General features: G+C 47.6%; 1 pseudogene; it reads right to left on the bottom strand.

The window, feature by feature from the left end:
- Positions 1-44,855: 44,855 nt before the first annotated feature.
- On the bottom strand, positions 44,856-64,601 carry LOC149345731 (uncharacterized; annotated as a pseudogene).
- Positions 64,602-72,089: the final 7,488 nt, after the last annotated feature.

Genomic DNA, 72,089 nt, shown 5'->3' with positions numbered 1-72,089 from the left:
CTCAACTACGACAACACCGACGGCGACGCGGCCAGACATGAATCTTTTACCACTGCCCAGAGGAGTAACGTCGAAGTACGCCCACCGCAGCCTCACTACTCGGCAAAGCCGAGATCGGACATCTAAAACAACGTGCAAAACGAGAACGCGAACAAGTGCCCTTGAGGTTACGGTTGACGGTCACGCTGTTAGTCCTTGGTCGACACGAGAGGGGACTACTCTGTCATGAGCGGGCCAGTCGCTGTCCGGCTCAGGAAAGTAACAACTTGGCATGGCCAGCTAATCCGCACTGTAGGTGGTAACCTATTACGCCGTCAGGACGCTGCGCCGAGAGAGTTGCAGTAAATAGGAGAACCTATGCTTCAACCTTCCTGGTCCTACAGCAATGCTCGCGAGACCTGATTTTGGGAATGGGCTTCCTGAATGAACATCGGTCGATCAACGACCTTTGATCTAAGTCGATCAAGGTTTCCACGGACAAAGCCATACCTTCTGCGACGAGTGCGACTCATCACGTTGCCTTAAACGTCCTCGATGAAGGATTGAGAATGCCCGCCGATCAAGTGTCGTTCTCTGCATAGGTACTGGAGACATCGAATCTGCCGAAAGCTTCGTCGAGGGGCACAAACAATTATTCCTGGATCGAGGACTGGGCGTCGTAAGGGGAGTCGCCCAAATCGGAAATGGCGAAGCCCAGGTGCTGCCAACTTCACTGCAGAATACCGGCGCCTAAACAAAAGTACGACGGTTGCTGTCTCGATGAGCTGGCAGACATCACAAAGATATTTGCCCTCCCCGACCAACCCGTAGAACCATCTGACCAAGGCCATTAACCCACGTTTGATATCAACGCAGCATTTTCCCGGTGCAGACAAGACCAAATATGCAGCTCTCTTCAAAAGTAGAGCAATTGCTTCCCATCAGCATTGGAGGGAAGAGGAAGACGAAGACGTTGTTCGACCTACTGTCGCGTCAGTTCTGGTTATTTACCTGATTTTGCCTATATTATCTAGATTTATTTGAATCTTCGAGGACGGCTGCATCTGCAAAGCGGTACTGTCCCCACGGGAAGGATACGGTTGCTCTGGCGCCGGCACTAAAGGGACCACGCCAATCTAAGGAGGGTGGCTCGGAAGAGGCGGCCATGGCTTCCCAGGGCGTGGAGCGACCAGAACATGGAGACGATCACCCATCCAGCGAGACCTCTTCGCTCAGTGGGGATGAGTCAACGATCGTGGATGGTGACGAGTGCGTGAACGATTTGGATGACGTGGACAATGACGGCTTCAAGTAGGTGAGTCACCGCAAGCACCGAATGGTCGGGATCCCTGTAAAGGTTGAGCGCACAGAGAAAGGGATTCATTTAAGAGAGAGGAAACCCATCTTGCTTTTCGCGGCCATTCTATCACTGCTGGGTTCAGCTCCGATCCGTAGTCGGTTCGCCATGCAAGGGGCTCTTCAGCTGGATGTTTCAACAGAACAGCCGGTTGACAAGCTGCTGCAATGCTCTCAGATTGATGACATGAAGGTTAAAGTGTGGTTGCCCCACTTCTACATGCAGAACACCTGTGTTATTAAGGTTGTACCAAAGTGGTATTCAGAAAGTGACCTACTTGATTACTTGAAACCACAAGGTGGTCTCCACGCGAATCGACTCGTGCGTCATGTGGAGTCTGAAGAAAAGGAATGGGCTGTGAAAGCTACCAACTCTATCGTGCTGAAATTCGCTCCTAACTCATAGCGCCCCAAACATTTTGATCTGGGATTCACAAAACTCGCAGTTGCCGATTTCACTGCAGCTCCTCCACGGTGCTTTAGATGCTACCAGTTTGGGCATGCGGCCAAACTTTGCGCAAAGGATTAACGCTGTAAGCGATGCGTTGGCGACCACAACTTTTAAGCCTGCAAGGCCGATTTTGCTTGTGCGAATGGCGGTGGTGATCATCCAGCGAGTTTTGGAGGCTGCCTCTTCCGTGTGAGCGCTCTGCACCGTCGAAAACACTTTTATTGCTGGTCCTAAACCCAACCAACTGAGAAGCCTGTGCCAGGACTTGTCGAGTTCCCCGTGTTAGAGCCGGAGGTGGTTGCGTCACTCAGCAATGTCCCTGAGAGAGCTGAGTCCAGCAAGACGCCAACGTCCATTGTGTGCGAGTCGGCTGTTCGTCCTGCAGCAAAAAGTGTCCATATTCCAAGAACGACCAGATCACAGCTAGACTCAACGGCAAGGGGGACTGTCATATGCACAAGTGACAAGAAAACCAGCTACAGCGGCCAAGAGTGTGTCCCCGTCGGCATCTTTGGTCAAAGTTGTGAGTGCGTTGCGCAAAATAAGGAGTTCGAAAATCAAGGTGTGTCTGACCTTTCTCATGTTTTGTTTGGGGCCCTGCGTTCACATGTTCCAGCGATGCCGCCTGGTAACCCGAAGAGCTTCCTACAGCTGGTGCTTTCTTTTCAGTCCATGATTACCACCTTCGTAGCGAACTTCCTTTCGATCTAATATGGATGATGTTCAACCTCACGGATGCAATATCCACCGAAAATGGCCGTTTATACTGGAATGGAACTGCGCTGGGATTTAAGTCGGTTAGTTGAACTGAAAGTATCTTGAAAGAGACTTGTGTTCCGGTACTGGCCCTGTCGGAAGCTGGCCTGCCATGCGGGAGACGTTTGAAAAAATCTGCAGCACAATGTCATTCCCTCTAGGAAATGTCGCGCTTTACATTACAAGGGAAATTCCTAATTTTTCTTTAAGCGTTGCCGATTTTGCACGGATGACATCGAGGTTGCGGCTGTGAGAATACAGCTCGGCTTTCGAACCCTGTCTATTGCATCCGTGTACGTGTCGCCGCGGAAGAAGGTTGCATTGGATTTGTTTGTACAGCAGCTATGCGACCGCTGTCCAGCTCCTCTGACCTAGCTCTGCGGTGATTTCAAATTCAAATTTATTTAGCATCAACAATGATGTTACAAAACTCGTGATGCTACGGGGTGCTAGCAAAAAGCCTGTAACGGCTTGACAAAGGCCAGCACCACGTTCACAGAGCAATACAACAGTGGACGAAAAGAGATAACGATATAAATTAAATCAATATATATATATGGCGACGGCTTTACATAATCATAAAAATACGTTTAGTTATCGACTGTCTTGAGTAATTACACATACACTGAGTGATAGATCAGCTGGACGTGTTATCAGAAGAGTTAAGAGCGTGTGGTAATATGTACATCAGCATTTGACGGCCATAGTTAGTACGGGTGTGAGGAATCTTCCATGTCTGACTGCTTCGTGTGCTATATGCTTTCGCAAATGCAGACAGGGTCGCAATGTTTTCAAGGAAAGGGTCATTATTTAGATGAAAGGCATGATTACGTTTTAACAGAAGTACATTGAACAGGTTCGGTAATGGTTGTAATCTAAGGTCATCAAAAAGAGGTTTTGTGTGTGCGTCATTGGGTTCAGCCCATCATGCCGTCTGTGATGACAGGAACACGGAATCGCGCGGACGCAAACTTGTAGACGTCATGGACAGTTTGGACCTGTGTGTTGCCAATGACGGAAGCCCGACTTTTTTGCGGCCTCCAACCTCCGCGACAGCTATAGACATAAATTTGCATTCATCTGACGTCCGCGTGAGGTGTTCAACAGCGCCTGACCGCATGTGAAGTGATCATTATTCGATTTTTGTGTTTGCTGCCGACTATCGGATGCGTGGTCCTAAAATCAGCCATGTGGTAAAAAGGGACAAGTACAGAGAGCACCTGGAACGTGTTTCTGGTGATGTTATTGACAAAATGGTTTCGACCAAGATGGCAGAAACTACGGCGGTCAAGTTACCTGATCATTTTCCTGCCCCGGATTTAAAATTCGGGAACCTTTGCGCAGCGAGAAGAAGGGCGGAGCGGGAACTCTTGTGGAAGAAAGACGATAGGGATTTGAAGACGACCTTCAATAGGCTGAGTTCTGTGATTGAACGGCTCACGAACAAGCTCTACAGGTTGCAATAGGCCTCATTCTGCGCTATTTTGACTGTTTTCTCACCGATGACGAGAATATGGCTAATTATTGGCAGCCTTGCTGGAGAACCTCGTCCTTGAAAGCCTTTTGAAGCTCTCGCATTGCTCAAGGAAAAACCTATTGCGTGCTTAGAAGAGTAATTTGCAGGCGCCCTTTTACGTGCAAATTCTGGAATGGATATATATACATCACTTGCTTCCTCCACGTCTATCATGGACGTCCCGTTCACGCTCAGGGAGCTTCAGACTGCGCTCAGTGTCCTGCGGCGCCGGTGTGCACCAGGTCCCGACGCTATCACCAACCAAATGCTGCATAATCTGCCCCTGGACCTCAGGAAGGAGCTCCTAAACTTCACCAACCGAGTTTCGGACACTGGAGATGCTCCTCTGTCATGGAAGGTGGCATATGTAGTTCCAGTTCTGAAGCCTAGCAAAGACATGACAGACCTTGCCTTGTATCGCCCTGTGGCATTGACCTCCTGTGTAGCTAAGTTGATAGAGAAGCTGGCAAATGAGCGCTCATTGTGGTGGCTTGAGGACAGCAAAGCACTGCCATCTTGTATGACAGAATTCCGCCGAGGTCTTAGTGCCCAAGATAGCGTCTTAGACTTGGTGAGTCACATACCAGAGAGCTTTTGGCCTTTCCACCTTAGCTATATTTCTTGAGGTTGCAAAAGCTTGACAACGTGCTTCAGAGCACAATTCTGAACAGTTTGCAAGGCATGGGCATCCAGGTTCATATGTTAAGATTTATTTTATTTATTTATTTGTACATACTATCGGTCCAACCTGGACCAAGACAGGGGTGGATACAACATCAAATTTGTGGCATACGAAGACCACCAGGAACAAGATGCAGTCAATACAGTAGAAACAATAAAACAGTTTTAACAAAATACAGTCACAAAATACAGGTGAAAAATGGCAGGTAATAAAAATTTCCCTTATATAATTTATTTTTTTACATGTTTAGCAAGAAGGACGGAAAATTGTTCTCGAGATTGCTCTTTTACAACTTCGTTTGGCAGCGCATTCCATTCTTACGCTCTTACAGGCAAAAAGGAATATTGAAACAGTCCTTGTGAAATTTGTCTATTTGTACATGTCTACTACGTTTATTACGGCTTATGCGTGTTCTTGTTTCGTGTATGGGCGCTCTTTTCTCGCATGCACTAAACTATTAATGACACAATAAAAAAGGTTTAGTCTTCTTTCTTTTCGCCTCTGAGAAAGGAAAGGGAAATCACTTTTCTTATAAACCACTGTCACGCAGTCCAGCCTTCGGTACTGAGAGAAAATGAAGCGTAAGGCCCGTCTCTGTACGTGCTCAAGTTTAGATATTAGCTTTTGATAGTATGAATCCCATATTTCACACGCATACTCAAGTAAGGGCCGCACAAGCATCTTGTACGTTTTCAGTTTTGTGTCTGTGGAAGCCTGTTTTACGACGCGTCAGAGGTAGCCTAGCATTTTGCTCCCCTTCCCGACAATGTTATCGATATGTTTTGTCTACCTGAGGTTTGAGGTTATGGGCACGCCGAGGTATTTGTACTCATTTACCCGCAAAAGGGGACTACCTTGCAAAGCATATGCATAATGAAACGGATCAGCCTTGTGACTAGTCGTCATGCAGACTGTCTTCTGCGGATTTAAGGTCATTTGCCATTCTTTACACCAGTTCTGTATTTGAAATAAAAAATTGTTTAGCTGGATTTGGTCACTTGCGGATTTAATTTCACTATAAATGATGCGGTCGTCTGCGAATAGCCTTACTTTTAGCGGGGAATCTTGAATAAGGTCATTTATATATATCAAAAATAATAGGGGGCCAAGAACTGACCTCTGTGGCACCCGAGACTTAACTTCTGATAAACGTGAATTCTTGTCTGCAATGCCAACATACTGTTTGCGATGGCCGAGAAAGTCCTCCACCCACTAAACTACGCAATTATTTCTAAGGATAGCATTTAACTTAATCAGATGTTTCCTGTGACAAACCTTGTTTAAGGCTTTTCTGAAGTCTAAAAATAAAACATCCATCTGACCCGTGCCGTCAATTACCTGACAAAAATCCTGCACACATTCCATTAGCTGCGCCACCGTTAAGCCCTCCCGGAACCGATGTTGATACTCACTAAGATAACTATTGCTATTTAAATACTGACGAATGTGTTTCGATATAATATGCTCTAAAATGTTGCAGCATACTGATGTTAGTGCAAGTGGTCTAAAATTGGAAACATTGGTAGTGTCTCCATCCTTAAAAGCTGGTGTGACTTTACTGATCTTCCACCCGTGTTCGTACCCGTGTTCAAAGATGTGCTGAAGATTATGAAGAGATATCTAGCAGACCATTCGGCGTACTTCCTTAAAAACAAATTCGGTTTTCTTCCGGACCTGCAGCCTTTGAAGTGTTAAACTTTAGCAGTGAAACCACTATTCCCTCATATGTCAATTGAAGCTCGCGTTTTTCCGCTAGATTATTGTGCGCCATTTACTCGTTCGGGATTCCGTCACCCAAAGTAAAAACATTTGCAAAAAAAGTGTTAAAAGCTTCCGCAATTTCAGCATCACCTTCAGTTATGCCCTGCGGTGAGTTTATTCTTCTTATTGTTGTCTTTGTTGCCGACAAGTGTCTCCAAAACTTATGGGCACATCCACGAATATATTTATTCATTGGGGTATTATAAAACCGATCTTTTGAGATCTTAATCAATGATTTCAGCCTTTTACTTAATGACGGTAAGTCATCGGGTAACGCTGGGTTCACTAAGCGCCGTTCTCTGGCTTTACGTCTTGATACTTTCCTCTTAAGCTGAAAATTTTCTCTCGTAATCCAAGGTGAACACGTTTTGGCGTGCATTTTATTGGTACATATTTGGTTACACACATTTGAACTATTTGAAAGTCAGCCATAGCTCATTGACATTTGCCGATTTCTCCCAGCTTCTTTTCTCGAAAAAATCACAATCGTAAATTAATTCGTCTAGTATGGCGGTATCGTCTCCTCTATTAAAATCCCTGTAGTTACTCCGAAGCTTTTGCCCGCCAGCTAATACACCCAGCTGCAACGTTACACTAACGAAGGAATAATCAGAAATTCCAGGCAAAACGCCAAGTTTGTATGGCCGCGATGCGACACTGCCGGATAAGAAGATGAGATCCAGAACTGATCTACGGTCGCCTTCAGCACGGGTATGATCGCGGACTACTTGTATGAGGCCGTGGGAAAAACACATCTCAACAGTAGAAAGAGCAGCTTCATTTTCCCGCGAACCTTGCTCCATTCATCCCATTTGACTTCTGGGATATTAAAATCTCCGGCAACGACAAAGTATTTGTGCTGTGCTCGCAATTCATGTAGCAGGTCACTGAACTCATGGATGCTTCTAAGACTACTAGAGCATCTTGGCCGCCGAGGAGAGACGGTAGGTGGGCAATGCCTTCTCCAGCGGCTGTGCGAGAGATATAAGTAGAAGGCCCACTTGGCACTTAATACTTCTAGTTATTTAGGCCTTAATGTTCCAAGGCAAAGGAAACGGTTGAAACCACCGTGGTCTTTTCCGACTCTCCGACTCTCGATTGTAAGGTCACAATTCCCCATGTGAGCGCAAAGCATAGCTCTCTTTTGGCAGCAACGCGTTCGCTCGTACTCGCACACTTGAAAAAGAGTATGACCGCCATATTCAAATTTTCACAGATGGTTCTGTGGACAAGGTCAAACAAGCTAGAGCAGTGGCTTTTTACATTCCTTCTTTGGCCTGTAAGTGGTCTGTATGAATTTCTGCTGTCGTATTCTCCACAAGGGCTGAAATTGTTGCTATTGAAGCAGCTTTACAGAAGTTAGGGTCTTGTACGGCTCAACCTGTTGTCATCTTGTTTCAATATCTGCCCTTCAGAGGTAAGAGCGCGGGTTCCCTACCGACACGTTCTCTATAAGCTCTTTACACTTGGTGGAGAATCTGCACAACAAAGGCTTTGCTCTATATTTCCAATGGGTGCCGTCTCACAGAGGAGTCAGAGGGTATTGAGGTGGCAGACAGTCATGCCCATATAGCTCCGACACGAAATTCATCAAAACAAGTCCCTCGAGATGCAAAACATTTCTTCAGAAAAAAGGTGCTCGATTACTTCAGTACCCTGTGGAGTGCGCCCCACAAGCCATGTGTGACCAAGGGTCTGAGAAGATCCCAGGCCACTCTACTGCATCGAACTCTAACGGGCTCTGCTCGTACTCCCGCTTTGATGCATAAGAGGGGCATGGCATCGTCTCCGCTATGTTCTATATGTGGTGTGTGCGGGGATATGGAACATTATATTATGTCCTGCCAGAGTACAACGCGGAAAGGTCTGTGATGTTCGCTTCCTACAGAAGGACAGGAGCCCTTCACAGTGCAGTTCAGGGCATTCCCTGCCCGAGTGGAAAGCAGACACGCAGAAGAGAGGCCTCACGCCTTCTTTTAACATTCCTGCAGGGCCTTTATCTTGACTCTAAATGGTGACAACAGGGACGGTCTATGGTCTTCTGTGATTTAATGTGTGCGTATATGGTGCCTTCTGGAGTGGTGTATGTTATTCTGTGAGTGAGTGCGTGCATGTGTGACGGCTCTGCAATGGACTATGTTCTACTGTGACTGAATATGTGTATAGATGGTGACTTCTAGAGTGGATAATGTGCTGTGAGTAAATGTGTGCATAGATGGTGACTGCGGGAGTGGCCTATCTTCTATTACAAGCGACTGTGGGCATAGCGGGGCAGATGTGACCGGTTTTCGGACATTATTAGCATATAAGGGACGCTACGGTGGAGCAATTGCCGGCAGAATAAGAAAGGGTAATTTCACCTGTAGCATCCAACAACTAAACTCTCATCAGCATCGAAGGTGCGACGAACCCTGCTTGCCAAGCACGGCATTGTCACAGACGAACACGCCGTACCACTGAGGCAGAGCCCCGACCGCGTATCGCCGCTAGATCGCCAAGCTATCCGCAAGCAAGTTGAGGAAATTCTTCGTGACGAGGTCATCCAGCCATCAAGGAGCCCCGGGACAGGACCAGTCGTCTGAATAGCGTTACGAAGAAGGATATCTTCTCTCTTCCCGCATCGACGACACATTAGATCGGCTGTGCAAAGCTAAGCACTTCTCATCGTTGGCCCTGAAGAGCGGCTACTGGGAAATTGAAGCCGACGAAAGAGATCGCGAGAAAACTGCGTTCATCACACCAGACGGACGCTTCGAGTTCAAGGTGATGCCACTCGGACGCTGCTCTTCCCCAGAGACGTTCTAACGAGTAATGGATACGGTGCTCGCAGGCTTGAAGTGACAAATTTGTCTAGTCTATTTAGAGGACGTTGTCGTCTTCTCCTCATACTTTGAAGTCTTCAGGCCTAACACTGAAACCAGAGAAGTGCCCTCTTCGCCTACAAGGAGCTGCTGTTCCTTGGTCATGTTTTGAGTAAAGATGGAGTTCACCCAGACCCCCAGAAGACAGCTGCGATCACAGAGTTTTCACAGCCTACTGGTAATGAAGTGTAGGGCCCGATGTAATCTCGGCTGACGAGGGAAATCAGTGCTGATTGGTCAAAGAAAACATACACTCGCCAATAATGCAAAGAAAATAAAAGGAAGCGAACGACGAGAAGGAGAGCTATATATGGGCGATTTTTCGATGGGTGCGTATGTATATCTCCGGGAGATTGCCACGAGTCCAGTTAATCGTGCGTGGCGTTGATTGATTACACAATGATTCTAGAAGAAAGCGTTTTGGTAATGATTTTTTCTTTGCAATCACAAGTGCTGCGTCCGAGTCGGTGGCATGACAAGTTTCCTGATGATGTTGCGCTGAAGCTTTTCAGTTATTTTACCTCTGGCGGCGTCATTTTGGTGCTGCTTGAGCCTTGTCTGGAATTTTTCCTGTTCCTCCAATATATGAAGCATCACAATCACGGCAGGGGATCTTGTAGATCACACCTGGACAGACATCGAGGTCAATAGGGTCCTTGAATTGCATAAGCCGTTGCCGAAGTTCGCATGTAAGAACGTGGGCCACTTGAACGTCATAATCTTAAAAGATGCGAGTAAGGTTCTCACTCACGCCGTGGTGATACGGAATCAGCGCCGGATTCTTTGCGCATGCCACAGTTCGGATTGTCGGAGCAGAGGCTGGTTGTTCCTGTCATGGTAGTGTTTGGGCAAGATAACCGTTCCGTATCAGGTCTTGCCTGACCGGTTTTACTTCTGCTGCTCTGCGCATAGGACTTGAGCATATGCTAAAAGAGCTGTTGAGCAGAGACGCAGCGACTGAGCGCTGCTGCCCGATGGGGTGGGATGACTGAACGCTTTAGCGCAACATCATCAGGAAACTGGGCTTACCATCGACTGGAACGCAGCACGTGTGATTGCAAAGGAAAATTTATTACCAAAACGACTTCTCAAAGAATCGTTGTACATTTTAATCAACGCCACACACTATTAACCGGAGCCGCGGTTATATACATATATATATACACATATATATGTGCAAAAAATCGCACATATATAGCTCCCCTTCCCGTCATTCGTTTCAGGAGAAAGTTATCGGTTACGCCAGCCGTTCACTGTCGAAAGCCGAAGCCAACTATTCGACGACCGAGAAAGAATGTCCCGCCATTATTTGGGCCAATTAGAAATTTCTCCCCTTCCTGTACGTACGACCATTAAAAGTTGTGAGCAATCACCATGGTGTGCAGGCTACTGATTTGAAAGATCCCTCCGGCCGCCTTGCTCGTTGGAGCCTGCGTCATCAAGAATTCGGCATAACTAGTCTGAAAATTTGGCCGCAAGCATTCCGACCCAGACTGCTTGCCGCGAGCCCTCGTTGACGCAGCACAGCAAGAGGAAGACGACAAAGCTTTCTTAGGACCGGTAAGCGCGAGCAGTTCCGCGCAGCAGCAGCGCTCGGATCCTGAGTTGCAAAGCATAGTTTATCTGAGAGGCAAGACCGTATCGCTTCCCCGAGTGTTCAAGCGCCAACTATCCTCCATCTCCCTTCACAATAATGTCCTCCTGAAGAAGAGTTTTGCACCCAACAGGACAGTGCATCTTCTTGTCGTGTCCAAAAATCTCAGGCAAGAAATTATGCTCGCATGCCATGATGATCCGATTGCAGGGCTTCTCGGGATTGCTCGCACGTTACACCGCATCCAGAAGTACTATTGGCCACGGCTAGTTGCCAACGTTTCTCATTACGTAAAAACGTGCCTTGTCTGTCAGCGACGCAAACGGCTGAGATTAGACCAGCCGGACTCCTGAGCACCATACCACCTCCAACTAAGCCGTTTCAGCAAATAGGGATGGACCTCCTCGCCCCCTTTCGACTTCATCATCAGGTAACAAGTCGGTCATCATGACAACCGACTACATGACCCGCTACGCCGAAGCAAAAGCGTTGCCTAGTGGTACCGCAACCTAAGTCCACATTTTGTCGAACGAATTCTCCTGCGACTCGGCGCCCTCGAAGTGCTCATCACAGACAGAGCAATGGCGTTTACAGCGGAGCTGACGAAAGCCATTTTAAACTACAGTCAGACAAGCCATCGGAGGACAACTGCCTATCATCCGCAAGCCAACGGACTCACAGAGCGTCTCACCACAACAATCGCAGACATGCTGTCCATGTACATTGACACCGAACACAGGACCTGGGACACGATTCTGCCATACGTTATCTTCGCCTATAACACTGCCGTCCAGGAGACAACCAGGTTTACCCCATTTCAGCTGGTATACAGAAGGAAGCCCACGACAACACTCGACGCAATGCTCCCGCATGTTTCAGACAGACAACCTTGACGTCGCCGCCTACCTTCATCGCGCCGAGGAAGCCCGAAGACTTGCGCCGCTTCGCATTCGAGACCAGCAGCACGCCGACGCCCGACTCTACAATTTGCGCCGACGGGACACGCATTTCAAGCCAGGTAATCGAGTTTAAATATGGACGCCAATTCGCCGCCGTGGATTGAGTGAAATCTTGCTGCGACGCTACTTTGGCGCGTACAGGATTCTCCGCTGCATGGGTGGCCTAGACTATGTGGACCTCCTCGACGGCACGACAGCATCTCAGCGACGTGGCAGACGCCCGGAATTCATACCTGTCTTGCGCCTTTAACCTTATTATGAACAGTAAAGAACTCGAAGTTTGCACTCTCCGTGTTTATTTTCATTTTGCCTCGATGCTTCTTTTGGAGGCGGGTACTGCCACGTATCATTGTAGTGTCCGTTCGTTCGTGCCCAAGGCCACAGGAACGGGGCGTCATCACTTTTTTTTCGTGACGCGAGAAGTGACGAGACTAATCTCAATTGATCACAGCCATGAAGAACTGCGTCTATGTTTTTCCAAGACTACTGCAGTTACTTTTGACCTGTTATCTCGATGTTTCTTTGCCGGCATTTAATTGAGCGATACAGCGAGCTGCGGTCATTCTGTTCGACGACCGCCGAGCGCGCTTGTTGCTTGGCCACCGCCGAGTGATTCAGTTCTTTGCGGGCAGAAGTCAGCTCAAATAAAAAGCTTCGTTTAGAAGTAAATTTGCTTAAAACATAGTGACTGGCTAGTTGGTTCTGCATACTGGAAAATTGCAGCGCAGCAGTAACAAGGAAGAGACGAGAAGAACGCAAACACAAGTGCAGCGCTTGTGTTTGCGTTCTTCTCGTCTCGTCCTTGTTACTGCTGCGCTGCAATTTTCCAGTTTAGAAGCCATAGAAGCCATGCCCGCTGTTTTCCTTTTCGCCGGACTGCAGTCACCACTACGAGACAACATAGAAAAATTCCGACCCTAGCTCTCCCTAATAGGTGAGTCGGACACATCCAGTTCGTTGCCATGTCTTTCAGAGAAGCACGCCCTCTCCTGAGCATTAGAAGAGATATGAAACATTGATTGCTTACCTCGGGGATTTCGCCCTGCACGACCTGCAAGAATTGCAAAAGAAAGCATCAATCGGCATCAAGATACATTACAGGGGACGGCTTCAGCAGTCGTAGTCTAACTGGCCTGCGGTAAAACTGGCTCACCACAGCACAGCTATTCTTCGTGCCAGTTGCCTTGGTGCGCGCGTCGTCTTCCTAGCGAGGGAAGCGCTTTATTGTTTCTAGATTCTGTGCAAGCAATGTTTTATTTGCAAAAAGTTCGGTTCCTTTCTTTTTATCCTGAAATATGTTACATGAAGCAGAGTATCCTATGTTTTGACATTACCATTATTGGGCCTTATTTCTTAAGAGCTCTGGTTTTTATATCGCAGTTTCCTTGCTATGCTGTGGTGTGGCCCCTTTTAATCGGCGAAGAATATTGTATAAGACTACTTACCGCAATATCTAGAGGCGGAAGGTCATGTAAAATTTCCTGTATTTCATCAATAAGACAAAAGAGTTTCGCATGCCCATGACTGTTAAAGAGACATACAGCTCCTGGGGCAGGGCATAATCAAGACTATGAAGATAATTTTTATTGGTTTCTCCATTTCCTCTGCAACTCACCGCAATGGGCCAGATACGAGCCAAAATTTTGGGCCTCGATAATTATGTTGGAGCAAAGCACCATCACCTATGGAACTGATGGGCCCCTGAAACCTGGTGGTTGAAGATCCGGAACGCTTCACTGCAGTGGGCTTCATGCTGTCAGGGTTGCTTGAGCACAGGAAAACATCCACAATTGAATAGATTGCGTAGCAAACATATGGTCAGACTGGATATTTAGCGCATCTTGATTTGCAATGAAAGCGCTACTAGCGTAGGTCTCGGAATTCCAGTGCCAGACATGATAGAAAATGCATCTGTTTCATATTTTAGAAGTGTAATTGTTGATAAAAGGACAGAACACGATTACTTGTTAGATACTAGCTAGTGAAACTTTTGCTGTTTACCATAGCTTCCAAGAAGCCATTCTCGACAAGAAAAATGCTGGATATCTCGGTTGACTCTGCACCAATAATATATAGGTGCGCACAAGTTTTCGTCTCGACGTTTCTACCGGTCGTGTAGGCAACAAGTTGGATAAATAAGAAACTCCTTCAAAAACACGTTTTTTCGATTGCTTTCGACAGTCCTCTCGAGCTATTTGCGGCCGTCTCCTTCGTATAAAATAGCACCTGACTGTATGTCAGTACTGAATTGTCCTAATTTCTAAGGCAGAAGCAGGAAAGTTTGAGGTCAGAAAGAGAATAAATTGCATAAGCGGTAAACCGCCGGGACGAAGGGAGAGCAGACAACACAAGCGCTTCGCATTAACTAACTGTTCACACATAACCAAGGATTCATGTAGGCCACCAACACGAGCTTAAACAAAATCATGCACGGAACTGGTTGCATGAAGGCAGGTTTCGATTGAAATGCTCGACTTCTTTGATAGAAAGATACGTGATCCAATCAGCCCGAAGCAGTTTCTCCCTGAGACTTTCTAATGTGGCGGGAGAGGCATGACGATGTGCGATCACGTCAGCTTCTCTGTGCTTGCAAAAGCTACGGTACGTTAGGTGCTGTTAGGTGCTGACATCAGCATTTTACGCCAACGTTTTCGCCTATCTTCTTGAGGTTGTGTGAAAAGCCATGAATGTACGGAATTACTGCGTATGGCTTCCTTTCTTGTGATGTGGGCTTGATCTTTTTCCAGCCTCTAAGTTCTTCCTCTAAGTTCTCCCTAACAAGTTAAGGAGCATGTGTGCCAAGGTAAATAGTGAGCGAACGGGAAGGAAGCAGTGCCAAAAGAAACACAAGAACATGCACGTGAAATATACTAAAAGCGTCGTCTATCAGATACCACTGTCATGCGGGCACACCTACATCGGCCAAACAGGGCGCTGTTTAAGTGAACGGCTGCAAGAGCATAAAAGATCTTTGAAAGGCGCCATCAGCAGTGAACTGGCAAGACATTGCCGAGAGCATGAATGTGCTCCCCAACTTGGCAACACCACAGTCATATCTACCTACCCAGACCAACGGACGAGAGAAATTGAAGAAGTGCGTCAGCATCCCTTCCATTTCACTTCGCGACAGCGAAATTAATTATCTGTGTATGAATGCATAATCTCATGCCACGTGGTTTTTCGTCTATCACGCCTTCCCTCTTTCTCTCTTTTTTCTTTTTTTCCTTCCTTTTTTGCACGAACGAGAAATATTTAACCGATGAACGTGCAATAAAACTTGGTTGTTAGTCAGCGTCGTGTCCCTCTCTCTGCTTCGTCCCCGTTTGCGCTGTTTTTTAGCCTCAGATCATGCACCAACCAGCCGAAATTTCCACCCTTTTGAAGTACCGGTAGTGGTGCTGGTGGTCACTATACCGCTCGCTAGATTTCGTCTCGGAGGACGCCCGCTGTGGAAGCTATGCTTGCCGACGGAGCGTCCAAGTGGAGATGTCGCAGTTCTTCGCGGACAATGCTCCGTACAAGCTCTCGCAGCGCCTCGTCCGCGGGGCCTGGCAAGGACGCGAATTGGTGAGTGGCTTCTACATTTGCCTGACGGCCGTATTGGGCACTCCGTTACTGCAACGAACCTTCCATGCTCGTAGCTTCCTTGGCGAAGGCGGCGATGGTTCGCAGAGGGTCGCGCAAGGCCAGCAAACAGCTGCTCCTTCACCCCACACTTAAGGGGCCATACCTTAGTAGCTTCGGGTTTTGCAGGGTCGGCCCGATCGAAGAGGCGTGTCATGTCCTCTATAAACATGGCCACACTCGCGTTGCACTGCTGTGACCTGAAGCGAAGGACAATTTCAGCATTTTCCTTTCGTTAGCTCGAGCTGAAATTGGCGAGCAACTCGCGGAGAAAAGCTGCCTAGTTGGAGAATGACGCCTCGTGTTTCTCAGACCACGTTTTCGCCGAGTCGTGCAGTGCGAAATATACATTCATCAGCTTCCGCTCGTCGTACCACTGGTGGAATGCGGCTACACGGTCACAACTGGCCAACCAATCTTCTACATCCTCGAACCGGTCACCGTGGAAGGATGATGGCGACCGAGGTGCGAGAAGTACGAACGGCGGGACACTGCCGGAGCACTGACCTGTCTGTCTGCCAGTGGTGGACGTCATAGCTCTCACAGGCGTTGTCAGTGGCTTAAACTTAGTGTTTTTGTCCATGTTCGCGCATATACTGTACATCTGGATCACTAGTCCGACTTGCCTGCCTATGCCTGGTCACGAAAATTTTTCTCGCAGCCATGATTTCGTTCGCACCACTCCGGGATGAACTTCGTGGGGAGCGGGAATCACCTGGGAAGTAAGTGATGTGTGAACCACGAGACGTTCGCCACGAAAGATCAAATTGTCTACAAACTTAAATTTCGTCGCGTACTCTGAAGAATGGTTGAAGCTCCTCCGGTAAGGATTTGTGTGCTGGCCACAATGAGTGGATATAGGCCTTGCTTTGTTGCAGCACGCTATCGTTCGACTGGGCCTGCTCAAACTGTTCTTTCGTAATGTAAGAAGGGATTTGGAGAACAGATACCACTCCTTCTGGCAAAGTTCTTTCTTCCTACGATGGTGACGCGGTGAGACGTGAAAGTGCATCCCCTATTCAGTTTTTCGACCCCTTACGATATTAAGGTGGAAGCCTTTAATGCCTCATCGTTGTAAGCAGCAGTTGTCGACAGAAATGTCACGCTTTTCAATTGGTCGAAACGGTCGCGACGTCACAGTGCGCGAATTTCAAACAAGGCCAATTGTCCTTTGGCTACTAACCATGCAACCAATTAAAGGGATCGTATAGTGATGCTTCAAGTACGTTTGACTGAGTTTAGTTAATTGCTTACTTAACCAATTAATCTAATTAACCTTTCTAGTCAGACCAAATAAATAAAACCGAGTAAGAAATTGGCCGAGCTTCGGAATCGAACCCCGGTCTCCGGAGTGCGAGTCGAGCACGCTACCACTCCGCCATGCCAACTCGATGGTTTCGAATGAACAAAGGTGCGTCTAGTGAATACGGTGTCTTCGTTCACTCCGATCTTCCTCCCTTCCCGTTACGGCGAGGTTTAGGTGTCCACCGAGATATGAGAGACAGATACATTTCCTTTCCTCAAAAACCAATTTACCGACGGGCAAGGCGTATTTGTCCGCGTTTCAGATTGGTCCAAATTGTCGTAACGTCACCGCGCGCGAATTTTGAGGGGTGTTCACCGAAATATGTCAGACAGTAAATGCGTAATTTTCTTTCCTCAAATACAATTTTCATTTTCTTGATTACGGCCCCTTTTTCTTTTTTAACTCACACTTCCTCCCTTTCTTTACCGTGCGGCTCAGGTGTCCACCGAGATGACAGAGAATTACAGCCCCATTTCCTTTCCTCAAAAAGCGTTGCGTTCAAAGGGCAACGCATCGCGCCGAACGGGTGGTGGCGTTCCTTGGACTCCGTGGCAGCGCTACAACACGCTGTCGCGTTCCACTCCTAAAGGCGAAGCTTAAGCGTCCTTAATTGGCAGTTAATTAATGCACCAACAAAATTTGCCGTGAACAATCGCGTAGCAGAATGCAGCACATAGGCTTTCGCCTATCACCGCTTTAGCCGCTAAAGTTCCTCGTAATTTTTTTGACTGTATAGTTGTACCGTAAAAGGCGCTCTGCCCACCGTGCTACCCGCAAGGAACGCCTTCCTGTCCCTTGAGTTGGAAGCAATATGACCAAGGCTTGGTGGTCAGTCAACAGCGTGAAATAGTGTCCCCACAGGTAAACATGCCACCAATCGCATGCCTAAACACATGCGAGTTCTTCGCGTTCTCCTGCTGGATATTTCCTTTCTACTGTCGAAAGCACTCGTGAAGCGAAGGCAACAGTGGGCAGTTCATGCCCATCCACCTGTTGTAGAACCGCTCCAAGCCCGCAGTCAGAAGCGTCAGTGGAAATGACAACAGAAAGGGATGCATCGAACGTTCGAAGGACGGGTGCTGGACGCAAGTGCCACTTTTACCTTAGTAAAACTGGCATCAACCTCGCTAGACGAAACGAATGACTGGCCCTTTCTAAGGAGAACACGCATTGGTTCGACAATGTGGGCAAAGTTTAGAATGAACCTTGGGTAGTATTCGACCAGGACCCGTATTACGGAACTTTGTCAAAAACCTGTCAAAAGTTATTGACAGTGACGTCAAAATGACGAAACGATGTGACGTCGACTCTTGACGCAAAATTGACGCAACGAGGAATCAGCCAATTACAGCAGAGCGGCGCCCCGAAGTATTTGCCTGCACGACGAGGGACCGTCTGCTAAATTTTTGCTAAAAGAGTAAAGAAATGCACAGCGATAAAAATAATTATTTTATTTTGCCAAAAAATGATGTTTAAAGCTAAAAAATACAAAGAAAAACAAGAAGCGCAAGAAGTTAGGCTATTAAACTTCCTGGTGGGTAACTTTTGCTGCCGCGGGGGTGCGCAGACGGCGGTAAAACGTCAACAAGCCGCTTTGCACGTGAACAGCTGTTCCACGCCTTGATACTGTTTTCTTACGTGGCGACGAAAATCAAGGTACTGTGCGGTTGTTCTAAGTGCGGAAAAATTGACGAAGCCAACTTGTTAAGGTCTGTGTTGTTCGGCTCTTACGATCGATGAAAAAAGTGTCAAAGCGTGAAGCGTTGTATGTGATGTGTGGTCGTCTGTTTCTTTTTCCTCGACCGGTAAACAGAAGACAGCCACGAAGTGCGATTTGCAGGTGAAAATAAAGTTATTTGCCAGCATAACCATGTTTTATTTGTATGTAGCTGTGGCACAGAGGTGTCGTCGGCTGCCGAAGCTTGCATGAAAGCCGCCGGTCGCAAATAACCGCCGTGCACACAGCACCCGCCGCTGCACCGACAGCGCATTCGCACGCAAACCTCCAAATTCATCGGCGAGTTCGTCGCATAGCCACACCGCAGTCTGCCTCTCCAGTCGAAAAAGGCGTCGGAACAGCTCGTCCGGCAAGTCAAACGCGTCTTCGTGCGCCCTCCTTCGCCGTTGCTCGCGTCGCCGCAGCCGCCTCAGCCACATACGACGCCGCTGCCGCCGCCGCCATTTTCTGTCAAAAACGAACGGTCCAATTTTGACCGCCTCGAAGCCGTCAAAAAAAATCGTCAAAATGCGCCTGCATAATTAGGCGTGCAACGTCACCACTTCTGTCATGTCCGTGACGTAAACGCCAGCCACCCATGACGCAAGAAAGCAACATGGCCGCCGAACACAGCCGACCAATAGGAGCGCGACTACAGCGGGGCTTTTTGACGAGTTTTTGACGCGTTTTTGACAAGTTTTTGATTTGACAGTTCCGTAATACGGCCCCAGCACCAGAAACGACCAAAGGACGGCTGCTTCAGTGGGTGCCGGGGTATACTCAATGCAGGAAACCTTTTCCCTGAGTTTCCCTCAGTTGCCCGCATGGGTTCGAATCCCATCCTCGTCGCCAATGTTGTATCGGCGTGTGCCGCCGATAAATGAGAAGTGGCCGCGCCTGCCGAGCAACCAGTACATCAACTTTCCTTTATTCAAGTATAAGCATGTTCTTATACGCAGGCGACACTGGTCCCACTATCGGCGGTGATCGTCAAATCAAAACCAAAACCAAATATACAAGAGCAATGATTCGTTCAACCAATATCAGATACTCACTGGGAAACCTGGGCCTACTTAGGACCATGCTTTGCCAACGGTATGTTATTATTGGCCCCTTGCCATGTGAAACCTGGGTCCTTCCCGATCCTGCAAAACTGAGTGCAGTCGTCGAGTTTCCTCGCCCCACTTCACTGAAAGAGCTGCGTAGCTTCAGCGGGCTGTGCTCTCACTTTTTCCGCTTCGTGCACAATTTCGCTTCTATCCTGTCTTCTCTGACTGACCTGCTTGCCGGTGACACCAACCTCTCGTCTTGGGCACCAGACTGTGATGCAGCGTTCACCACGCTTCAGCGCCTGCTTGTGGCCCCTCTGATCCTCCGCCATTTCGACCCAAGCCAGCACACTCAAATTCACACTTATTCCAGCTGGTAAGCTTCGGCGCCGTTTAGGCACAGCGGACACCCGACTTCGCCGAGCATGTTCCTGCGTATGCTAGCCGCACTTTGACTAAGGCCGAGCGGAAATATTCTGCCATGAAAAAAGAATGCTTGGCAGTCATTTGGGCTATTGTAAAGTTCCTATTTTACCTATATAATCGCCCATTCTCTGTCGTTACCGCTCACCAAGCGCTCTGCTGGCTGTCGTCTCTCAAAGACCTCCCAGGCTGTCTTGCTCGTTGGGCGTTGCGCTTACTAGGATACGACATTGAAGTCATCTATCGATCTGGGCGCAAGCATTCTGATGCCGACGCACTATCGCGGTGCCCTCTACTCTGTTGTCCAAATCTTTCGCCTCCACTGATGCCTCTTCCCTTGATATTTGCGAGATGCCATTTGAACAACACCAGGACGCCTGGATAGCTTCCCTCTCGCTTTGCTGTCTACACCATCTCCGCGTCCTGCGGCCCGCTCTCCGTCGTCAAGCCCGCCACTTTGCCATACAGGACGGCCTCCTTTACCACCGCAACTACCTCCCGGACAGGCGCATATGGATCCTTGTCATTCCTTGGCACCTCTGTTTCGACATATACGCCTCTATCCACGCCAACCCGCAGTGCTCTCACGCCGGGGTGGTGAAGACCTACATGCGCCTTCGTCTTCGCTTCTGCTGGGGGGGTTGTACCGTTTTATCCGACAGTACGTTCGCTCCCGCCCCGAATGCCAAAGCCACAAAACCCATTCTCGCCGTTCCATTGCTGCGATGCACCCTTTGCCTTGGCCCACGCGCCCATTCGACAGCGTTGACATCAATCTCTACGGGCCCCTTCCCATCACTCCGGCTGGGCACAGCTTGGTCATAGTGGCAGTTGATCAAATCACGCGCTACGTCGAAACCTCATCTTTGCCATACACGTCTGCGCAAGACGTTGCATCTCTCATCTTGCATCATCTTGTTCTACGTCATGGTTCCCCTAAGGAAATTCTGAGTGACCGCGGCCGTGTCTTCCTCTCAGACATCGTCAAAGCCCTACTTCGCCAATGCCGCATTGTCCACCCTTCTAGAACAGCCTACCACCCTCAAACTAATGGCAGGACTCAACGTTTCAATCGCACATTGAGTGACATGATCGCCATGTATATTGCCTCTGACCATTTAAATTCGGACCGCATTCTCCCATTTGTGATATATGCTTACAACACTGCCACACAGTGCACAACAGGCTTCTCTCCCTGCCGTCCCATACTGCTCACAATTACAGATCGCCAACTCCTGGTGCATATTATGGACACCTTGTTTAGCCAGTAGCAGTCTTTACAAAGTGATCAACATGTCCTGCGTCAAGGATAGTGAATTCTTTCTCCTATACTAGAAGCAATGCAAGACATCTGGGACGCATTGATCAAAGAATTGAAGTTTATATAGCATTTCTAGACTTCAAAAGCGTTTTTATTCTATTAGTCAGAAAAATCTTATTCGAGAATTATAAACTACTGTAGGAAACAATACCATGGATGCTTTTGATCGAAGCTCTTAGTTATATACGCTCTACTTCATTAGAGTAGGGCGGCAGGGAGAGAGACATTGAGCGTTATTCCACTTTATTGAGCAGCTGGTATATCCGCTGTCAAATTGGCAGCGGCTATGGCAACTAGGGCACGCTAGGCTCTTGCGACATGAAGGTAAGATCGACTGGGGGTACGGGCATGCTGTAGCCAAAGCATAGCAGTCGTTAGGCTCAGCTTTGTTTTGGAGACGGCGACTTTATGCGATGAGGAGTTCGTACCGTGATGATGAAGTGACTTTTTTTCTCGAAGGTAGTTTAATGTGCACTGGCATCGCACAGTACACGGGCCTCTAGAATTTCGCCTCCATAGAAATTCAGCCGCCGCGGCCGGGATCGAACCCGTGTCTTTCGGGCCAGAAGCCGAGTGCCGTAACCACAGAGCCACCGCGGCAGGGGGCACCAAACATTAGGCTCACTCTTCATTCTTTCTTTTCCTCTTGCAAGCAGACATTTGTTTGATATCTTCGCGTTGTCCGTTCCTTGCCTCTTTGCGCCATCTAAACTGCGTATCACGCTTCCTCCGAACATTCAGGGATCGTTGCACTCGCTTCAGCCCTCGCCCTCTCCTTCAAGTCCCATACAGTCGCCTTTTGCCTCTGCCGAGCCTCTTTCTTGGAACAGCGCTGGCCTCCACCATGCTAGGAGGTGTTTTTTTTTTGTGCGATTTTAGGTATACTAACCTTCTCTAACCTGTTTTCCCGACGCACACAGCTACGCGCAACGCCGCGCATCCACCCTCCCTAGGTATCCCTCTACCCCTCTTTTTAGCTGCCGTTTCTCTTGCTACAGCAAATTCGCCGAAAAATATATTGAACCAGCACCACCGTCGTCTCCTCTCCCCGACGCTCGCACAACTAGTATCTCTTGTAGCCAGAAAGACGGCGAAAAGCCACGCAACCAGCGCGCCTAGGAAGCCTGCGCGCTCAAGCGTACGCCGTTGTTGTCTCCGCGTTCGAAAATCCACATCTGATAGGATTTGACAATTGTCAGTTAATTCAGTAGCCGTGCCAGTAAGATTCGAATTGTCAATACCACCATACTTTTATCTTCAAATGTGTTCCGAAATGAATATGGGTCTTGGCGTATTTGCTGCTTTCACTCAGCGCCGACCTTTTTTTTGATCCGGCAGGAAATCGGAAAGCGACAAAGCACTGGGACGATTCTGTAGACCAACTCTCATTGCGAAATCTGCAGCGCAAAGGAGTGCACAGGAGTGGCATTAGTGACAAGAGTCGTGTGGCCCGCACATGTTGCGTTCGTGACGACATTTGTCGTCTGTCATTTGTCCAAGATGAGTACCAGAAGTGCGTATTCTTACACTGCAGCAGGCATGTCAGGGCACGTAAAATATTTCCGTGCCGTGTCTCTTTGTCTTGGCCACCTGCAGGCGTACTAGAAAATGCGGAATTCCTGTTTCGCATAGGTGGGCACACTCACTCCTGATTGCACTCATATCGGCTCACTCACGTCTTTGAGTGTGAGTGCGAGTGAGTGGTCGTGAGTGTGAGGGAGTGATTATGAGTGTCGGTGGTCATGAGTGTGAATGCCAGTGAGTAGTCGCGAGTGTTGACGAGAGTGTGAGTGCGAGTCATTCGGTGCCAGCATCGTTGGCCATGAGTGCGGTTGTGAGTGAGTGGATGCGAGTGTAAGTGGAGAATAGTGCGAATGCGAGTTATTGGATGTGAGAGTGATTAGAGGTGTGCTGAGTGGACATGACTGATGAGTGGTTGTGAGTGGACGTGGGTGGCAATCAGTGTATGTGAGTGGGGGGTGGACGCGACTGCTATGTCGGTCACGTGTGTTTCGTGACGACAATACCGGCTTAGCTATTTTCATGTTGTTGACAGCTGAGGGAAGCAAATATTCACTACTGAGCGTGCTCGAGGCAGCATAAAGCATCATGCCGGTGGCTTTGGAAAACCAAAGCAGTGGATTCCACTGTTACGGGAGCGGCAAAGTTTCTTTAGTTTTGTAGTTCACCGTTCGCACGGGTTCAGGCGCTTTGCGGATGAAATCAGCCGCTACGAGCTTTGTGAAATCGTTTATGGAATTTCACATTGCCAGTCCTGAAAATACAGATACATGTCCCTTTCCACACTCCCCACTTGGCTCTATCTCATATACACAGAGTTACAATGCTTACTGCGGAAACGACTGTCCGCTTCTTGGCAATAACAGCCCTAAGGTGGAATATCGAGTGCTGCAGTCAACTCTTAGGTTTTTCTGTGCTCAGGTGTGCGCATTGTAGAACTCTGCTGAAGCCTGAGCTTCTTGGCCCAGTTCTTAAACTGCAGAAGCCCAGCAACGACGCCCGGAAATGACTCGAAAACCTAGAGCACTTTTCGGTAACGCCAGAGGATTTTTGTTTCGATCAATTAGTTGAAGGCAAAACCCAGCGTGGCAAATCATGCGTATGGTTTTTATTTCTTTTATGCACAGCATCAGATATGGTGATGATTTGACGCCCCAGGAGATAACCAAAATGGTAATATTTTGTGTTTTGAATTTCAGCCAGAGATGATTGTTTTGTGCCAACGGTGATAGTGAAATTCGCGGTGCTGTGCATTGTTTGCCGTGTCCAGGCTCGCTATAAAGGGATTTCCATTGAGTTTTTTTTCTGCCCTCCGCACAACAGCAGAGAAGGGGGTGAATAACTCTCGCTACCCAACGAGATAAGGGGAGCCGGTCAGCGGAGGATTCCGAGAATACGGGAAGGTCAAACCCCCTCCGGGAGTGTACGAGGTCTGTTAGAAAAGTATCCGACCTTTGACCGAAGAAACCTAATCACCTTCAAAGTAGTCTCCTTGGGGCTCCATGTACATCTCCCAGCGGTGCTGCGATTGTCGGAAGTATTCCGAAAAGGCCCTTTTCGGAATCGAATTTAGCTCTGCTGTCGTTGCAGCCAAAATGTCCTTTCTTTTCTGAAATGGCGCTCCTTTCAATGGCCTCTTCATTTCAGGAAACAGCCAGAAGTCGTAGGGGGACATATCAGGAGAGTAAGGAGCCTGTTGAACTACAGGAGTCTGGTTTTTCGCCAGAAAAGTCTGAATGAAATGAGAGGAATGTGCAGGAGCAATGCCGCGAGGGATGCGCCAATTTCTTGTTGACCTCAATTCCGGTCTCTTGCGCCGCATAGCACCACGTAGGCGATGGAGGACATCCCTGTAGTACTATTTAGTCATTCTTTGACCCTGTGGAGTGCGTACTCGTGGTGTGCCACACAGAGGGAGTCAAAAAAGCAGTCAGCATCACTTTGACATTGCTGTGCACTTGGCGGGCCTTCTTTGGTCTTGGTGACGTGGAATGCGTCCTCTGTGAGGACTGGGATTTGGTTTCCAGGTCGTACCCGTACACCCAAGACTCGTCACTAGTGATTACGGCGTCGGTGAAGTCAGGGTAACTGTTTGTGGAATCCAGCATCTCCTGTGAGACTTCAACATGAAGCTGCTTTTTCTCCACCGTCAGCAGCTTCGGCACGAATTTCGCTGCCACTCTCTCCATGGCCAAATGTTCCGTGATAACGGAATGTGCAGAAAAATTGCTGATGTCCACCTCTCCCGCAATTTCTCGGATAGTCACACAACAGTCCCGCATCACCACAGCGTTCACTTCGGCAATGACCTGGTCATTTCGGCATGTTGATGGCCGACCGGAGCGTGGCTCTCTCTTTACGGATGTGCGGCTGTCTTTAAACCAGTTGCACCACTGCTTAATCTGTGTGCTGCTCATAGCATCATCACCGAAAGCCGTCTGAACATTTCGAATGGTTTCCACTTGGCTATCGCCAAGTTTCTGGCAAAATTTGAGGTAGTAGCGCTGCTCCTCTCGCTCCGCCGTTTTCCTTGCAACAAAAAACCGACGAGAGCACTGCGCACTGCCTCACTCAAACGCTGCTTCCCAGCGACTGACGCTATCGGCAGGCGGGAAAAAATTCGTGCATGCGCACGAGGGTTCAAGGTCGGCTGCTGTAAGCCCGCTTGTTTCATATCCATCAGGTGTTCGCAAAAAAAAAAAATAAAGTCGGATACTTTTCTAACAGACCTCGTATACGCATCCCACTGTGCACGTTCTTGCGACACGGCGGGTCCGCGTCACATCGCGTGGCTTTTGTCTCATGTCTGTGGCCGCGCGCGTCCACAGCTTGAAGCGCCGTCAACAGGACATTGCCACGCTAACTGCAGGCATGAAGACGGTTTGGAAGTGACGGTGAGGAAGTGATGGGCCTTGAGGTGACTTTCCTCGAACCAGGGTTTACCAGAGCTTGAAATAACCTGCACCGTTGGAAAGCGAGAATGTTCGCGAAGCTCGCGGGATAAATGGGGCAAATAGATAAATGGGGCAAATGTGTTGGCAAATGTACATATTTGTACAGTGTTTGTCGAGATGAGTTACCTTCTTTCCAAAATCATTGATTGGCTGTGTTCTCCTTTCAAATTATTGATTGGTGATGTATTTATTTCCCAAATTATTTATTGGGTGGATGCCTGTGGAGTTACCTGATTGGTTACAGTCCCCATCGAGGGCGGGAATGTTTGGTTTAAAACCAGCTTTTTCGGCGGGACCGAGGGCTGGTTACGTCACGTTAAACTACGAGTCGGTCAAATGTAAATACATTTTCTCCTTGCTTTTACCTTTTGTTTTGTTAATTGCTAATAAACAGTTAACCTCTCTAAAAGTATCCTCTAGCAACGTGATTGAGCAATATCGAATCCACAAGATGTCAAGCATCCTTCAATAATCATCATCAAAGCCATTACCCTGTACAAGATTGAGAGGGCAACTCAACTGCGATGAAACGTTGCGGCGATTTTTGGAAGTGGATATGAGGTGGCAACCAAGTTGGCTGCACTCTTTTTGATTGTTTGGACGTACAGTTCGAACTTACTTTTTTATAGTCTCAGTAAACAGATATAAAATAGAACGTCCGCGAGTACAGACACTTTTTCCATCCAGAAAAAACTACAAACGAAAAGCATTATAAGCGAATGAAAGCCTTTAAAAATCATGCTTAAGTGACAGTTTTCGTTTCGCCTAAAATTAAGTGCAATCGAGTGCTGCTGTTAAAACTGCCAAAACGGAGAAGGCAGCTAAGAAAAAAACGCCCGACGGACGCCACAGCCAAAAATGTGACCAGAAGAGAACAGAACACTGAGAGCGGCGGTTGGAAGGAGGGCCAGGAGCTTTCCATGAAGAGGTCGAAGGGTGCCGGCATGTGCGACACTGCACTGTGCTCGTAGAAGAGGAAAGAGCTGAGAATTAAACCAGAGCCGTCCATTTTTTTGTGATGAAAAAGCTCTCCTCAGCGCCATGTAAGCGGAACTACGCCGTTTGCAATTTTAGCGGCTGGGAGCTGCCCAGGCAAGTCAACAACTGCATACACGCTCACCCTGTAGGTATGCAAGGCGTGGTTGTGATCTGCAGGCACTAATCTTAGGCACTGGGTGAGTGAAATCGAAATGAGCTTGCGAAATGTGATTTTCTTTACTTTTCATGTTTTCAGTACAGTAACTGGATTGACACCTGTTTGCACGCACCGATTTCAGCAATCCTACTCTCGCTGTTATCTGGACAGCATGAGGTATCCTTCTGGATACCTCATGCTGTCCCCGTAAAGTGCTATAGTTTCAGAAGGGCGTGCGCCACAAAATGGCTCACAAGTTAGCTGCATCCGCATGCTTCAGCGAACGATGCTGGAGAATAATGTGGTGCATTGTAAGCGCCCTTTAATACCCGGCGGACGCGCACGTCGTCTCCGCACGCACCGACCTCAAGCGAGAACACTGCATTGGTGTGTAAAACCTCCTTCAGACAGGGTTATGTGCAATGCAGAAAACGTACTGCGCTGCACACATGTCCGCAGGTCGGTCACACAGAGTCAGCTCAGGTGGTTTTATAAATGAATTGATAATGCCAACTAACCCTAGAATCGTTATTACGCGGAGAAACCCTCTATTTGCGGCCTATTCCAGCCATTTCCCTTACCGTGAGGAAGTCAGTCGATAGTTTGCAAAGCACGCTGCATTTCCCAAGCCGCGAAAAGTGTTCATAGTCGCCACTTGACTCCAATGTGCTTTGTGCAGTCACCGACGCGTCGTTTCAAAGGAAGACCTAATATTGGTAATTGCAAACCATCCAAGACTTGCCAAGGCAAACTCATTATTGTTACTTAGACGCTGTCATAGGCGCGCGCACAAGGCAGAGGGGTGCCCTCCTCCCTCTTAATCGTCTAAGCCCGCTAATCACTTAGTCTGCCCCACACATTTACTCTGTCGTTCCTATTCCGTCATTGTGCACAGTGCAGTGCTATGGCCAAGGAGATTTTTTTAACGGCCGAAGACCCATAAGTTGTGTTCTAAGAACTATGGTATATCTGACAGCGCAGAAGAAACGTGGTCCGAGTCGGAGGAACAACTTCTAGATTTAATAAACAATACCATGAACACTGATATCAGTGAATCAGACATTTCCCGCGCGCATAGAATTGGGCGTTTTGTAATAGGGAAAACCCGTCCGCTTGTAGCAAGTTTTCAAAACTACAAAACAAAAGAACTAGTCTTTTCAAAACGTGATCTGTTGAAGAATACCGGGAAAGGAATAAGTGGAGACTTCTGCCAAGCCACGCGCAATATCAGAAAAAAATTAATAGAGTATGGTAAATACAAGGGCAGCACATCTTTCAAACTTGGGTATGAAAAACTTTTTCTGGATGGAAAGTGCTACACATATGACGTGAATCGGGGTACTATCCGCGAAATCGGTAATTCCTCTGAAGGCACACCTGAACACACAACTGAAAACACTACTGAAAACTCAAGCGAGGCTCATGGCCGACCTCTCCGCTCTGGTCGCGCGCGATCTACAAAATAGGACCACCAGAGGGGAGGCGCTTCGAAAACCTTCGACTACTCTCTCCTGTACTCGAACATTCGTAGTCTTTATCCCAAAAAGGATGAGTTATGCGCTATGATCGATGACTGTAACGCTGATATCATTGTATTAACAGAAACTTGGCTAAATAGCAAAATAACGAATAATGAATTGTTTAAATGTGAAAAGCGGTATGTTGTCTTCCGGAGTGACCGAACAGGCCGAGTTGGTGGCGGTGTCCTAATTGCTATTAATGAGTGTATTGACTGCTTTCTAGTACCTATTGCTACGAATATAGACCTAATCTGGTGCTGCATAAATCTTAATTTTAAAAAAGTAATCCTAGGTGCATGTCACCGATCCCCCTCGACGGACACATCATTTTGCAATTACCTACACGATTCCTTAAATCAGATTATCACCCGTTTCCCTGCAGCTGAAATCTTGCTCTTAGGCGACTTCAATTTTCCGAATATTGTCTGGTCACATAACAATCGCCGCCGCGGTGGCTCAGTGGCTATGGTGCTCGGCTGCTGGCCCGAAAGACGCGGGTTCGATCCCGGTCGCGGCGGCTGAATTTCTTTGGAGGAGAAATTCGAGGCCCGTGTACTGTGCGATGTCAGTGCACGTTAAAGAACCCCAGGTGGTCGAAATTTCCGGAGCCCTCCACTGCGGCGTCTCTCATAGCCTTAGCCGCTTTGGGACGTTAAACCCCATAAACCAACCAACCATAACAATCCCTTTTCTACCCCTTCGTCCGCTGAATCCAACTTGTTTCTTTCCATTCGTTCAGACTTCAGCCTATCACAGATTGTTAGACTTCCCACACGTGTAACGCAAAACACATCATCACTACTTGACCTTATTCTTACGTCATAAGCGGATAACTTATCCGCGGTTTCCCACCTGCTTGGGCTGAGCGATCATGATATATTACACTTCACGCTAACTGTGACTCAAACAAAAATTTGCCGACAGAAAAGAAAATTTCGTGATTATAACAAAGCTGATTACACCACCATCAACAGTGAACTCTTCTCATTTTTAGATGTTTTTTTGCCGCTCTGTCAGGATCGGCCCATAGAAACTAACTGGTGCACGTTCAAAGAAAAAATTTCAGAATTAATCAGCCGACACGTCCCCCTTAGAACCGCCTACACCAGCAGTAAAGCCCCTTGGTATAACACATACTTAAACCGGTTATCCAATAAAAAAAAAGCGTTTATTCCATTCAGCTAAACAGTCTTCAAAACCGACGGCTTGGCTAGCGTACAAAAAAGCGGCAAAGTTTTATAATACTTCCTTAAGGTCAGCTAAATTTTCATTTTTGAACACTACTCTTCCACAATTATTAAAGACTAATCCGAAACGTTTTTGGAATGTTATACGAGGAGGCACTAATAAGGACGGCTTATCACTACTCACAAGTTCCGGGGAATCAGTACCGCCTTATCTTTGTTCCAAAGTACTTAACGACACATTCGTTCAGTCATTTTCATCCCCTGTGCTTACCAATCAGATGCCAGCTATAAATGCTACCAATTATCACCTCACGGAACCCATAATATTTGAAGCAACTGGCATCAAAGCCATAATAAACAAATTAAAACCCAAATTATCTTGTGGAGTCGACGAGATCAATGTTAAATTTTTGCAACATACCGTGTAATACGGTTCAATCATACTACAGTGCATTTTTTCTCAGTCGTATAACTCTGGCAGTATACCTCATGATTGGAAAACTGGAAAAGTAATCCCCATCCACAAGTCAGGTCCAACACATAATCCGCTCAACTACAGGCCCATTTGCCTTACATCCGTACCGTGTAAAATTATGGAACACATTATATACACGCATCTAGTTAACTTTCTTGAAGATAACAACTTTTTTTTCCAGTGTGCAGCATGGATTCCGTAAAAATTTCTCCTGTGAAACTCAGCTAGTCTCTTTCACTAATGATTTGCATGCCTATCTAGACTGTGGTTTTTCAACTGATTGCATATTCCTCGATTTCTCCAAAGCTTTTGACAAAGTTAACCATACACTACTTCTTCATAACTTAAGCTTCCTAAACATAGACCCTGCAATAATTGACTGGATTAATGCTTTCCTCACATCCCGCGTTCAGTTTGTAACCACTAATGAAGTGAACTCACCCTCGGCCCCAGTTCAATCCGGCGTTCCGCAAGGGTCGCTTCTAGGTCCTCTCTTTTTCTTGATTTACATAAACGACTTGCCTTCTCACGTTTCTTCCAAAATTTGTCTTTTTGCAGACGACTGTGTTTTATACCGTAAACTAACTGATGCTTCAGATGCTTTATTAATTCAGAATGACCTCAATAATATTGTGGAATGGTGTAATACATGGTGCATGCAATAAATATTAACAAATGCAAATCAATGAGGTTATCTCGCACTAACCACATAAGTCGCACTTATATGCTTAATAACGTCTCATTAGAATCGGTGACATCATACCGGTATCTGGGAGTTCTCATTATCAATAATCTATCTTGGAAATTGCATGTCAATTATTTAGGAGGGTAGATGTGTAGGCCAGTTGGTGAGACATGAAGGAGCTAGACACCGCAGCGGACACGGGACAGAGAAAGAAGACGACACAGGACCGCCCTGTGTCGTCTTCTTTCTCTGTCCCGTGTCCGCTGCGGTGTCTAGCTCCTTCATGTCAATTATATCACTTCTAAAGCCAGTAGCACCCTTGGATATATACGCCGTAATTTCCGCCTGGCACCATCATCATTAAAATTATTATTGTACACAACTTACATTCGTTCACAACTTCAATACGCGTCATCTGTCTGAGATCCCGGTCACGTAACACTCATACATTCTCTTGAGGCAATACAAAATCGCTCAGCCCGGTTGATCTTAAACTACCAAAGGACCTCTAGTGTTACTAATATGAAAACCTACTTACAACTACCACTTTTATCGACCCGAAGAAAGCTATCTCGGCTGTCTCTTTTTCATAAAATATACCACCATAACACAACCTTACGCTATCTTTGGGTTCAACCACCGTCACACATTTCAACTCGCCGTGACCACAGCAAAAAGGTACACATTCCACACTCAAATACGCTTGCATATACATACTCGTTTATTCCTCGGACAAGCAATGACTAGAGTAACCTACCAGCATTACTAACAAGCATATCTGAAATTGAGAACTTTAAATCGTCATTACACAGTTTCTTTTCATAGCTAGTGCTCATATCATCATCATGGCGTTCATAGATGATGTTCATATTCCCATTACGACTGTTTGTTTATTAGGAACTGCATTCCTTGTTTATTATTTGTTTTCTTTGTAATATTTTTCTGTATTTATTAACCCCGTTACCGATTTCGTAATTTACTCTTTGTACCTTTGTTCTTTTTCATTCTTTTTGTATGCTTACTTTCGTTTTTGTACGGGTTTTACAGAGATTGTGTATATTTTTCACTAATAACTTTTTTGTGTACAATGTGCATGCCTCTGCATCCGCCCCTCCCCTCTATAATGAACATTTGTACCCTGAGAGTATAATAAATAAATAAATAAATAAATAAATAACTGTTTGCTTTCTGGGTCATTTTGAGAAAATGTTTTCAGACGCTTTTTTCAAGTGACAGTAACAAAAAAAAACAATCTGTCACACTTTCTGGGGTATAGATTGAATGGAATTACTCCAGAAGCGCGATGTTACGTACATGCTTCAGTGACGCAGTGACTGCCTTCCTCTACCGGTACTCACGTGGTTTGACGAGATTCACTGGTCACTTGTCGTGGTCAAACCCAAATGACGTTTCGGGAGCACTACGCCTCCGTTGTTCACAATTGTGAACAAGGCCGGCTCCCGTGTTCACAAGAGCCGTAACGCTCCCGAAAAGTCATTTGTGTTTGGCCATGGTCAGTGACCAGTGAATCTCATCAAGCCATGATTCCTGACGAGACAGTATGCCGTCGAACCTTCAACTACTCAAGTGGTGAACAAGAGAGAGGACAGCCTCACGAACATTGCTTGCGAACGTTTCAACACGAGGACTGTCTTCGTCTGGGTGAAGACATCTTGTGTAAACTCTGGGAAGCACCCTGAGGCTTTCCCCTCCCTTGTTCACATTTTGAGTCTCAAAAAACCAGCCGCTTATTCTCTCTCTACCTTATTTTCCGCTGCCGATGTCATAGGTTAAAATAAAAACTACGGCTGAATAATATCGTGTATATTCTGCAATTTCATCATACGCAAATATATGTTTTATAATCATTCCGGAGCTCTGAGCTCCGTTTTGGCAGTAGGGCTCTAGGTGAGAGGAGGTCGGGGATCGGTGGCACTGAGCTGAAACTTGGCTCATTGGCTCCGGAGAACCCTGCGCACGCCTGTTGACTACGTTCAGAAACTTGTCTAAGGAGCTTAGCTGACGCTGAACAGGAACTAATCGTCTCAGCGACAAGCGCGGGAGCCCAAGTGCGTAGCATTTGGTGCATGGCATATCCGTAGTGAGTGACCACTTTCTTCGAGCATCGCAACAGTGAAAATTGACGAAATAGCCCGACAAAGCCTGGTCGGCTCCCGACCACATCTTTGCAACTCAGGCTATGCTAGGGGAGCCACGAAGGTAGCCTGCCGCGGCAGTATATCACTCAGCCCCGCCGTGGTCAGCAAACAAGGAAAGAGCGACCGAACGCGAATCAGAGTTAGTCGGCATGAGGGAGTGAATGCCTGTGAGCGCGAGTGAGTGTCAATGAGCGGTTGTGAGTGTGAGTGGACATGATTGTGAGTGAGTGGCTGTGACAGCGAGTGGTCATGAGTGTAAGTGGTTGTGAGTGTGAATGGTCATAAATGTGAGCGTGATTGAGTGGTTGTCAGTGCGAGTTTGAGTGAGTGGCTGTGTGAGTGGGCATGAGTGCGATTGTGAGTGAATGGTTGTGAGTGTGAGTGGACATGAGTGCGTGTGTGGGCAAGTGGCTGTGAGTGGGAGTGATCATGAGTGTGAGTGAGTGGTTGTAAGAGCGAGCGGACGTGAGTGTGAATGCATGTGGTCATGAGTATGAGTGTGGGCGAGTGGATGTGAGTACGAGTGGCCATGAGTGTGAGTGTGACTGAGCCACCTGTTATGGTGCCGGGGTATGCTGCTTCGAGCAAATTTTACCTCATGTTGCCTGTGAATCACCCATGGACTATAATAACAGTGCTTTCGTGTGGGTTTGAAGTGAGAGTTCCGCGTCCTATGTTACATGTATGCGAAGTGACATCGATGAACTGCTTACTTTTTTTTCAGAAAGACGTTGTACTCAGTCTTCTAACGTTTAGCGCATTTCGCAAAACTGTGCAAGCCGTCTTTGCATGGGATATTTTATTCCGCAGAGAAAAACTTTGTTCAAATTTGTATTCAAGTCCACAGGGAGGAAATGCTACCATCTGTGCAATAACTTTGCTTGAATAAAAAGGGAAGAGTCCAACTTGTAATTTAGAGACACAATTTTGACACTCAACATAGAGATTAATTTCAAATGCTATATTTATCGTTTTTACTGAAGTTTAATGTGCATTTCAGGGTGCCACACGGGAAATTAGGATAAGAAATTAGCCGCATGGTGGAAGTCAAATTTGGTAAATTTGATTGGACATTTTGCAATTAATGTGGGTAGTTATTGAGAATAATTTCGAAATTATTCTGTAAAAATATGTTGCGAGTATATCCCACAGACTGTGTACCACAAACTTCATTGATATTTCAGTTCTTGTCTCTTTCCTGCGATGGTCGTACTTACAACGATGATCACAACGTGCATCAGCTTCGATGAACAGTGAGGTCATCGAGCAAGAGCTTGACGAGAAAATTGCATGACGGCAGTGTTGTAGTTCTCTTACAACAGGCGTGCAGCAATTAGTGTCACTGTGACTCATCAGTTCAGCGGCTCCAGGCACGCTGCATCACACGAAGTACTGGTAGCCTAGATAAAATAAATTTTGTTCTTTTAATCCTTTATTGCTTCCTTTTGTGCATGGCTGCAGGCTGCTTATAGGTAAAATGTTACGTATGCAAGCTCCGGTTGGTGGAAAACGAGCAGAATAAGTGTGCAATGTTGTTGGCCAGTCCACATGTATCAAAGGCTGCTTGAAGTCTTGCATGAAATCTTTGCTGTTGTGGCCAAAAACAAATTGCAGAGTACAGAACAAGAGGTCTCGAAAAAAAACTGGAAGGACCCCCTATCGCATACACATTTCGGCTGTCCTTGCATTGATAACCCATCTCTAAATGATATTGGCAATGTATTACGGATGAATCTTGAACCAGGAACCAGGGAGGAAATATTGGCAGTTGGGCCTAGCCCTGGCACGAACGTAGGGCCATTATTCATGGAGCGGCTTAATATGCGCATAGTGGCGGTGCGAATGGAGGGCCATTATTCGGAGACTGGCTGAATATGGGCATACTCCCGGCGTCAATGTCGGATTACTCTGTATAGAATGGCTGCCGAGGTGTACAGTCTTGGCTCGAAGGTAGGGCTATTCTTGTCAGACTGGCTGAATAGGCCTAGCCCGGGCTTCGACGATGGGTCACTGCCGACAGTTAGACTGGCTAGGCATAGGCCCTCTCTTGGCAAGAATGAGGAGCCATTGTTGAAAAATTTCTCGGATCCCCAAACGTCGATGTAGGAGCTATTTTCGTGACAATTTCCGCCACTATTTTGCCACGGTCGGGCCATTATTTTTGCTCTTCTACGGTTAGGTATGTCCCAACTGCAAGGGTCAAAGTTGGAAGCAAAATTTTTGAAGTGAACTGTCTGCTTGTGAGCCTTCAGCAGTGTCACTACGCAGTTAAATCTTGTTACGCTGCAAAAATCCCACACAATTTCTAGTGAAGGAAGACTGTGCCCCATAGTATAATGGAACTACTAGTTTTCGGAGTTGTGTGCGCACTCATAGCGAATGCTGATACGTGAAGTATGTAGTCGCTGTGTTTGTCGACCTCTTTTCAAGACTAGCGTTCGGTTTAAATTGCCTTGCAGGAATAGAAATATAATGTAAGTTGGCCTATGAAACTGAGTTGGTAATTAATCTTTCCTTCTGATTAGCAACTAAAAAACAGTGATTAGAACTGCGAGGTAGATGCAATTTTATATAGATTTACACTTACCGGAGGAGTTTTCGTGGCTGTGGTATCGATGATCTGAAAGAAGACAAAGCACTGCTCTCATACATCGAAGTAATGGGTACAAGTGTTGTTGTTTCTAGGTCACAGATTGATGATATCCAGACGGCAAAACACTTTTCTCGAGCACGTTCTGGGCGTTCTTCGGGCTGAACACGCAATACCTAGCGACAACATGTGGTTAAAATTGGTCTGAATTTAAGCTTATGCAGGTAACTTAAAGGGTTTCGTCGCAGAGGTTTGGTTTCCTGCTAGCAGCGGCTGTGGAAGCTGCAGAACACACAGTTCGTTCGTTTTAGACATGCTTTGCCCTCTGTACAAGGCATGTGGAGCAGCCGTGTTCGTTGTAATTAAAATATATTTATGCTGCGTAAAATCTACAGTCCTCAGATTTCTTTTGCGCGCTACATAAAACGCAAGCAGTCTTTAAAACAATTAAGCACCCCTGACTCTGAAAAAGTCCTTTATGAAACTTTATTTCCTAGCGCTGAAACCACTCAGGAAACCATCCAGACTGGAATGGCCTGCCTGCCGATGCCGCACTCCACACCAGCCCCGTCCATTTTTAAAAAGCCATTGAAAATGTTCTGTTTTAAACCCCATGTCATTCATTTCAGATTCATTTTTTGTATTGTTCCCCCTCATGCAATACCCCTATTGAAGGGCATTTGAGGTGTACAAGAAATAAATATGCTGCGTAAAAAGTAGTGTTCATATATCTACACCAATCTTCGCAATGTTTTTCATGTCCTTTCTTTAAAATGCCGCAGGAGAGGTTTTCACCGGAGGTTACAAAACCGAGACACTGACAGATGTTTAATCAACAATCGTCAGACAGGAATTACTGATCGGCACTCTTGTCCTTGTAACGTGTAAAACTATATTGATAAAATTTTGTGTAGAAGTGCCGACACCCAGAAAGAATGTTGCAACAAAGGTCAATTAGAGGTTTGGTAATCCTTGGCCGCTGCATAGGCCTGAAAACGGGTCATTTATAAATAAATTTTGAAGAATTAGCCTGGTAACTTGCAGACAAATCCAGTTATCGCGATTGCGTAGTCTACAGAGTGTGACATTTTCTTTGCTTTAATTGTTAAATGACTAAGTGACCACCGCGTCATTAGAAAAAGAACTCTGCTTTTCAATCACATGATCAGTCGATGGTACTCAGGGGACCCGACAACATGAAAAGAAGAGAAGATTATTTTAGGAAGCCACTTGCGTCCGATGCCCCCAACCTCTGGCCCAACAACTAGAGAGGAGAAAAAACGGAGGAGCCAGTCTCCCCTTGGCCGGCGTTTACCATGTTTGAAGTTACGCGTTTTGCTTATGGAGGACAAAAAATGAAATGGTACCTTACTATGGCTTTGTAGGAAGCCTAAAGAGCCGCATCTCTCATAACCTTACTGATATCGCCCTGAAGTACATTTTGGGACAAGCCAATAGCCTGCCATCCAAAATACTAGGCCAGTAATAATAAAGCTTCGGGATTTTGGAGAAAAACAAACAAGAGTAAAAAAACTGCTGGAGATTAAAATGTTCGAGTATTAAGTTAATGAGTAATTCTACGCAAGGATTCGTAACATAAGGACAAATCTTCGCAACTATGCAAAAACAAATGAATAAAAGATGCTCGAGAGAATTTTTTGGCTACGTGCGAAAGACTATCAGGTAACGCTGATCTATTTTAGGGATGACATAGACAGCGATGTGAACCACTTTGACTCCGAACGCATGAACACTGCACTCGAAAAAAAATTCCAAGCGAAAGCAAGGACGCTGAGAGAACAGATTATGTGTGCATAACAAATAAGGAAGTGCCTTGCCGACCATTGCAAGGTACGTGAAAAAGAGCAAGAGAACGAATTCTAGTGAAAAGTAGATGTACCAGAATTCTTAATCCTAGCTAAACGGAGCTGAAGACACCGAGGTGTATTTATTTTTATTTATTTATTTATTGCATACTGCAGGCCGTGAGGCCCAAGCAGGAGTGGATACAGAACAGAACACAAATTGAGCAATAATACCAAAGTGCAAACAGAAAACGAGCAGCGCGAAATGACATGGAAAAGAAAAAGAAACTAACAAAACAAACTAAAAACAAACTAACAATGGTTACTTATCAAATCAAGAGACCGTACACACGAAGCTGGTAAGCTGTTCCAGTCACTGATGGTTTGCGGAAAGAAAGAGTGCTGAAATAAGTTAGTCTTTGCAAAGTACGGGGTCAAAGAGAGGGGGTGGGAGTGTCGGGTTTGTCTGGTGTTCTGTAGATTAAGATACGGCGAAGAATTTATTCCAAGTTTATGGTTAAATAACAAAAATAAGAATTTCAACCGAAGAAACTTGCGCCGGGACTGAAGGGTTGGTATGGAATTCGAATGCATTAATGTAGAGACAGAAGCAGTTCTATTGTATTGCGAAAACATGAATCGCACAGCTTTCCTTTGGATCCGCTCAAGTGCTTTTATGTTAGTGAGAGTATACGGGTCCCATACAATGCACGCATATTCCAATTTAGTCCTTATAAAGGTTTCATATGCTAGTCTCTTAACTTGAAGTGGTGAATCTTTTAGTTTATGGCGCAACAAGCATTTGATACGAAAGACTGGGCAAAAGTGCATCAGCACGTCTTCTGTTGATTTACTTGACAGAGAGGCAGGATTCCTGGATACCGAATACCAGTACAGCTGTAGGTATACAGGTATGTGTACGTGTAGGTATACCTATAGGTATAACTGTAATACCTGCACACCTGTCCTGGATACCTGTAGGTCTCAATCATTTCTTCGTGAGCGCTTTCCGCAAGCACGCTTTCTTGTCGTTGTGAACTGGCAAGGTGCCACAATTCCGCCCCGTTTTTGTGCTTTTATTCATTGGCGTTTTATTAGGTTCTCTTGTTGTCATTCCTAGAAATTGCATATTCCATTCGCCGATGGTCATATCGCTTCTTCCACCCCACGGCTCTATTTTAGCGTGAAACCTTGCACACTCCCCTTTTTTATATCTTGTATTTCTTTGTTTTTCTTCTCTGTTTGAGTTTTTATTCTTTCTCTTTCTTTTTCTCTTTTTATTTTTGTTAGGTGTAAATTTACACCTCCTGTTTCTCTTCGGCCAAATTTTTGTCAGCTTTCACTTCCCTTGCCACGCTCATTCTTCATAACCGCATTTCCTATTTCTCATCGTGATTCAGCCTCTGTTCCCGACATTTTCAGCCTTGTACACTGGTTCGAAATTTTTTCTTTTCTTTTTCTTGTTACTCGGGACGGTTTTAAATATCATGCTTTTTGCGTAGGAGCCTTGTACACTTCTTTCATCTTTCTCTTTTTACTCGATCTACATATTGCTACGCTGCTAGCTACTTACTAGCGCCGCTGTGCGATTCCGCAGCATGCACTAGTATTCCTCGTCTTCAGCTGCTCAAGAGTGGGCTGGCTGAATTTGCCGGCTGTGCAAGGGCTGATGTGCCCTTCTGCCCTTTCTGCTAAAGATCTGCCGGCTCTCGATGGCATTTTGATGCAGGTGCTGGGTAATTTCCTGATGCTGCACGAAGAGCTCCCGAGAGACTGCGACGCCCAGCTAAACCCCGAGGAAACACCTGTTCACAAGCAAGCCGCCGCTTGCGAGCCTTGGATCCTGAGTTTCGACGTCTGAGAACATAACCCCGCAAAATGGCGTCCGCTGCAGCAAGCCAGACAATACAGAACTCTGTTAGTTCCCAACCGCTGTTTCTCCATGTGCCTCGCACTCCCGCGTCGTGTCCTGGCGACAAGTTTCTAGACATGAAGGACTGGCTGGCCAGCTACGGCGATAGTTGTTGGGCAGCTTCGGCAACAGTGAACGGAATGAACGAGCTGAACTTTCCCTGCAGCCCCGAGATCAGCGGCCAAATGAGAGCGTCGCCATGCTCGTAGAAAACATGACGCGGCTCTTCAACGCAGGGATCCTTGCATGTACGAAGCGATGAAGGTGCGTCACATTATGCGAGGGGTCAAGGAGCAGGTTTTCGTCGGAGTTGTGCGCATCCCTCCTAGCACTGTGGTCGACTTTGCTCAGGAGGCGACAAGCAAGGAGCGTGCCTTGCAGCATAGGTTCACGTATTACGGCCTTCTGACAACTATAGCTGCTATGGACCACCAAATGGTGCTGCATGGCACTGAGAGTGAGGCCCTCCGTGAGCTTGTCAGGAGCATTGTGCACGAAGAGCTACAGAAGCTTTATCCTGTCGAGCAACATTCGGTTGTAGGAGCCATTTCGGGTGTTTTTCATGAAGAAGTCCGTCGAGCGGAGCAGCCAATGCCCTATCCCCAGCCGCCGTATGTCATGGCGTACAGCGAAGCGTTACGCAGCTCTTTGCCACTACCAGCGGTGTTTTACGGCCCTGCTCCTCGCGCATCGCATCAGCGCTTCTCACCATCGCCTGCTCTTTCTGAAGCACGACCACTCTCAGCAAAGCACTCGCGTGGCCCACATCGAACATATGCCCTTGTGCTTCCACTGCGGCGACGGCGGCCTCATACTTCGCCACTGCCCATATTGTTGGATGGGCCTCCGATTGCTCTCATAGATACTGGTGCCGATTTCTCCGTGATGAGCCGTACTCTTGCCGATCTTTTCAGGAAAGTTCTGACACCCTGGCACGGACCACTAATCCGGACAGCTGACGGCCAAGTGGTGATGCCGCTCGGCGTATGCACCTCTACGATAGAGATTCGCAGTATCATCATCACTGGCTGCTTCGCTGTGCTGGCTCAGTGCTCCAAGGACCTGATACTCGGCCTTGATTTTCTTCATGGAAATGGTGCTGTCATCAACCTCCGCCAACTCATTCTGACATTCTCCGCCTCGCTCACCAGAGGCGAAAACAGAGCGTCAGGCAGGGCAGTTTTTTGTGCGTCCGACGACATCACTCTACCACTTCGTGCCAGCTTGTTTGCAACCGTGGAGTGCGACAAGCCCCGCGTGTGCAAAGGCAACGCAGAAGGAAACCTGTCTTCACTGCTGAGTCAGGAAGTCTGCATCGCTCTGGTTGCCGTTGCCCCGCAGAAACGGCGAACTCAGCTTCTAGTTCAGAACTTTAGCACCGAATACCGCCACTTGCCTAAAAATACCGCCGTCGCCTATTTCGATAAACTTCGCGCGCCCGCCGTCCACTGTTTGTTGTCCACATTGAGCGACACCTCTCCAGGGGGACCTAGTCGAAGAGCTAAGGCTGACTTGAGGCCTGATTGGAACTTTGATCAGCAACGCCGCCCGCAAACCATCCTTGACTCTCTTCATGACTGCTTCGCGACTACCTCTAAGGTCAGGCCGACATACATAACGAAACATCGCATCATAATTGATGACAATGAACGGCCTATCCAGCAATACCTCCATCTATTGCCAGCGAAAGAACGTGAGGCGGTACGGCTGCAGTTTGATGTAGCCGTCACAAGCCTATGGGCTTTGCCCGTTGTGCTGGTCGCCAAGAAGGACGGGACACTCAGATTTACTGTCAACAATCGAAGACTTAACAAAATTACCAAAGAGGACGTTTACCCGTTACGACGAATCGATGGCTCTTTCAAGTGGCTGCGTCATGCCCGCTACTTTTCCTTTCTTGACCTCCACAGTGGGTACTAGGAGATTGAGGTGGATGAAGGGAACCGCGAGAATACAGCGTTCGTTACTCCCGACGGGTTGTACGAGTTCAAGATGCTATCCTTCGGATTGTGTTCCGCTCCTGCCACCTTTCAAATAATGAGGGACGCTGTCCTCGTCGTCCTCAAATGGCAGTCCTGTCTCGTCTACCTTGAAGACGTAATTTTTTCTGACACCTACGACAAGCATCTTAAGCGCTTGAGTGCAGTAATGGCGGCCATACAATCGGCCGGCCTCTCGCTCAAACCAGAAAAATGCAACTGCGTCCCAGCGGCTGAATTTCCTGGGCAATGTCGTGAGCGCTGAGGATGTTAGCCCTGACCCCGACAAAACGGATGCCGTCGCTGTGTTTCCGACCAGCACTTACAAGCGTGCTGTGCGCCATTTATTGGGGTTTCTGGGTCTACAAAGACGTTTTGTGGCAGATTTCTCCAGCCTAGCCGAGCCTCTAACTAGCTTGACAAAGGATGAGCAACCTTTCACTTGGGTTAAAGAACAGCGGGAGGACTTCGACGATCTTACAAACCGCCTCCAAACTACAGCCATCCTTGGCCACTTCGGCAAGGAGGCGGACGCGGCGCTGCAAAAGTACTTGATGCAGGGGTGTTGGTTCATGCTACAAAAATGTTAACGGCGCAGAAACTAACAGAAACGGACAGTAAGAGCGCCAACTAACAATAGAGTTTATTGCGGAAAAGTACGTCTTATATATCCCAGTACATTATCATATTCAGAACAAGACAACAAGAAAACAACATAGTCACGATTTATCTACAGACCACTTCATTATCACACCCAGTACAAGTCACAAAATTTGAGAACATAAAAAAACCTTATATCTAATATGACAATCTACAAATGAGTGTCTAAAAATTCCAGTTCTCCGGCGCTGAGCTTAACCGACGATTTGCTAATGCACGTGGCCCTAGCTTTCTTTGTGATAAGCCTCGACAATCTCTTTCAACCCGCTCACGGCCTTTACCGATAAACTCAGTCCTTTTCAGCACAGGTGCACATTCGTAACACTCGGTAGTGATCTGGGAGCCTCACCCACTCACTGTTTTTTTTACCGTCCTTTTGTTCTCGCAGCTCTTTCGTTGAAACCCCGGCCAGTCAGGCCGATGTACACACTCCCGCACTTGAGCGGTATATTATAGATGACACCGGATCTGCATTCAGTTACCGGCAACTTGTGCCTGATAGCGCATCATAGAGCATCATAGATTATCATAGAGCAAACCCTAGCAGGCTTACATGGTGCTGAAAACACCATTCTCACACCGTACCAACCGCCTATTTTCTTGATGTTGTGCGCTATCCAATGAATGTACGCAATTACCACCACAGGCCTCTTATCTTTGTTCTTGTTTGCCAGATCCCCACTCGAAGTGGGTTTGATTTTCTGCACCAATGTTTCGCATACAGCCGTGATCAAAAGGCACGAGTAGCCTGCGTTATCTAGTCTCGGCCACTTCAGCCAGCCTGCACACAGTGATTGCAGGATTTGCAGAGGGCTGCGTGCATGCACATCAAGGCGATACTCCTTTTCACAAGTTTGGAATGTGCACTGCTGAATGGCATAAGGCTTTTTCTAGAGTGGAGATTGTACATCCAACACACCTTCTCCTTACCACAGACGTTGAAGTGAACTTCAAGAAACTGGATTTTTGCCCCTTGAGGCAGTTATCAAGTAAAGGTAAGTCCTTGGGAACTGTCTCTAAATATCTTGGGAACATCAGCAGCAGCTACGTCAAATTTATAAGAAACGGTGGCGTGAAAAACAGTAAAATAGTCGTCCAAAAGCAGAAAACCCGTCTGACAGGAGTTCCGTTTAGCTGCGCAAAGATACGCTTGTCAATAAACGACAAAAAGGTGTCAGTTAAAATAGGGGCAATAGACGATCCAATGCAAATGCCAGCTCTTTGCAAATAAAAATTCTGGTTCAAACCAATGACAGTGGAGTGAAGTTAAAGTTCAATTAAGGACATGAAATCATCACTGATAATCCCAATGGCATTCTGAAATCTTGCCACGTCGGAATTATTGATGCTCTCACGAATGGCTCTAAAGAGGCCTTCATGAGGAACGGAATAATACAGGTTCTCTACATCAATTGAGAATGCAATGGATGCGTTTTCCAAACCTGCTTTCTATTCGGTCAAAACTGAGTCTGAGTTCCTAACCAGAAATGGGTCAACCACAGACAGATGCTTCAAAGAACTTTGTAGAAACAGATACACATGGAATTGCCAACACTCTGTTTCCGAGAAGACTTGCACTTGGAATCATTGCACAATCTCGTAAAGTCAGCAAAAAAAGGTGTTTTAGAAGTATTCTTCACTGGCAAAACCAACAAACACGAGTGTCCGTCTCGAGTTATTGTATGGGGTTATTGTATCGAGTTATTGTATTGTATTGTTGGTTTGTGCTTGTGTTGCAAACCCACCGCTGTTCGCGTGTACCTGGCGCACACGGCGGCAACTTAAGTTGCATTTAGCAGTTTTTTGCCCAGTGTCTCCTCTTCGCTGTACTGTACTGTACTATGTGAAAGAGGAATTTCTTCTTTCCTTCCTTCGTTCCTTATTGCGTGTTCCCTTTCCTCTAAAATCTCAATCACAATGGAGACACACAACGGCAATTCAGTGAGCGGCGCCACTGAAACCCGTTCGTGATATCTTCAAGCAGCGGATGGGCTCTCTTGAGAGGTCCCCTAGACACTTCCACGGACTTGTCCAATGGGCAAGGCATCGCGCTGAACGAGCGATGACGTTCCGTGGACTTCCAGGCAAAGCTGCAACATGTTGTCGCGTTCCACTCTTAAAGGCGAAGCTTAAGCTTCCTTGATTTTTTCTTTGAGGTTGCACACCATCGCCAGGTATCTCGAAGAGCAATTACATTTTGTCCACGGACCAAAGGAGCCAATTATGCGCCTTTTATTTCTGTAAAATCAACGGAGTCTGCAACATTGCGACCCATATACAGTATATATATAACCAATTCTTTCACTAGTCACGACTGTAGCTAGCCACAAATTTATTCAACAATATTACAGCATGTTGTCAACGTGACGTGCATTGCTCCAGTGCTGGGTTTCTGCCACAACGCTGTCAACGCCAACGCTGTCAGCGCCAACGCACGCAGTGCACATATCTGTCAATACCCCACGAAGATCAAAGCGCGAATGAAGCGTCCACTGACCTATGGGAGACAGTTATGCGCGCTACCTTTCCTTTCGTGAAAGTCACAGGGGCTTTACGACCATGGGTTGGAACCCGACCGCGGAGGCCGCGTTTCGATGGTAGTGGTGGTGAAAACATTTACTAGGAAGGGACATGAGGTATGCTTGGATCAGCTTGTAAGGGACCGCTTCTCACATGCATTAGGTGGAGGTCTCTAGTTGGGGACCCAAGTCTCTCTGCCCGCCTCCTGGATGCGCCACACTAACGCTTGTTGGGCCTCTAAGTCGTGGCAGCTGAGCAGGAACGCCTCCCAGTCGTCCCGGGTTGGGTTGGGAATTAAGTAAATAGCTGGGTTGGTGGAGGTGGTGGTGGTGAAAACTTTTATTTTATGAAAAAGAGTTTGGGAGCCACAGAGTGGCCCCGCTACATGGTCGGCGTCCCTATTCCGGGACACCGCACGACGAGGCCCCGTCTCTCGCCCGTTTCACCAGAGCCCTTTGGGACTCAAGCGAGGAGCAGTTGAGGAGGGCAGTCTCCCATGCCTCTCTGGAAGGGGTAGGGGAAGGGGGGAGGTGGGGATTTTGAGTACGTCTCCACACCATGTGGAAGATATCACAGGTCTCCCCACAGTGTGTGCATCGCCCATCCGTGTTAGGATCGTAATGTTTTATTATTGCAGGACAGAGTAGAGTACCTGTCTGCAGGCGCCTTAAAGTTCGCTCCTCCGTCTTACTCAGCCCTTTTGCAGGGGCCGGGAAAAGGCGGTGGTTGTCGCTATAATGTGTTAATATTGCCCTGAATCGCAGCAGCGGCTGGTTAGTCTCCGAGCCAGAAGAGCTGGGATGAGGAGCCCGGTGAGTAAGCGCTCGGGCAGCCGCGTCAGCGGCCTCATTACCTCGTAAGCCCTGGTGGCCAGGAGACCAAATGATTCGTTTGGGTGTTGGATCAGTGGCAGTCCGTCGTAGAATACAAGCAGCTAAGGGGGAGATCTCCCCTGCCAAGTAATGTTCACATGCTTTTCGGGAGTCCGTGATGATTATTCTCGAATTGGCGTGGGCGGCAGCAAGCGCTATCGCTACTTCCTCGGCCCGCATTGAATTCGGGGCTCGAAAGGAGAGTCCATCAACGTGCATTTCCTGGTGAACGACAGCGACCGAGTAAAATCCCGTGGGCGATGGCCCTGCTACGTCTACATAATATACACCGGGTCGGGAGCCGTGTTGTCTCTCAAGAGCCCGAGCCCGCGCTTGTCGTCTGTTTTCATGCATGTCGGTGTCCATGTTACGGGGGAGCGGGGAGACCCAGAGCATATGGCGCCATAGTACTGGGATACGCTCCGCCTCCTCTGGAGTGCAGTCGTGTTGGATGTGTAAGCGGTTTAGCAGGCGGCGCCCAGGAGCCGTCTGCGTGAGCCGCGTGTATTGGTTCACGAGGTGGGCCTCCCGCAGCTCCTGGTAGGAGTTTAGCACCCCCAATGCCTTGAGTTTGGCATTAGAGGTAGCCACCGGGAGATCCAGGGCTCGCTTAGTTGCCTTGCGGATGATGGCGTCTATTCGCGCCTCGTCTTGCTTAGTAGTGCGGAGATATGGCACGGCGTAGAGGAGCCGGCTAGTCACGAAGGCATAGACGAGCCGAAGCGCGTCCCTGTCCCGCAGACCACCCCGCTTGTTGGAAACGCGGCGGATCATGCGCCCTACCTGTTCGCCTACTCTCTTGAGTTTCGCAATAGTGGAGTCCGGTCTGAGTCTCTGGTGAATGAAAAGGCCCAGAATACGGAGCTCCTCCACCTCTCTAATAGGACCTCCTGACAGAGAGATGTGTATTGCTGTCCTATCCTTTGGGTTCGCTCTGACATGCAGAAGCTCTGATTTCGCTGGAGCATATTGGAGTCCACAGTCATTAGCATACGCATCGACTATGGAAGCAGCCTGCTGAAGGCGGTCCTCCATGTCCCCAAGGCTCCCCTGAGTGGTCCAAATTGTAATATCATCTGCATATAACGCGTGTTGAATGCCTTCCACCCGGGCCAATTGGCTTGGGAGGCGCATCATAGCAATGTTGAACAGGAGTGGTGATAACACTGCTCCCTGAGGGGTACCCCGTGTTCCCATCATGTAAGGGCCGTATTCCTCGCCCTCAATCCGAAGAAAGGCCTGGCGATTAGACAAGAAATCTCTTACATACGCGTAGGTCCTAGCCCCACAATCGGTAGAACTCAAGTTGGCCAGGATGCTTCCGTGTTTCACATTGTCGAAAGCCCCTTTCAGATGAAGGGCGAGGATGGCTTTGTCATTGTGTTGCATAGTTGTGGGTCGTATTACATCCCTGTGCAGCTGGAGAAGGACATCCTGTGCAGACATGTGAGGGCGAAACCCGAACATGGTGACTGAAAAGAAGCCCTTACTCTCCAGGTATGGAGAGAGGCGATCCCGTACCATCGTCTCCATAAGCTTGCCCGCACATGAGGTCAGTGATATGGGCCTCAGGTTGTCCGTATTCACGGCCTTACCTGTTTTAGGGATAAACGTCACAAGTGACGTTTTCCACTCGGGAGGGAGTGGACGCCCGTCCCAGATCTGGTTGATGTATTCTAATAAATGAAGGTAGGCTGAGTCCGGTAGGTTCGCCAACAGGTTCACTGTTATGTGGTCCCGTCCCGGAGCCGTACCCCGGCGCATTTTTGCTAAGGCCGCCTTAAGGTCGTGCAACTCAAAAGGGGCATCGAGTGTTTCATTAGGCCTGCCAGAGTACATGGTGGCCCAGGCGGGTCCTCCATACGACAGAGGTAGTGGAGAAGGCCCACACTATGTTATAGGCGTCCGCAGACACTGCTCTGCATTGCGGGCAGCTGCCGTTAACGAAGGGGTCAGAATATTTTAGTGCTGCCGAGCACAGCAATGTATTTGTGAGAAGGCCGAGAAGGAGCGGCTCATCCGCCTTCCTGACGCCATTACATGGGGGGGGAGGCAATGACTATCTTGATAGTATGATCGAATACCTTTTAAGATATACGCCTGTATAAAATCGGGTTCCTCATTTTGTGAAAAGGAGAGAACAGCCTTGTGCGAGAGCGCACGGGTGGCTGCGTTTGTTTCCTCGTTTCCTTCCAAACTCTGATGAGCAGGTGCCCATATAAGGTAACGTTGTGCGGGGTCCGTACCCCGTATGCATTTCTGGTAGATTCGATGGGTGGTGGTGGTGGAAAACATTCATTTAGGGCTATTTACAGGAGAGAGTGGGGACTGACCTCAAGGGCCAGCCCCTTACAAATTCTAGGAGAGGTCTCTAGGCCAGGACCGTTTTGGCTTCAGCGGCAGCTCCGGCCCTAGCGACGATGGCTCATTGGCTCTTTAACTTAGAGAAGCCGAGCAGGGCAGCCTCCCAGCTCTCTCGGCTAGATGAGGATAAAGGGGGTAAGCAGGGTTAGAGGGGCATGCAAAATACAATGTGGTGCACATCCGAGAACGCGCATCCACAATGCGGGCAAGCCCCATTAAAAGGCGGATTAAAATATTGCAACACTGTCGGGCATAGTACATTATTGGTACATAAGCGAAGCAGCCAACACTCCTCGCTTTTGGTTAGCCCTTTCGCAAGGGGATGAAACCGGCTATGCTCTGTTTGATAAAATTGAACAATTAGTGTGCAGTTCGTAGCCGGATTAGGTTCTGATACCTGAGGCAGCGGGTGTCGAGGCGATGCCCAGTTGTTGAGCGTGCGGGCTGAGCCGTCTGCAGCGTCGTTTCCCTCTAGTCCCGCATGTGATGGGGTCCAGATAACGACCCGCGTATTTCGGCGATCCCGGTACTCGCAGGTATAATAAATTTTAGCGGCGCGTGGAGATACGCGTCCTTGTTGTAGATTTCTACAGGCTTCCTGGGAGTCAGGTTCTGCAGCGGCGAGTGCTATGGCGACCTTCTCCGCGTGTGTAATGTTGGGGGCATAGAAAGTGAGTTCCTGAACGTAAGTAGTTTGATGGATTACTGCGGCCGTATACTATCCCCCATGGTGTGGGCCAGCAGCATCCGTTTAGAAGACTCCGTAGCGAAAGCCATAGCGGTCATTAAGGGCCGTCACGCCCGCGGTTCGACGGCCCTCGTGAGTCTCCTTTGTCATGTTCTGTGGCAGAGGTTGGACCTGCAGCGCGTGGCGCAAGTTCTCTGGAACCGTGGTCCTTTGCGCTGCATGCGCTTTGTAACAATTTGCAGGTGGTTTAGGACGCTTTTGCTGGCTGAGGATTTGTTTAACCACAAGTATTGATTGTTTAAATGCGCCTCCCGTAGCTCCGGAAAGGAGTTGGTCATCCCGAGATCGATGAGCCGTTGATTGCACGTCGTTATGGGGAGGTCGAGGGCGCGCTCATAGCTTTTGCAAACGATCACCTCTGGGATGTTCTCGTCACATTTCCGCAAGTGGAGATAGGGTGCCAAATAGAGTATCCGGCTGGTTACGAAGGCATTGGCTGTCCTCAGGGCGTGTTTGCATCGCAACCTCCCCCCATTTATTTATTTATTTACCCTCAGGGCCGTTGGGCGTTACAGAGGGGAGTGGGAATACATGCAAGTACCAAAAACAAAACAGCAGCTAGAAAAACTGAATATAGTTACAGCACACACTGGCATAAAATCAATAACAGAATTAACAAAAGGCAGTATTTCACAAAACAAAACACAAAAGAAAACGGCACCTAAATAATTAACAAAGTTATAGACCCATACTTGTATAAAATTAGTAGCAGTGTTACGAAATGCAGCAGTATCAGTAATTACAGCAATATTGTGGGGAAGGTGATTCCAGCTGACACAAGTTCTGGGCATCAATGAATCATGAAAACATCTTGACAGAAGCCAACAGCCACAGAAACCAAGGGGCACAGGGGATTTTTTTTTTATTTATTTTGTGGTGTTGATCAATTTAGAATATTACTGAATATGTTATCGCTTAAAGAAAATTGATTAGAAAAGCAGAAGAAAAAACAACCACATGCCGCCGGTGGGATCCGAACCCACGACCTCCGAATTACGCGTCCGGTGCTCTACCTCTGAGCTACGGCGACGGCTGTCAAATCTTCTGCTTTCGGGGGTATTTATGTTTACAAGTAACCTAACCTTGAGAGTGTTCATCAGCGCCACCCACGTTCATAAGCGGCGGACGTAGAACGTCCTGAGTTACCGCAGAGTGTGACGTAGAACGTCATCGAACGGAGAGGGTGGAAGCTGCGTGAGAACCCTCTTATGCCTCCTATGGCATCAAGGCTGCCAGAACCGAGGCCCTCGCTAAGCAATTAAGCAAACAAGGGAAGGGGAATGAGGGGCTCGTTATAAATATGACAGAAGCCAACAGCCACAGAAACCAAGGGGCACAGGGGATTTTTTTTTTATTTATTTTGTGGTGTTGATCAATTTAGAATATTACTGAATATGTTATCGCTTAAAGAAAATTGATTAGAAAAGCAGAAGAAAAAACAACCACATGCCGCCGGTGGGATCCGAACCCACGACCTCCGAATTACGCGTCCGGTGCTCTACCTCTGAGCTACGGCGACGGCTGTCAAATCTTCTGCTTTCGGGGGTATTTATGTTTACAAGTAACCTAACCTTGAGAGTGTTCATCAGCGCCACCCACGTTCATAAGCGGCGGACGTAGAACGTCCTGAGTTACCGCAGAGTGTGACGTAGAACGTCATCGAACGGAGAGGGTGGAAGCTGCGTGAGAACCCTCTTATGCCTCCTATGGCATCAAGGCTGCCAGAACCGAGGCCCTCGCTAAGCAATTAAGCAAACAAGGGAAGGGGAATGAGGGGCTCGTTATAAATATGACAGAAGCCAACAGCCACAGAAACCAAGGGGCACAGGGGATTTTTTTTTATTTATTTTGTGGTGTTGATCAATTTAGAATATTACTGAATATGTTATCGCTTAAAGAAAATTGATTAGAAAAGCAGAAGAAAAAACAACCACATGCCGCCGGTGGGATCCGAACCCACGACCTCCGAATTACGCGTCCGGTGCTCTACCTCTGAGCTACGGCGACGGCTGTCAAATCTTCTGCTTTCGGGGGTATTTATGTTTACAAGTAACCTAACCTTGAGAGTGTTCATCAGCGCCACCCACGTTCATAAGCGGCGGACGTAGAACGTCCTGAGTTACCGCAGAGTGTGACGTAGAACGTCATCGAACGGAGAGGGTGGAAGCTGCGTGAGAACCCTCTTATGCCTCCTATGGCATCAAGGCTGCCAGAACCGAGGCCCTCGCTAAGCAATTAAGCAAACAAGGGAAGGGGAATGAGGGGCTCGTTATAAATATGACAGAAGCCAACAGCCACAGAAACCAAGGGGCACAGGGGATTTTTTTTTATTTATTTTGTGGTGTTGATCAATTTAGAATATTACTGAATATGTTATCGCTTAAAGAAAATTGATTAGAAAAGCAGAAGAAAAAACAACCACATGCCGCCGGTGGGATCCGAACCCACGACCTCCGAATTACGCGTCCGGTGCTCTACCTCTGAGCTACGGCGACGGCTGTCAAATCTTCTGCTTTCGGGGGTATTTATGTTTACAAGTAACCTAACCTTGAGAGTGTTCATCAGCGCCACCCACGTTCATAAGCGGCGGACGTAGAACGTCCTGAGTTACCGCAGAGTGTGACGTAGAACGTCATCGAACGGAGAGGGTGGAAGCTGCGTGAGAACCCTCTTATGCCTCCTATGGCATCAAGGCTGCCAGAACCGAGGCCCTCGCTAAGCAATTAAGCAAACAAGGGAAGGGGAATGAGGGGCTCGTTATAAATATGACAGAAGCCAACAGCCACAGAAACCAAGGGGCACAGGGGATTTTTTTTTATTTATTTTGTGGTGTTGATCAATTTAGAATATTACTGAATATGTTATCGCTTAAAGAAAATTGATTAGAAAAGCAGAAGAAAAAACAACCACATGCCGCCGGTGGGATCCGAACCCACGACCTCCGAATTACGCGTCCGGTGCTCTACCTCTGAGCTACGGCGACGGCTGTCAAATCTTCTGCTTTCGGGGGTATTTATGTTTACAAGTAACCTAACCTTGAGAGTGTTCATCAGCGCCACCCACGTTCATAAGCGGCGGACGTAGAACGTCCTGAGTTACCGCAGAGTGTGACGTAGAACGTCATCGAACGGAGAGGGTGGAAGCTGCGTGAGAACCCTCTTATGCCTCCTATGGCATCAAGGCTGCCAGAACCGAGGCCCTCGCTAAGCAATTAAGCAAACAAGGGAAGGGGAATGAGGGGCTCGTTATAAATATGACAGAAGCCAACAGCCACAGAAACCAAGGGGCACAGGGGATTTTTTTTTTATTTATTTTGTGGTGTTGATCAATTTAGAATATTACTGAATATGTTATCGCTTAAAGAAAATTGATTAGAAAAGCAGAAGAAAAAACAACCACATGCCGCCGGTGGGATCCGAACCCACGACCTCCGAATTACGCGTCCGGTGCTCTACCTCTGAGCTACGGCGACGGCATCTTGTACGACATGGAGGGATCCAAACTTTGTGGCGGTGATCATTGCCTGCTGAAATATAAGGTGGTCTTTTTAATAACTTCTCTTTAAGATAAGGGTTATGATAAATTTTCTGAAAAGTACATAATGAAGCTATTGATCTGCGATGGGAAAGAAGCTGTATGGAAATGTGAGCTTTCATGGCAGTTACACTACTAGTACGATGATAGTTGGAAAGAATGAAGCGACAACCGCGGTTTTGAATTCATTCTCAGTCAGAAATGAGAGATTCGACCCCAAGATTCCACACCGATGAAGCATATTCCAATTTAGAGCGAACCAATGTTTTTTAAAGTAATATTTTTAATGAACTCGGTGCACATGAAAAATTTCTGCGAAGGTATTGAAGCATGCGGTTCGCGTTATTTGTAATGTAATCAACAAGAGTTTTCCAAGACAGGTTAGAAGAGACGTGAACACCCAGATATTTATAAGACGACACAGTTTCAAGAGTGAAGCCATTAATGCAGTAGGTAGAGGGTGTATTAGATAGACGAGAAATGGGCAAATGCTCGCATATAGTAATGTTTAGCTTCATATTCCGCAGTTTACACCAATCCAGTACGTTGTTAATACCTGACTGAAGAACACATACATCATTATCATCATTAATTTCGCGGTAAATAACAGTCATCGGCAAAAAGACAAATGGAAGGCGCAATATTAGTTGGTAAGTCGTTTATATAAATGAGAAAGAGGAGGGGCCCAAGAACGGACCCCTGAGGCACGCCAGAGCAAACAGGAGAGGAATCTGAATTGACGTTATTTGCTGTTACAAACTGACTTCGGTTTGAAAGAAAACAATGCAACCATGCAAGCGCTGTGGAATCAATGTTAAGGCTGTTCAGTTTAACAAAAAGAAGCTCATGTGAAACCTTGTCAAATGCTTTAGAAAAATCTATAAATATAGAATCAGCATGGGACCCGCGATCTAGAATGCAATGCAAGTCATTTGTGAAACATATGAGTTGCGTTTCGCATGAAAACGATTTACGAAAGCCGTGTTGGGCATTAGTGAAAAAGCAATGGGATTCTAAAAAAATAGCAAGATGAGAGTAGATAACATGCTCCATGATTTTACATAGAATGCTGGTGAGCGACACAGGGCGAAAGTTATCAGGGCAATGTTTATCGCCAGACTTATGCAGCGGAATCACCCTCCCAACTTTCCAGTCATTGGGAATACAGCCTGTTTCCAGAGACTATACCTAATGTTCTAAACAGCTACGAATCTAACCAGCTGAGCATGTATAACCTCCGACCACATGATTTAAAAGTGTACTTTGTAAATAATATTCCATAACTTCTTTTCATATATTGTAGTTTGTGTATGTACCGGTGTCTTTTTCCCCTTTGTAATCAACCCAGCAGTGTATAACTTTCAAATGCATTTTTTCAGTTTTAATTGTTTTTTTCTAGTTTCAAACTACATCTCTGTGTACCCACCAGTTCAATCGTAAATATTATAAATTCTTTCTACAGTGTGCTCGTATGCGATCTGCCACCGTTGTATGCATGTGTTTATTTTATTATTTTGTAATGGCTCTTAGATGAGCCACAGGCATTTTCAAGCTATTTTCTTTAGCTTTTGGCCTGTGGCTCATCCTAAAGACTGTATGCACATTTGTAAAATAAAATAAAGTTTGGTTTGGTTTGGTTTGGTCAAACAGTTTGTGAGGATAATTGAACTGTACATCTTTGTGTTAACCAGAAATTTCGAATTGATGTTATCGACGCCACAGGAGGAAGAAATCTTAAGGCTTTCAATTATTCTCAGGATGCCAGTTGTGTCAAAAAGAATTGGATCCATGGGAAAAGCATCCAAGACCGGACACTCCTGATTCGTAAGGGAAACATTGCCAGAAAAAGCAGCAACAAAAAAACTGTTAAGAACACTACCGCATTCATTGGGTGCAAATGCAACGCCGTCAGAAGATTTAAGTAGTACTGACGAACTATCTTTCTTGTTCACAGTGTTCCAAAACTGTCTAGGGTTATTAATCAGCAAAGCAGGCAAAGTACTCTTAAAGAAGGAGCCCTTAGCATTTTTCAGAACTAATTTGTTCTGAGCGGCCGCAGAAAGGTAACCGTCCCATTGTTGTTGCGAATTCGACGATTTCGCCGAGCGAAACAAACGCTTTTTCTTATTGGATAGCCTGTTTAAAACGTTATTAAACCGCGGTGATTGGCTCTTACACCACAAAATTCTAAGCGGCACAAATGTATTAGTGAGACGTTCAGCAGTGTCCCTAAACATTTCCCATTTAATGTGGACAGAACGCTGCTGAAAATCTGGTAAATAATTGTTTAAGAAAAGAGCTAATTCACGATTAATGCCATCATAGTCCGCCGATTTATAATCTCTAATAGACTTGAAGATACTCCGGCAATCAGGAATATTAATTTTTACATCGAAATGAAGCAAGGTGTGATCACTAAGACCAGGTAAGTACGAGATTGAAGGGTTAAGATTTGGCGCGTTGGTTAGCACAAGGTTTAATACATTGGAAGATGATGGCGTGACTCGAGTTGGCTTAGTAACTAGCTGCGAAAGGTTGAAGTCCAAACAGGTTCGCAAAAAGTTATTGCATTCGGTAGGAAAGGTGCGAGGATACGGCGATGTATTAGCACACACGATATTGGGATAATTGAAGTCACAGGCAAGAAGGATTGCCGCACCCGGATAACGTACTGAGATCATGTTAAGAGCATCATGCAAATCTTCAACGAAAGCTGCACACGAAGACGGGGGACGGTAGCATATGCTCAGAATCAGTTTCTTGAAATTAACACCAAGTTCAACCCAAACCAACTCTAAATTGCTAGAAAGACTAACAGGTGACGACAGAATATTATCGGCGATAGCTATTAAAACACCACCTCCACTTCTGTCACCTCTAACAGAATGATAAACATTGTAGCGCTTCTATCAATAAACAGTTCCTTGCTCTCTATCTCTGCAGAGAGCCACGTTTCTGTCAGCAATACAACATCGGCATCACATGAGTCGATGACAGAGTTTTGATCTTCCCGCTTTGGTGTTATGCTTCTTATGTTTGTGAAAAGAATTGAAAGCGCTGTCTTATCTCCAGTCGTCCATCCACTGCCCCTCCCGCACCTGTATGGCGAAGCGTGTGGCGAATCAGAAGCAGCGCGACAAGGGGCCACTAAAGATCCCAGTGGGCCAGATAGCTCGAAAACGCTATCGTGAATAGGGTCATAGCCGTACCATTTGTTGTTACAATGCAGTTTGTAATACCTATGATTATACTTAAAGTCAGCATCCTTCGCGAACTGCAAAAGCTTCTTTCTAGCGACACGTGTCTGCAAAGAATAATCTTCACTTACAGCGACCTTATTATCTTGAAATTTAGCAGACTGCACTAGGATTTGTTGTTTTGTTTTGAAAGACCGGAACTTCACAACAATCGGACGATTCTTTTCGTCTGAGAACACACCAATCCTGTGTACTCGTTCAAACATGTCATTCGTAAGAACAGGATCAAAGCAGCCTGAAACAAGGTTCAATAACTTTTCTTCCGTTTCATCCCACGTTTCGGAAAAACTGTAGGGTACGCCGAAGACCAGAAGATTTTCCCTGCGCTGCCGGTCTTCTAGCTCTGCATGTCCAAGACGTAACTTGCTATTTTCATTGACAAGCTGATCGTCCCACGTTTCGGACTAACTGTCGGGTACGCCGAAGAACAGAAGATTTTCCCTGCGCTGCCGGTCTTCTAGCTCTGCCTGTCCAAGACGTCAGTTGTTATTTTCATTGACAAGCTGGTCGTCCCACGTTAAGGACAAACTGTCGGGTACGCCGAAGAACAGAAGATTTTCCCTGCGCTGCCGGTCTTCCAGCTCTGCCTGTCCAAGACGTAACTTGCTATTTTCATTGACAAGCTGATCGTCCCACGTTTCGGGCAAACTGTGGGGTACGCCGAAGAACAGAAGATTTTCCCTGCGCTGCCGGTCTCCCAGCTCTGCCTGTCCAAGACGTCACTTGCTATTTTCAATGACAAGCTGTTCGTCCCACATTTCGGACAAACTGTCGGGAACGCCGAAGAACAGAAGACTTTCCCTGCGCTGCCGGTGTTCCAGCTCGGCATGTCCAAAATGTAACTTGCTATTTCCATTGACAAGCTGATCGTCTCACGTTTAGGACAAACGGTCAGGTACGCCGAAGAACAGAAGATTTTCCCTCCGCTGCCGGTGTTCCAGCTCTGCCTGTCCAAGACGTAACTTGCTATATTCATTGACAAGCTTGTCGTCCCACGTTAAGGACAAACTGTGGGGTACGCCGAAGAACAGAAGATTTTCCCTGCGCTGCCGGTCTTCCAGCTCTGCCTGTCCAAGACGTAACTTCCTATTTTCATTGACAAGCTTGTCGTCCCACGTTAAGGACAAACTGTGGGGTACGCCGAAGAACAGAAGATTTTCCCTCCGCTGCCGGTATTCCAGCTCTGCCTGTCCAAGACGTCACTTGCTATTTTCAATGACAAGCTTGTCGTCCCACGTTAAGGACAAACTGTGGGGTACGCCGAAGAACAGAAGATTTTCCCTGCGCTGCCGGTCTTCCAGCTCTGCCTGTCCAAGACGTCACTTGCTATTTTCAATGACAAGCTGTTCGTCCCACATTTCGGACAAACTGTCGGGAACGCCGAAGAACAGAAGACTTTCCCTGCGCTGCCGGTCTTCCAGCTCTGCCTGTCCAAGACGTCACTTGCTATTTTCAATGACAAGCTGTTCGTCCCACATTTCGGACAAACTGTCGGGAACGCCGAAGAACAGAAGACTTTCCCTGCGCTGCCGGTATTCCAGCTCGGCATGTCCAAAATGTAACTTGCTATTTCCATTGACAAGCTGATCGTCTCATGTTTAGGACAAACGGTCAGGTACGCCGAAGAACAGAAGATTTTCCCTCCGCTGCCGGTATTCCAGCTCTGCCTGTCCAAGACGTAACTTGCTATTTTCATTGACAAGTTGGTCGTCCCACGTTTCGGAGAAACAGTCGTGTGCGCCGAAGAACAGAAGATTTTCCCTCCGCTGCCGGTATTCCAGCTGTGCCTGTCCAAGACGTAACTTGCTATTTTCATTCACAAGCTGATCGTCCCACGTTAAGGACAAACTGTGGGGTACGCCGAAGAACAGAAGATTTTCCCTGCGCTGCCGGTCTTCCAGCTCTGCCTGTCCAAGACGTCACTTGCTATTTTCAATGACAAGCTGTTCGTCCCACATTTCGGACAAACTGTCGGGAACGCAGAAGAACAGAAGACTTTCCCTGCGCTGCCGGTATTCCAGCTCGGCATGTCCAAAATGTAACTTGCTATTTCCATTGACAAGCTGATCGTCTCACGTTTAGGACAAACGGTCAGGTACGCCGAAGAACAGAAGATTTTCCCTCCGCTGCCGGTATTCGAGCTCTGCCTGTCCAAGACGTCACTTGCTATTTTCAATGACAAGCTGTTCGTCCCACATTTCGGACAAACTGTCGGGAACGCCGAAGAACAGAAGACTTTCCCTGCGCTGCCGGTCTTCCAGCTCTGCCTGTCCAAGACGTCACTTGCTATTTTCAATGACAAGCTGTTCGTCCCACATTTCGGACAAACTGTCGGGAACGCCGAAGAACAGAAGACTTTCCCTGCGCTGCCGGTATTCCAGCTCGGCATGTCCAAAATGTAACTTGCTATTTCCATTGACAAGCTGATCGTCTCATGTTTAGGACAAACGGTCAGGTACGCCGAAGAACAGAAGATTTTCCCTCCGCTGCCGGTATTCCAGCTCTGCCTGTCCAAGACGTAACTTGCTATTTTCATTGACAAGTTGGTCGTCCCACGTTTCGGAGAAACGGTCGTGTGCGCCGAAGAACAGAAGATTTTCCCTGCGCTGCCGGTATTCCAGCTGTGCCTGTCCAAGACGTAACTTGCTATTTTCATTCACAAGCTGATCGTCCCACGTTTTGGACAAACGGTCGGGTACGCCGAAGAACAGATTTTGCCTGCGCGGCCGGTATTCCAGCTCTTCCTGTCCAAGACTTGCTATTTTCATTGAAAAGCTGGTCGTCCCACGTTTCGGACAAACTGTCGGGTACGCCGAAGAACAGAAGATTTTCCCTGCGCTTTCGGTCTTCCAGCTCTGCCTGTCCAAGACGTAACTTGCTATTTTCATTGACAAGCTGATCGTCCCACGTTTCGGGCAAACTGTGGGGTACGCCGAAGAACAGAAGATTTTCCCTGCGCTGCCGGTCTCCCAGCTCTGCCTGTCCAAGACGTCACTTGCTATTTTCAATGACAAGCTGTTCGTCCCACATTTCGGACAAACTGTCGGGAACGCCGAAGAACAGAAGACTTTCCCTGCGCTGCCGGTGTTCCAGCTCGGCATGTCCAAAATGTAACTTGCTATTTCCATTGACAAGCTGATCGTCTCACGTTTAGGACAAACGGTCAGGTACGCCGAAGAACAGAAGATTTTCCCTCCGCTGCCGGTATTCCAGCTCTGCCTGTCCAAGACGTAACTTGCTATTTTCATTGACAAGCTTGTCGTCCCACGTTAAGGACAAACTGTGGGGTACGCAGAAGAACAGAAGATTTTCCCTGCGCTGCCGGTCTTCCAGCTCTGCCTGTCCAAGACGTAACTTCCTATTTTCATTGACAAGCTTGTCGTCCCACGTTAAGGACAAACTGTCGGGAACGCCGAAGAACAGAAGACTTTCCCTGCGCTGCCGGTATTCCAGCTCGGCATGTCCAAAATGTAACTTGCTATTTCCATTGACAAGCTGATCGTCTCATGTTTAGGACAAACGGTCAGGTACGCCGAAGAACAGAAGATTTTCCCTCCGCTGCCGGTATTCCAGCTCTGCCTGTCCAAGACGTAACTTGCTATTTTCATTGACAAGTTGGTCGTCCCACGTTTCGGAGAAACGGTCGTGTGCGCCGAAGAACAGAAGATTTTCCCTCCGCTGCCGGTCTTCCAGCTCTGCCTGTCCAAGACGTAACTTGCTATTTTCATTGACAAGCTTGTCGTCCCACGTTAAGGACAAACTGTGGGGTACGCCGAAGAACAGAAGATTTTCCCTGCGCTGCCGGTCTTCCAGCTCTGCCTGTCCAAGACGTCACTTGCTATTTTCAATGACAAGCTGTTCGTCCCACATTTCGGACAAACTGTCGGGAACGCCGAAGAACAGAAGACTTTCCCTGCGCTGCCGGTATTCCAGCTCGGCATGTCCAAAATGTAACTTGCTATTTCCATTGACAAGCTGATCGTCTCACGTTTAGGACAAACGGTCAGGTACGCCGAAGAACAGAAGATTTTCCCTCCGCTGCCGGTATTCGAGCTCTGCCTGTCCAAGACGTAACTTGCTATTTTCATTGACAAGCTGGTCGTCCCACGTTTCGGAGAAACGGTCGTGTGCGCCGAAGAACAGAAGATTTTCCCTCCGCTGCCGGTATTCCAGCTCTGCCTGTCCAAGACGCAACTTGCTATTTTCATTTACAAGCTGATCGTCCCACGTTTCGGACAAACTCTCGGGTACGCCGAAGAACAGAAGATTTTCCCTGCGCTGCCGGTATTCCAGCTCTGCCTGTCCAAGACGTAACTTGCTATTTTCAATGACAAGCTGTTCGTCCCACATTTCGGACAAACTGTCGGGAACGCCGAAGAACAGAAGACTTTCCCTGCGCTGCCGGTATTCCAGCTCGGCATGTCCAAAATGTAACTTGCTATTTCCATTGACAAGCTGATCGTCTCACGTTTAGGACAAACGGTCAGGTACGCCGAAGAACAGAAGCTTTTCCCTGCGCTGCCGGTATTCCAGCTCTGCCTGTCCAAGACGTAACTTGCTATTTTCATTGACAAGTTGGTCGTCCCACATTTCGGACAAACGGTCGGGTACGCCGAAGGACAGAATATTTTCCCTGCGCTGCCGGTATTCCAGCTCTGCCTGTCCAAGACGTAACTTGCTATTTTCATTGACAAGCTTGTCGTCCCACGTTAAGGACAAACTGTCGGGTACGCCGAAGAACAGAAGATTTTCCCTGCGCTGCCGGTCTTCCAGCTCTGCCTGTCCAAGACGTCACTTGCTATTTTCAATGACAAGCTGTTCGTCCCACATTTCGGACAAACTGTCGGGAACGCCGAAGAACAGAAGATTTTCCCGGTGCTGCCGGTATTCCAGCTCTGCCTGTCCAAGACGTAACTTGCTATTTTCATTTACAAGCTGATCGTCCCACGTTTCGGACAAACTGTCGGGTACGCCGAAGAACAGAAGATTTTCCCTGCGCTTCCGGTCTTCCAGCTCTGCCTGTCCAAGACGTAACTTGCTATTTTCATTTACAAGCTGATCGTCCCACGTTTCGGACAAACTGTCGGGTACGCCGAAGAACCGAAGATTTTCCCTGCGCTGCCGGTCTTCCAGCTCTGCCTGTCCAAGACGTCACTTGTTATTTTCATTGACAAGCTGATCGTCCCACGTTTTGGACAAACGGTCGGGTACGCCGAAGAACAGATTTTGCCTGCGCGGCCGGTATTCCAGCTCTTCCTGTCCAAGACTTGCGATTTTCATTTACAAGCTGATCGTCCCACGTTTCGGACAAACTGTCGGGTACGCCGAAGAACCGAAGATTTTCCCTGCGCTGCCGGTCTTCCAGCTCTGCCTGTCCAAGACGTCACTTGTTATTTTCAATGACAAGCTGGTCGTCCCACGTTTCGGACAAACGAACGGGTACGCCGAAGAACCGAAATTTTTCCTGCGCTGCCGGTCTTCCAGCTCTGCCTGTCCAAGACGTCACTTGTTATTTTCAATGACAAGCTGGTCGTCCCACGTTTCGGACAAACTGTCGGGTACGCCGAAGAACAGAAGACTTTCCCTGCGCTGCCGGTATTCCAGCTCGGCTTGTCCAAGATCTAACTCGCTATTTCCATTGACAAGCTGATCGTCCCACGTTTCGGACAAACGAACGGGTACGCCGAAGAACCGAAATTTTTCCTGCGCTGCCGGTCTTCCAGCTCTGCCTGTCCAAGACGTCACTTGTTATTTTCAATGACAAGCTGGTCGTCCCACGTTTCGGACAAACTGTCGGGTACGCCGAAGAACAGAAGACTTTCCCTGCGCTGCCGGTATTCCAGCTCGGCTTGTCCAAGATCTAACTCGCTATTTCCATTGACAAGCTGATCGTCCCACGTTTCGGACAAACGGTCAGGTACGCCGAAGAACAGAAGATTTTCCCTGCGCTGCCGGTATTCCAGCTGTGCCTGTCCAAGACGTAACTTGCTATTTTCATTCACAAGCTGATCGTCCCACGTTTTGGACAAACGGTCGGGTACGCCGAAGAACAGATTTTGCCTGCGCGGCCGGTATTCCAGCTCTTCCTGTCCAAGACTTGCTATTTTCATTGAAAAGCTGGTCGTCCCACGTTTCGGACAAACTGTCGGGTACGCCGAAGAACAGAAGATTTTCCCTGCGCTTTCGGTCTTCCAGCTCTGCCTGTCCAAGACGTAACTTGCTATTTTCATTTACAAGCTGATCGTCCCACGTTTCGGACAAACTGTCGGGTACGCCGAAGAACAGAAGATTTTCCCTGCGCTGCCGGTATTCCAGCTCTGCCTGTCCAAGACGTAACTTGCTATTTTCATTGACAAGCTGGTCGTCCCACGTTTCGGACAAACGGTCGTGTACGCCGAAGAACAGAAGATTTTCCCTGCGCTGCCGGTATTCCAGCTCTGCCTGTCCAAGACGTAACTTGCTATTTTCATTGACAAGCTGATCGTCCCACATTTCGGACAAACTGTCGGGTACGCTGAAGAACAGAAGATTTTCCCTGCGCTGCCGGTATTCCAGCTCTGCCTGTCCAAGACGTAACTTGCTATTTTCATTGACAAGCTGATCGGCTAGCTCACGCAAAATCCGCAATTCCCCGCGAGCCGCCTCACTGGCGGATGATTTAGATTCCACTGCCGGCAGTCTCGCGTCAATATCGGCAATATTCCTAATCATAGACTCCTGATTTAGTTTCATTTCATTAATAGAGCTTGTTAGGTGTGATGTCTCTAACTCCATTTTAGCGGTCCCTGAATTAACACCTTCTAACAGAGTCAACATGTCGTTGAGCTGTTTCTGCAGGGAATTATCAACAGCGCTGTCTTTGGACCGTGTGACAGCGCAAGAGCCCGACCCAGGGCCATATTTAAGCTCAACGTCCCCCGACAACAAAAGCAGTTGACTAGAAACATCGAAGCACTGGACGAGCAAAATCAACAGCACTCCCGGGCGTGGGAACAGGAGCAGGCACATATTTCTCGATTTCTTTGCAAACATGGAATAGTTATTAGCAACCTGCATGAAGAAACGCATGCCGTGAAGCAGCCTCATGATGACGCTGTTCCCACGCCCACTGAAAGGCGCAGGCCGCTGCAGTCTGTCTTTATCCAGGTGAAAAGGTGATGTCGTGGACGATGCGCAGGACTTGATAGATGGAGCCAGAGTGTATTAGGGTTGCCAGAGCTCTCCATTTTCAACGCTGCCAACTTGAATGTCGACAGTCACAGGCATAGCCGGAATGGCATCAGCCGGTGCCATAGGTCGCGCGCTGAGTTGAAGGATTGCCGTTTTCTGCATGAAGAAACGCATGCCGTGAAGCAGCCTCATGATGACGCTGTTCCCACGCCCACTCTGTTAGAGATTGTTAGAGACCCGGCAGACAATGCGGCCCACCTGATCTCCAATCTTGCGGAGCTTCTTCAGGGTTGTATCGATATTGAGGTTGAGGTGACTAAAGGATCCCAATGCTCTTATCTCATCGTGTTCAGGGACAGGGCCGCTAGCAAGGGAGATGTAAATTTTGGCGATGCACGAATTCTGATTTGGTCGGGGAGCGTTACATGCCGCAGCCGCGAGCGTATCCGTCCACAACAGTCGCCGCTGATTGCAGGTCGGCCTCGATCTGTCCCATCGACCCAGGGGTTGCCTAGAGCATGATGTCGGTATAGAGGGCATGCCTGATGCATGCGACATTATTAAGCAGTGGGGGATGGTGAGCAATGGCGAGTTCAAAGTGGAGGAGAGAGAGGACTGCTCCCTGTGGTGTTCCTCTGCTATCTGGAGGGTACGGGCTATGCTCCTGATCTGGATGCGTATATAAGTTGGCCGATCTCTAAGAAATTGTCTGATGTATCAAAAACGTCTGGTGGCCACAATTCCTCTGTGACAAATGTGTGAGGATGATGTCGCGGGTCACGTTGTCAACGCCCCCTTGAGGTCCATGGCGAGAACCACCTTGTCGTCACTGAGGTGTTCGACCGGATTCAATACTTCTTGTGTAATTGCAGCAGAACACCAGGCGCGGATAGGTTGAACAAGTTCAGCTCTCGGAGGCAACGCCGGCGGTGGACAACCACCTCTTGTACCTCTGGGAGGCCCGGCATAGCCTTATCCGCTGATGGCGCTGCCAGAAGCCCAACCGCCAACTCAAAATTCCTGTCGCGGCACCCACCCAAGAGGCAGCCGAGTATGCGGCACAACTCGCCGACTGAAACTGGGTAGACCGCTGTAATACTACGGTCCGACAACTGTCGATTTGGAGCACATGGCGCCTCTGTCGTTCCTTGTTCGATCAGGCACAAACACGTAACGATACCCAGAAACCCCTACAGAGAGCTATTCGCGCTTTCGTCAGGAACACTTTCAATCTGGCTACAGCACTCAGAGATATATATCTGTGTAGCAATCAAGACTCCCGCTGGTCGGCATACTGATATGCAGGCTCTGAAAATTATGAAAGCTGGACAGACCATTCCAGCTTTACAACCTAAAAGCGGTCCTGGCAAAAATGAAGCACGGCACAGCGCCCGGACGAGATAGAGTCACGGATAAGCTCCTTGCTAACCTCCCGGGCCCGGCATACCTGCGTCTTCACTACTTTAACAACATGTGGAACGGGGGCGCACCTCTCAAAATGGACCGGAAAACCACATTACTCAATTTCATACCGAAACCCTGAAAAGCCATCAATACTGAGAATCTCCGACCTATTTCACGGATTTCTTGTGTGGGGCAGTTCATGGAATCTATGGCCAGAGACAGAATTCAACATATCTAGATTCGATAGGCCATGAAGAGTGTGCCCCCTTGATCGACGTTCCGACCGGCCCCTCGCGAGAGGGTGATTACGTAATTTGAATGGGACGGTGAGGCCGCGACAGCAATCACAACCTCTTCTGCGTGTGTTGCACTGCGGACTCTGAAGGTGAGGCTGATAACGGTGTTGTTGTTGTGAATGAGTGCAGCCGTGTACCATCCCCCATGGTGAGGGCAGGAGGCATTGGCGTAGTATGGACCTGTTTTGCTGCCATAGTGTCGGGCTAGGGCTGCTGCTCGTGCCGGGCGCCGACCACTGTGATCTTCCTGTGACATGTTGGCTGGAATAGGCCGCACATGGAGGGCGCGTCTCCACAATTTTGGGATGTGAAACCTGTCTTCCATGAGAGTGATGTGTGGGATACGGAGTCGAGCAAGAAGGCGGTGACTCTAGTCCGTTTGCGACAAGCGTGTGTACTGGTTTGTAAGGTGCGACTGCCGGAGCTCCCGGGAAGTATTCAGCCCACCAAGGGCCACAAGCTGGCAATTTGAAGTAGTGATGGGGAGGTCCAGGGTCATCGCATATACTAAACGTGTACTGCTCTCCCGAACTGAAGCGAGTGATTTTTGCGAGCCCCTTAAGACGCGCGCTAAGATTAGCTGCCCGCGATCCCCACCTGGTTGTGAGCTACTTTAACGATCCCGGTGAGCTGTGGGGATGTCGCAACGAAGAGCCCCCGAACGTAAGCTGGCGAAGTTGGCGTCCACGTTGGGCCTCGCCTTCCACATAGGCTCCGTCCACGCAGCCCGGCTAGTAAACTTTGTCGCCCCGCGGGAAGGTTTACAACTCAAATCTCTCTTTCTGTGGACAATGGTCCCAGAAGCGAAACTTGAAGGCTACTTACTGCCCGTGTGGTGGGACAGCAGGCATCGTACACAAGCAACCCAGACCGCCGGCATTTTCCTATAGGAATATTACGGTAGGAGCAACAAGCGGCGACCGGAACACAGCTCCAGAGAGAAGGGAAGGAGGCAACGAGAGGACTATGGAGCACCTCCACCAAGTGTGACGCGGGACTTCAATGTCCAGGTTTACTCCAACGCGCAGCCAGAGACGCGCGTCGAGTGACGGCCTGTTGACGAAGGGAGCGAGGTAGGTTGGGGTGGCGATGGAATGAGCGGACAACGAGAAAGAGCGTCGGCGTCCTTATGTTGTTTTCCAGATTTGTATGTGACTGTAAAATCTAATCCTCGGACAAGGAGAAACCAGTGCCCGAGCCGTCAAAACAGCTCCTTTAACGAGGACAACCAGCACAATGCATGGTGGCCTGTTTCGATCGTGAAGGGTTGGCCGTATATATAGAATCAAAATTTTTCTGCGGCCCATACCATGGCGAGGCACTCCTGTTTGGTAATGGTGCGAGTAGTAACTTCACTCTGCTCGGCTGGAGTCAGGGTAAGACTCGCGTAGGCAACGATCTTTTCGACGTAAGAAAATCGTCGCTGCAAAAGCACAGCACCAAGATCGTGCCCGCTGGCTTTGGTGTGCCGGTTAAAGCGGTTTCATCAGAGTGGCAGAGGGTGGGAACGGACGTAAGGGCTTGTTTAAGTTCTGTAAACAATGCCCCGCAATCGGGAGACCAGCCGACATTTGTTCCGGGAATGACAAGCTTGTTTAGAGACGACACGATAGACAGGAAGTTGCAGATGAAGCGACGAAAATAGGATGCCAGTCTATGGAAACTACGAAGCTCTTTGGCACTGGACGGACGGTGGAAATGGAGAGCAGCGGAAATTTTATCAGGGTCAGGTCGTTTGCCATTCTTGATGACGATGCGGCCAATCACTTGAAAGAATTTAGAGGCAAAGCGACATTTTTTTAGTATTGAGTGAAGGTCAGCGCCTGCACGCGCGGATAAGGCTTCATTCAAGCGCTTAAGGTGATTGGTATAGGTCGAAGAAAAGTTGGCAATACCGCCTAGGTAACAAAGGCTAGTTTTCTATTTCAGGCCTCAAAAAACTGTATCAATCATGAGCTCTAACGTAGCGGGAGCATTACACAACCGAAAAGGCGTAAAGTTGAACTCTATAACCCATCTTGGGTGGTACAGACTGTCTTTTCTTTGTCACCTTCATGCATAGAGATTTGCCAGTAACCGGATCGCAGGTCGAGTCTGAAGAAAAACTCTGCTCCTTGTAAGCAGTAAAGGGATTCGCCAAAGCGAAGAAATGTGTATATGCCCGTGCGAGGTATCTTGTTCAGACCACAATAATCGAAGCAGAAACGCACTGAACCATCCTTCTTGTCAATAACACGACTGGTAAGGACCACGGAGTGGTCGAAGGACATATGGTGTGACGATCCAGCGTGTCAGTGACCTTGGCCTGGATATTCTGGCCTTCGGAACTAGACACACGGTACGGGCGGCGTTGAATTATCCCAGAGCCGTCGGTTTCGACGCGATTGGCGGAGGCAATTAATTAGCGCAAACGTGCAGAATGTATGTCAAAGGATGAGGCGTGCTTCTTCAAAACGGCAGCGAAGGCTTGGGCGTGATCTGAAGTTCGCTCAGCGCTGATGGTAGCAGAAAGTTTCTCACCAAAGGAAGCAGATCAAGAAGCTGATTCCGCGGGTTTGTAAAAGGAGAGAACCATGATCAGCTGAGCGCTGGCGATTGAAGCGACAGTAGATCTCTGGCGAAGAAGAATAGGCGCTAGAGTAGTGTTTGAGGCAGTCAGGAGACAAGACCCATGAGAAAAACGAAGAAATTAGGGAAGACAAGGAAACTTTGTCAGGACAGAAACCGCGAGCTCGGTACGACCATGGCGTCCCCACCGTCAGTGTGGTCGGAAACAACTGAAATGACATCGAAGCAGCCAGGAGAGATGACATGGTCAGCGGCTGCAACCAAGGGGTGAGGCGTCCGGTCAAATACGTCACAGATGTCGGCTTCAGTAAAATCGACGGATAGTTCGCCACATATAATGACAGGGAACGCTGATGAAAGAAAATCCCAGATGGCAATGAGTTGATGAGCACACGAAGAGAGCACAGCAAGTTCGATGTGATGGCGGATGCCGTTCGTTGAAAGTGATACGAGCGGTACACTGTCCAGAAGGGTGTATCGGAGCCTGGTTAGGAGCACGTAAGCGCGGACCGAAGTAGGGCGTACGGACTTTCTTCAAATGTGAACACAGGTCGGAACGGATGGCGAAAAGAGCGGCGCCAGTGTCAATTGATGCCTCCACAAGAGTTCCTTCAACGTCTAGGAACAACAGATAGGACGGGGCCGCAGGCGAACTTTTGCGATGATGTGGTGGTGCAGTTTTAACTCCAGAAAGTGCACAAGTTGTTTTTTCGGGCGGCGTTCGGAGGGCTGAGAAGGTGCGCGAAGGGTAGGTGAAGAGCGCCGGAAAGGTGACGGGGAGCGGCGTCGCGATGCACGGATGTTCGAAGCGCGGTCAGGAGAAGTAGGCGGAGGAGGGGAGCGACGATAGGGATAGCCGTAGTTCGAGCGGTACAGAGTCTGCGGGTACATGTCGGCGTGTCGGGAGTCGCAGTAACCGGCATGCTCGTCAGGCATGCGCCGGTGGCAGACACGGGTGACATGGCCGGGAATTCCGCAGTAAAAGCGAACGGCCCGAGGTGGACACGCACGCCATACAGAAGGATAAGCAGTGGCGGGAGGTCGCGGAGAAAGAGCTGCACAGCTACAGAACGGAAGGGCAGGAAAGATTACGGGGGTGTCACAGCAACCTCAGCATAGGTTGGGACGCAGCGAGAGACACAGGGCTCTTCACTAATCGGGCGCGCGAAGGAGGCCATATCGTCCTTGATGAAATCACGCTGAGTGGAGACAGGAGCGGGAGGAAGAACACTGGCGGCAGACAATGAAATGGCGTTTTGGAGTTCTTTGCGGATTATCGATCGAATGAGCTGGCGCAAGTCTGCGTCAATACACAGGAGTGAATCCCAGGTGTCTTGAATCCAGCTCGACTGCAGGTCGTCTAGACCCTGGAAGGTGGTGAGAATGTTCAGTATGTATAGTAGGTTTGGGGCAGCAAGTGCAGCGACGGGGAACGAGTCGATACCTTTCAGGCTATGGCGAACGCGGTCGGCTTCAGGCGTGGCCTTGTTCACACAACGGCAGGGAGCACGACGTCTTCAATATAGGATGTGTATGACTCGCCGGGAAGGTGAATGTGATCTGGCGAATCAATCTGGCGAAAGATATGGCGAATCTGCGATGTGAAGTGGGACCACTCAGGTTTGGTTTGGTTTGGTTTATGGGGTTTAACGTCCCAAAGCGACTAAGGCTATGAGAGACGCCGTAGTGAAGGGCTCCGGAAATTTCGACCACCTGGGGTTCTTTAACGTGCACTGACATCGCACAGTACACGGGCCTCTAGAATTTCTCCTCCAAAGAAATTCCAGCCGCCGCGGCCGGGATCGAACCCGCGTCTTTCGGGTCAGCAGCCGAGCACCATAACCGCTGAGCCACCGCGGCGGCGGGACCACTCAGGTATAGAATCTTTATGTTTGAGGAACCAAGATTTTGTAACATCAGACAAATAAAATACGACGTTAATAAGCTTCATGGAAGCGACCCAGCGGTTGAAAGCGCTTGCGCGGTAATACTTCTGCAGCGCTGCAGCGCGGTAATACTTCTGAAAGCGCTTGCGCGGTAATACCAGGCGGCGACCGGAATGGCGCTCCAGTGGGCTTGGGAGTGGTACAGGAGGAGGTGCAAGAGCAACCTTCACCACATGAGAGCTTGGGAACGTCCGGAGCAGGCCTTATTGCCACCGGCAGGAATGACGTACGCCACGAATACGATGATGGGAGGTGGCGATAAACAGACAAATAAAGATGAAGTTCGCGTACAATGCTTACAATATGAAGTATTGTCAAAAACAATTTTAGTGAACCAGGGTAACCGCTAAACCGAGCTGTATAATATTCAATGTCGTCATGCACAAAACGTTGCACCTTATTTTATAGATAAAGATATTGCAGCATTGAACAGAGCATAATTAGTAATTCATGAAAACCGCGGTTTTGATCGGGGCTTATCGAGCACAACCCTACTGATTGAGCTTGACCGTGACCTAGTATTCACAATGTTCCGATTTCGGATTATCGCAACTTATTGAGCTCCCCACACGTGTCACTGCCACTGCCTCATCCCTTCTTGATCTCATCCTCACATCATCTCCAGACATCGTGTCTTCTATCATTCATTTGCCTGGGTTAAGCGATCACATGATAATCAACTTCAACCTCTCTCTACCCCTATCCCGCTCACGTAAGCAGTTCAAATACATCAGAGATTACAGCAAGGCTGACTTCCAGGCTATTAATAACAATATGTCTTTATTTTTAGATGAATGTTTGAGTGTTTATCTCGACCGTAGCGTACATCGTAACTGGGAGATCTTCAAATCTAAAGTTTCTGACCTCGTAAATAAATACATACCAATCAAAAAGGCATATAGCAACAGTGCTGCACCCTGGTACAACAGGTATCTTAATAGGCTTTCCAATAAGAAAAAAAGACTTTTCAGGACAGCTCGCTTCACACACACTGCTGTCAGGTGGTCCGCGTATAAAGCCGCTGCAGTCGCTTATTCAAAGGCATTAAAATCAACCAAATTTACCTTCTTTAATCAGACTCTTCCAGCTATGCTAAGCAATGACCCGAAGCAGTTTTGGAACACAGTGAAAGGCAAAGGAAATACCACCATACAACTATTTACCCCGGATGGGGATCCAGTTCCTGACCACCTGTGCGCATCGCTTCTCAATAGCACTTTTATCAAAGCCTTCTCTAGCCCCACCGACACTTCCGTCCTACCTTCGCTCATAGAATATCACTTTCTACCAATGGATCCCATCGTCATCTCCTCAGAAGGAATTCGTGGCATTATTAACCAACTTAAAACGTCATCCTCTTGTGGTATCGATGGTCTCAGTACTAAATTCTTGAAAAATACCGTAGAATATTCTTCCATTATTCTACATTGTATTTTTTCGCAGTCTTTAAACCATCACACCCTTCCTAATGACTGGCTCACCGGCAAAGTAATCCCAGTGCACAAATCAGGGGAAACGCAAGATCCACGTAATTATCGTCCCATCTCACTTACTTCCGTTCCATGTAAAGTTCTAGAGCACATCATATTTAGTCATCTTGTTAATTTCCTAGAATCAAACCAGTTCTTTACTCTGAAACAGCATGGTTTTCGCAAATTCTTCTCGTGTGAAACGCAGTTAATGATTTTCACTAACGACTTGCATGTTTCTTTAGACTCTGGACTCATTACTGATTGCTTATTCTTAGATTTTTCAAAAGCCTTCGATAAAGTCAGTCATTCTCTTTTACTTTTAAAACTGAGCCAACTTAACATTGACCCTAATGTACTCAATTGGATTCGTGCCTTTCTTAGTAACCGTACTCAGTTCGTCTTCGCCAATAACCACGACTCATCACCAATGCCAGTACATTCAGGTGTGCCCCAGGGGTCGGTTCTTGGCCCGTTATTATTTCTAATATACATCAATGACTTACCTTTAAAGATTTCATCTAACATGTGCTTGTTTGCTGACGACTGCGTAATTTACAGAGTAATTAATAACACTGATGATATTATTCAGCTACAGACAGACTTAAATAAAACTTATGACTGGTGTCAATCGTGGAAAATGGAATTAAACATATCTAAATGCAAATGCATGCGCGTAACCCGTAACCAGCAAACGAGCCCAGATTATTTTATTAACGACACTCAGCTGAATCCAGTCACGTCTTACAAGTATCTTGGCGTTAATGTTTGTTCTAACCTTTCTTGGAAAGCTCATATCAGGTTCATTACTTCAAAGGCTAACCGCATGCTAGGGTACGTCCGCAGGAATTTTTCATCCTCTCCACCTTCATTGAAAATGCTATTATATACTACACTCATTCGTCCGAAACTAGAGTACGCATGTTTAATTTGGGATCCTGACACCATCACATTAACAAATGAACTCGAGGCCGTGCAGAATCGAAGCGTCCGTTTCATCGTTGGAAACTACCATCGCACTGCCAGTGTAACAAAAATGAAATCTAATCTTAAACTCCCCTTACTCTCCACTCGCCGTAAGCTATCACGCATTTGCCTCTTCCATAAAATTTACTATCACAATCCTTGCCTGAAAGCCATCTGTGTAAAGGCACCATCTTTCATCTCGCCTCGCTTAGACCACAATCAAAAAGTAGCTGTTCCACACTGCCGCACAGTGACCTGCTCTAATTCCTTCCTCCCTAAAACATGTCGTGACTGGAATAATCTTTCACCCACAGCCACCTGTGTTAGCGACACTGCGCGTTTTAAAAGCAAATTACTCGCACTCTTAGAATCAGACCAATTGTGATATGTTGTTTACTCATATATAGACTACATAAGGTTTCTTTTTTTGTAATCCTTTTTTATTTCTTTTTACTCCTGTACTTTTGTTCTCAATGTTTTCGTCCTATGTCTCTAGGATCTTTCAATATTGTTCGCATATATAGCCCTGTTTTTGATCTATGTATTGTTTTCTTCACTGTCCCACCCCCTCTGTAATGCGAAAGCCCTGAGGGTAAAATAAATGAAAATGAAATGAAAATTGTCGAAAGCGGAAACAGGAAGAACAGACTGTATTTTTTTACATTTCCACAAGATCTTCGACATGGTTTGTCACACATTGCTTCTTCATAAACTTAACACGAAAATACATAGTACAGAGAGTGGTAAAGTGTGTAAAAAATTAATTGTCCTATTGTGACTTATGCTGCACTGAACCGTGCTCCATTTGCTTGTGTAGAGGTAACATCCGGCGTTTTGCAGGGTTATCTTTACTAGAGCTTTAATATTTTTGGTTTATATATTGGTTTTTCTGCAGGTATTTATTCCTGTTTACCATTGTTCGCGGACAAATGCAAGGTGGAGAAAAAAATTGAAAATTAGGTAATGCCAATAACTACTGCACTGCATTTTGTGCGAAATAGAAAATAGAGCTGAATTTCAAAAATGTGTCTTTATGTC

Source organism: Amblyomma mixtum, chromosome 4 (genome assembly GCF_055824585.1).
Source record: "Amblyomma mixtum isolate Tamu chromosome 4, ASM5582458v1, whole genome shotgun sequence".
Lineage (NCBI taxonomy): Eukaryota > Metazoa > Arthropoda > Arachnida > Ixodida > Ixodidae > Amblyomma > Amblyomma mixtum.
The sequence above is the reverse complement of the archived record's forward strand: the minus strand, read 5'-3'. Positions and strand labels throughout refer to the sequence as shown.